The sequence below is a fragment of the Fistularia commersonii genome, chromosome 11 (genome assembly GCF_037954325.1).
Source record: "Fistularia commersonii isolate RoL2024-O1a breed Wild chromosome 11, RoL_Fcom_v1.0, whole genome shotgun sequence".
NCBI lineage: Eukaryota > Metazoa > Chordata > Actinopteri > Syngnathiformes > Fistulariidae > Fistularia > Fistularia commersonii.
In genome coordinates this window covers 10198557-10270645 of record NC_141294.1, presented here as the reverse complement: position 1 = coordinate 10270645, position 72089 = coordinate 10198557, and the positions used below count along the sequence as shown (strand labels likewise).

At 38.4% G+C, this 72089-nt stretch overlaps 1 protein-coding gene across 4 annotated transcripts; it reads left to right on the top strand.

Moving 5' to 3' along the window:
- The first annotated feature begins 51832 nt into the window (after window positions 1–51832).
- cep162 (centrosomal protein 162) lies at window positions 51833–71160 on the top strand. Of its 4 annotated transcripts, none has more exons than XM_086155876.1 (29): window positions 51833–51985; window positions 52528–52616; window positions 53729–53843; window positions 54319–54375; window positions 55126–55285; window positions 55816–55877; window positions 56284–56333; window positions 56959–56989; window positions 57092–57163; window positions 57826–58023; window positions 58593–58674; window positions 58972–59245; window positions 60453–60681; window positions 61124–61263; window positions 61809–61943; window positions 62763–62894; window positions 63225–63337; window positions 63504–63603; window positions 63691–63817; window positions 63908–64074; window positions 64591–64695; window positions 65716–65955; window positions 66307–66501; window positions 68110–68413; window positions 68737–68869; window positions 68938–69067; window positions 69492–69590; window positions 70121–70255; window positions 70330–71160. In XM_086155876.1, exons 2-29 carry the CDS (start codon window positions 52557–52559, stop codon window positions 70525–70527), a joined length of 3843 nt encoding a protein of 1280 aa, XP_086012002.1. In that variant the 5' UTR covers window positions 51833–51985; window positions 52528–52556; the 3' UTR covers window positions 70528–71160. The 4 variants fall into 4 exon arrangements, with proteins under 4 accessions (XP_086012002.1, XP_086012003.1, XP_086012000.1 ...); XM_086155877.1 differs by having other exon boundaries at window positions 54316–54375; window positions 63249–63337; XM_086155874.1 differs by having other exon boundaries at window positions 54316–54375; window positions 63694–63817.
- The last annotated feature ends 929 nt before the right edge of the window (window positions 71161–72089 follow it).

Sequence of the window (72089 nt, the reverse complement as noted above, 5' to 3'; positions counted from 1 at the left end):
TGGGGGTTATTTGCGCAGAGCATGTTCAGCATTACAGTTTGGCTTTTAAGGTGGTCCAACATTCACAACCTATTATCTCTATTTAACTTTGAAGACAGCAAGAGCAGCACCTACACTTTTACTCACTTGCCAGACAAAGATTTAATAACCCCAGACCTACAACAACAGAAAAACAATTTTCATTATTTCCCCTCAGTGTCAGGGAATCAACAGGAGGTGAAAACATTTACCGCAATGGCTTTTTAATCTTTTGGCAGGTAGCAAGGTGCTGTGGCTGTTTTGCGGCACTCTCAGCTTACACTGTAGCAGACAGTTAAGAGCAGCTGCTGAAACTAACTACCATGGTTGCCAGATGTACAGGTGGGAAAAGAGTCGAAAATTCACAGTGGCTATAAACTCTACGTATAGAACATCGGTTGCGTTTTTTTGCAAGGAAACTATATTAATCTGCATTATCCCTATCTAAATAATATTCTATTCCATTCCATGTACTTAGCAGTAAGAATATGTATCATTAAGTCCTCTCATTTTATCATTCTGTAGTGTTTTTTCTTGGATTTATTCCCATTTAATAACTTGTTTTGTCTTTTGCAGTGTTCCTGTTAAATCCATTTCCATGCATCAAATAACTATGTTATATACGTTTTTAAATGTTTCTTTTAATACATTTTCTTAATCGCAAATTTGTGATTTTTTTTTTCACTATTAAGTCATGCAAATTATTGATATAATGGTTTAAAACCTCAAGGGTGCTTCGTGTTTCTTCCTCACCACAAGAAGGTCCCTCTCTGTGCGAGGTTTGCATGTTCTCCCCATGTCTGCGTGGGTTCCATGGATTCTCCTGTTTCAACCCATGGTCCAAAATGCAGCAGCGTAAATTAAGACTCTAAATTGTCCCCATGTGGATGAGTGAGTGAATGGTTGTATGTCTCTTTATGAGGCCCTGAGAGCAGGATAAGCACAATGTATGGTGAATGATTAATAATAAAATTAACTGAAAACTCCAGCACTGCATGATGTGCAGTTTTCTAATCCTACATTATGTACGTATTCCTTTTTGCAAAACATTTGTGGAAAAGGTCTGGTAAGGGATGGCCTGAATATTATAGCCCCAAGACACCCAAAAGAAGCTAAACTGACACAATAGGAAAAATGAAATATATTCTGGGGAATATAATATCTGTTTCACAAACAGTAGGACTGTTCACAGTATACCTTCATTTTGTATGACACGATACACCTTTCTACCTTGAAGTACTTGTTTGTATCTTGTGTACAATCGAGCCATGCATGTGGCGTTCTAAAAGAATAATTGGAAAAATGACATTTGTTCTCGAGGGGCAATTGGGGGAGTAAGGTATTGTCTAAAAAGTTAGAGCGTCTTAAGGGGTTTATTGACAAGGAAGGTGACTGGGGAGCTGTGCTGGGGCAGGGTTGTCTCCTGGGGAATATCAGGAGCCTCAGGAACTAGGAGAGGTGACAGGAACCAGGGGCAGGCAAGGAGTGGCTTCAACCAACAGGAACCAGGGGCTGGCCTGATCAGCTGTAGGTATGCCAGCACCCCAAGGGGAATCATTCACCTGCTCAATCAGGCTCACTGGTGACAGGGGTGCAGCCCCCCAACAATCAACTATCCATTGGATGGGGTATGCGGGCTGCCCCCCCAACGTCCCGGGCAGACCGAGGTGGGGATGTATGTCTGGTGAGTGGACTAGTGCTGGGGTCTGGTTCTGTCTGGAGCACCTGGTTGACGGCATCTTCAATGGCCCAAGAGAAAGCCCAAACGGTGCAGTTGGGCAGCAGGATGGAAGCTGGTGAGCTTGTCGGTGTCATCCGAGGGGAACTGACAGGAAAGAGCCTCAGGCTTCATGTTTTGGACACCCGGACAATACAAGATGGAGAGGTTGAACCAGGAAAAGAAAAGAGACCAATGGAATTGACGAGAGTCAAGACACTTGGTTGACTGTAGGTATGCCAGGTTTTTGTGATTAAGTCCAGATTAGCACCAGATACTCAGCACCCTCCAACCAATGTCACCACTCCTTCAAAGCAAGCTTGATGGCAAAGAGTTCCTGATTCCCCACATCATAGTTGCTCTCGGCTGGGGAAAACCTGTGGGAGTAAAAGACCCTCCTGGGAAATATCACATTGTTTCCAGGAACTAGGTACTGGCTAGGGGTCACAGGAACCCGGCTGGCAAGGAGAGGCGTCAACCAACAGGAACCAGGAGTTGGCCTGATCAGCTGTAGGAGTGCTTGCACCCCCAGCTGGAATCTCTCACCTGACCAGGCTCACTGGTGACAGGGGCTGCACCCAGAGCCGTAGCCCCAGATCCCTACATACTGTCTGTGGTTGATATAAAGTACTTGATACTTCATCTCCCTCCATTTATATAGCTTATCCATAGATAGAATAAGGAAACCCAATAAACCCTTCCTCTCTTTGCCCCTTTTTTACAGAATCCCTTTAAAAGTACATGATTTAAGATTCTACATGCTCCACAATCTCTGATAAAGAGGTAATTTAACAATAATCTGGATATGCCACTTTTATTTATACACATAATAGACAAGATTCATTTGGAAAACAAACTATATTAAGTAGATCAAAAGTGATGTATATTGAATGGTATACAAAATGGTAAAATATATTACTGTTTTGGCTTAGTGTTACATCATGTTTTTTGGTAGACTGATACTTTTTGTGCCAGCACTGCTGAGTGCAGGACAAATTAAAAGAAAAGGGTGAAAAAAAGTTATTTAAAGCATCGCCCACCAAGACTTTCAACCTTCTAAGCTTGTTTTTGTTTGAAAATGGGATGATTTACATTTTGCAGAGTTCAGTTCAGTCTCATCTTCAGGGATGAATCTATCAGATTCAGCTAGACAACTGGCTGAGTGTCAGCAGCTTGCGTGCTGCTCACCGGGTGGATGGAGGAATGGCATATTCATTCATGTCGTCTGTCGGTGGGGATGCATGCCATTTTGCAGGCACGCCCCACAATAAACACTGCAGAACAATAAAAACATGGCAGGATGCATTCCCTCATGACCTATCTCAGAGGGTATGAGCCTAATAAAAGAGATATAAGTAGGCTGTCATCAAATCCATGTGGAGATGACTGCAGTGCTTGTTCTTTTTTTTTCATTATACCTTTTTTAATCTGCAGCAACAAATGAAAGCTACTGTTTGATTGCATTCACTGAAAATTAAAGTCCATGTCTGTTGGTTCTGCAGAGTACTGTAGACTGCATTTTCTGCTGGGTGTGCTTTTTCTTATTGCCTCTATTTTTTCATTATCTCAGCCAGTTACAGCTCTGTGTGTGTTGATTTTTTTTGGCAAGGGTTTCAAGAACAGTCATGGTTTTAATTTGAATGTCACCACAGAAATCATTTGAAATCACAAGAGCTGAGATGCGCTTCTTTCACAGGTACATTTTTTTCAAAAAAGGTTGTCTCCCGCAAGCAACAGCTTTTGCAATACTGACTGATGTTTAATATCCACAGGCTCAGGAACATAGATACACAAGATAAGCATGTTCATAAGCTGTGCTTACAATACAAGGAACTATGCATCATACCACAAATGAAAGTATATGAAATGTATGCAATGTGGACACTTACTTGATTCAAATTTGATGAAATTTTTTTGATTGGTATGTAGTTATATCCATGAGAGGATGTCATATAGTTACATATGCTGTGTGCATATTAACTGTGTTCTATTTTCTATTGGCACTTACATATTGACCACTTCTAAAACGATACAGATGCCATTACAATTTTACATATAATAACTTTCATTTCTTCCTTCACCATGCAATTCCTACTTAAAAAATACGGAGAGCAGGGGAACGCTGTGCCATGCCATTTGCCATGACTGACTTTTTTTTCTTCTTCTTTTTTTTTTCCAAAGCTGCTTACCTTTTTCCTGGTATGTCAGCAGTGTTATTGGAAATGCTGATTCCTGCTAAATTTGACAACTATTGTGCTGCTTTCCTGGAGCACAGTGGTGCACATTTCAGCAGATTCCCAGAAAAGTCTCTCCAGTCTGCTTCACTAGAAATATACACTCAGTCTATTTCTGATAGCAAACAAAGCAGCTTGTACAAAGGAGTACAAGCAGGACTTGACTTTTGCCACAAAATTACTATTGCTGACTCACAGTAATTATATTACAAGCAAACCTGCCAGGAATTATAGTTATATTCTTTTTGCTGCTCTGTTGTGTATTAGACATGGTTTGGGTCACAGAATAGCTGCCTGTTTATCAGAAAGTCCTTCATTGTCAATTTCTCCAGACATTATGCTATATTGGTCCTCATGTTTACGCAGGGCCTTGTCTTATACTGTTATAAGAAAAAATAATGATGATACTGAAGAGAAAAAAAACTGCAGTAACATGCATATTAGTAACTGCAGTAATCAGATTTCTCTGGGTCCAACAAAAATTATGAACTACTCTCAAGCTGACCCGGAATGGTAGCCTCCACCATGAGTGTTAGAATTTATGTAAAAAAAAGTAATTAGAATACTTTATTAAGTGTTTTAAGAGCCAATGATGTGGAAAATCCTAAAAAAAATAACATTTTACTTCCTTAAATGTTTTTGCAGTTTTTCTGTCTCACATTTCTCAAAATTGTACTGCAAGTAATATATAGTGGCAAGAAAAGATTGTTCGGAGAACTTACTCGCGTTTCATTATAAAAAAGAATTCCAGGGCAGTCACTTTGTACCTCTCAATAAAGGAGCATAATATTTTTCTTCAGCTAATTTTTCTCAGATCACTGTGTGTCCAAAAGATTTAGTTTCCATTGAAAACACAAGAACAAGCGTTCACCAAACTTGATCTATATAATTAAGAAATCACTGCCTCATGCCACCACTATATAGTTAGACCAGCCATTTTATAGCCTATAGTAAAGTCACACTTAAAGCAGCATGAAAATGGCATTGCAATTACTGAGCTCTCACTGCTACTGTCAAGCTGAAGTGCTGAAAAAGGCCAGCCCATTAATCAGTGAGAATTACAATGTTCTCTTAATCTGATGAGCCCCTTTGTAAAAAGGGACTGACAATTATTGAAAGGTAATGTGTGACGTCAGTTCTATTCCCAGCTCCTCCTGGTGTGTTGAAATGTTGTTCAGCAAGACACTGAACCCCTAACTGCTCCCCTGGCGCTGGCGGACGGCAGCCTGCTGCTCATGGTTCATCTATGATGGGCTCTGTTGCAGAGAACCAATTTCCCCATGGGGATTAAGAAAGGACTAATTATTATCATATGACCCTTAAATCAAGAATACCTCAATTTCAATGTGAAAAGAATGCACTTTGCAATGCAGAACATGACGATACAACAATATTATTAGATCCGGCAGTGACCTCACAGAATGACAGTGGCCCTTCGTGCTTGAAGCTTGAATATTATCCAAATTTGTAGAAGGTTTTGCCAAGTGCCCCTGCTTCTTCCAAAAGGCCCAAAACAAGCAGTAGGATGAGTCTAACCCATATCTATTTTTATCTGCACTCAATGAATTGACTCTAGTGGTAAAATAAAGTTCATTTGTTGAACAAATTTCCAAGAACGTCTTATTGTTCTCTTTAAGAGTATGTTTACGCCAAATTTGTATGTATTATGATGTAATGATAGACTGTAAAAAGAGACCTATGTCAGGGGTAGAGAAAAGACAGGCAGTAAACTCATAAATTACTCTTAAATTGTGATTTATTTCCCTACATAACTATCAGAGGCTGTAGAGCAACTGGCTGCTCTTAAAGTCACATTCTACCAAAACGATCAAAGTTCATTGATAATTTATCTGTTAAAACAGTGGAATACTCACTTCAATGCATCTCAGTATCTACTACCACCCATCCATTATCACAACTCAAAACCTTGAAGGGCACATTTGTGTCATATTCTATAGTTGTAGGCCCCTGACAACACCCTGAATCTTCCTAATTTACTTCTGTGACACCTCGCTTCGATGGCTTATACTGAGTAAGAAATGTTTGGTAATTGGACTATTTATCACTTGATGCTATAATTATGATTTTCCAATAACATTGATCACTGTGTGGCTCTATAGTGTTAACGTTGGTCATTAGGAACGACACCAGGCTGACGGTAGAACGTCTGTTTAATGACAATAGCTGTTGTCGGCCACAGCCACGCCACACGAACCTGCAACACAACACTTGTTCATGCTCAATTTCAGGTAAACCCTTAAAACTCCTTGTACCCCCAAACCACACCCACATTTTTCCCAGCAACACCAAAATCACACAGAAAATAGGCATTAACATAACAGTAACTTTCGTAACTCACTACAAAATATTGAAACCACGACCCCCCGTCTATGCCTTGTGACAAAGTAACTCCATATATTGTAAATAATTGCAAATATGTACTTCTAAGGATTTAGCCAGATCCATTTTATTGAACTTTTGTCCATGTCTGAAATGAGCTAATACAGTAAAGCATTTATTCTCAATATGGGTAAATGCTCTGCCAGCAACGCAGGATTTATGGGGGTTTTAATGTCAAATTCAGACAGTCACCTTTCCATTGATGTAACATGGATTGCAGTCATCAAATGCCATCTTGTGTTGTGCAATCTGAGTTTATTGGCACTATCTCTGCTCTATCCCTGATTTCAATATTGGTCAGTACCTTCTTAAATGTTGCAGATATTTGGTAGTATTGGAGATTGGATATTAAATCTACTGTGGTCAACAAGCCATTGTCCCCCTTTTTATGCTGAATATGTGTGCCCCTTCAGTGTTTAGAACATATGTATGCATTTAGTTATCTATTTCATTATGCCAGTATTCTATACCTTTGTGTATCCTCCTGGCCAGACAACAGAGCTGATTAGCTTGTTCTCTTAAAACATGTATAATGATATTTGTTAAGGCAAATAACAAATAGACCAGGGATGTTATTTTACTCATTTAAAAGACATTGCCATTTTCAGTGAACAGTGCTTGTGAGTCAGCAAGACCATTTAATTATCAGGCACGTTTGGGGTTTTAAGGCTGTATCAAACATTTGACATGGGATATGTAAAAGCAGCACACTCCGTGATAAAGTGCATCTCGCTGTATGTTTTGCCTTTTCTTTATATTATGAATCCACATTACACTGGAGTTTGGGAACATCTACCAGATCATTAATACAGCTCAGTCTCACCTTTACTCACCTTTACTTATTTTTTTGTATACAGCGACAGCTTCTTAAAATATTATAATATTCACTCATGACCCTAACCTAAACTTTACTTTACATACTTTACATAGTTATACTTTACAAGTATAACTATAACTACTATAACATACTTTACAAGTTATTCCTTAGTATTTTGTTTTCATTTTTTAAGTGAGACATGGCCTTTATTAAAACTTTTTTTTTCAATCTATTTATTTAGCAGTCAGCATACGAGACACTGTCTCTGAACTATATGAAGAGGAGTCCCATCTCACTCCTTTTTTAATTTTGTGAACTATTTTGGAATTTAGTCTTTTTGTGGGACATAAAGTTTGTCTGTGATTTTATTATTTTACAACTAATTTAAGCTCAACTACTGAGCACAATTAATCCCCTCCTTGAGGTTCCACCTTATAGTGTTGGAGGGGTTTGCGCGTCCCAGTGATCCTAGGACAGGGGTGGGCAAACTATGGCCCGAGGGTCACATCTGGCCTGTTGGTCTTTTTAATCTGGCCCACCAAAGATTGGTACAGAATTCATTCTCAATGAGAATGATTAAATGATTGCATTCATTTCTCTTTGTCATGTAATGATGGGAATTTCACCACCAGGTAGAGGATTAGATACACTGACTTGATCTGCAAAGCCCAAGCCACTTCCTGTTACCACTGTTCTACTGCTCAGAACCCATCTGCAGCAATGTTAAAGAAACGAAAAGTCAACAGTGAGTGCTGGGTGTTTAATACTTTTTTACTGAAGTTCAGTCCAATGTTGTATGTCTTATTTGCCAAGAAACCATTGTTTTAAAGAAATACAACATCAGCCATCACTTTTCCACCAAGCATGCTAATTACACCAACAACTTGTCAACGCGAGAACAGATGGCTACTGCTCATAGGTTGGTAGCCAGCTTGCGGACTCAGCATAACACCTTTATTCAAACAACTTCCATCCAAACATGAAGCCATTATTCACTGGCATTCAATTTACCAAAAGCCAGCAAGCATTTCACCGAAGGGGAGTTTCTCAGAGTGCATCGTAGAGACAGCAAGTATTTTGTGTCCTGAGAACAAGAACAAATTTGAAATAATTAGCTTATCACACGGGACAGTGACGCTATATGTTGAAATAATTGACAAACACTTAACTAGGAAGCTAAACAAAAAAAGTAAAAAAAAAACAAAAACAAAAGTAATTTACATTTTATTCTTTGGCACTGGACGCAAGCAATGACATAAAGGACGCTGCTCAGCTTTTAATTATAATCAGAGGGATTAATGAAATTTCGAGAGAACACCTGATTTTTGGCAATGGAATCCCTAAAAGGAAAGTACGGGAAGAGGATTTATATAACAGCATGTCAACGGTCATAAAGAGACACCAGCTACCTTTGACTACGCTCGTCAACATTACCACAGATGGATCACCAAATTTGATGGCAAAAAACGTCAGGCTGCTCAAAAGAATCCAGGACGGGGTGGAGGGCAAACCTTAATAGGAGGTAATTATCCTACACTGGATAATTCACCAGAAAGCACTATGTAAATTCATGTTTCAGCTTGATCATGTCGTGAGGCCAGCTGTGAAACTTGTTAACTGTATTCGAGCGAGGGGACTTAACCATCGTCAGTATGTTAATTTTCTTGAGGAAACTGACGCTGATCACAGGGACTTGCTTTGCCATTCTAATGCCTGCTGGTTAAGTTGAGGGAAAGTATGTCAACGAGTGTGGGAGCTCAAACAGGAGATTATTTCATTCTAGGAGCTACTTAAGAACACTGACAATTTTCCTGAGCTGAATGATACAGATTGGCTTTGTGATTTAGCCTTTACTGTGGACATACTGACACACATGAATGAGCTGAAACTACAAGGAAAAAAACAGTTTGTGCTTGAAAGGCAAGCAAACGCCAGAGCCTTCAAAACCAAGCTAGTTTTATTTTCAAAGCAAATGCAGACAGGTTGCTCTTTTGATAGTATGTTTGTAGTTTGATATGTACTGTATACAAATGTGTTTCTTTAAATGTATCATACTTTGTGCTGACACGGAACGTCTGTCAGATTTTAAAATTCAATGTGGCTCATGAGCCAACAAGATTGCCAACAGCTGTCCAAGGAGCTATGGTATCGGTGGCTCTAAAAGGGTCACCCAAGGCAAATAGATCCAAGGTGAGGGACCAGACAAAGCGTAGCACAAAAGACCCCCCCTATGATGAATCAAAAAATTGGACCCAGTTTCACCTTGCCTGGACGCGGGTCACTGGGGACCCCCTGGAGCCAGGACTGGGGGCAGGGCTTAATGGTGAGCACCTGGCGGGCATTGGCTCGGCCGGGCACAGCCCGAAGGGACGACATGGGTCCCTATTCCCCTGGGCTCACCATCCATAGGGAGGGCCAAGGGTGTCGGGTGCAGTGTGAGCGGGGCGGTGGCCAGTGGGGGACCTTGGAAGTCAGACCCTTGGCTGCAGACACTGGCTCTTGGACCATGGAACGTCACCTCTCTGTTGGGGAAGGAGCCCGAGCTGGTGCACAAGGTTGAGAGATTCAGACTATATATAGTCAACTCACCTCGAAGCACAGCGTGGGGTCTGGAACTAGGCATCTTGAGAGGTGCTGGACTATTTTTTTAATCTGGAGTTGCCCCCTGTGAGAGCCACCAGGTATGTGTGGGCATATTGATTGCGCCCCGACTCAACCCCTGTATGTTGGGGTACAACCCGGTGGACGAGAGGGTAGCCTCCCACCACCTTCAGGTGAGAGGATGGGTTCTGACTGTTGTTTGCAACTCAAACGCTTTCCAATGAGGAAACAGAGCCAGGGGACTCTGGGGTGAACCCATCTGTTTCCGGGGCAGAAGTTGCTGAAGCAGTCAAAAAGCTCTTCAGTAGCAGGGCCCCGAGGGTGGATAAGGTCTGCCCTGGGTTTCTTAAGTCTCTGGATGTTTTAGGGCTGTCCTGACTGACACGCCTCTGCACAGTGGTACAGTGTCACTGGACAGGCAGTCTGGGGTGGTGATCCCCATTTTTAAAATTTCTGAATGAATTAAAAACTTTTTTTAATTAATGCACCCACTCAAAAAGAAACACATGCAACTACACAATTTGAATTATAGAAAACATGATTTTTGTTTGTATACTATTGCGTTTTTTTGTTTGTGTGTTGGTGTGTTTGTTTGTTTTCTTTGAATTTGCACTGTGTCTCATTGTTTCTGCATGACAATAATGTAACCAAAACTGCAACTATTGTGTTTTCATTCTTTAAAAAACTGTGTAACAACTGCCCCCCAAGCTCAGACACATTTTTACATCAATTGCAGTTTAGCCATTTCAGGGGGTCTGTAACCATACAACCACATGGCCAGTGTTATTCACATCACCTGATCAGTGAATGACTGAGCATTGTTCAAAATAGCGACAAATGTATAAAATTTGAACACAAGTTCCAGCCAGACAGAACTTATAATCAATATTGAGTAAAATGCCCCTGGAAGTTCTGGAAAGTAACTTTGCTTCACCGTAGCAAGATGTTTTTATTTTAATTGCCTTTTTAGCTACTCAATTAAACTGAAGCGCCTCTGTTGCTCCATAGGTAATTGTGTCAGTGATACATTGATGTTGACACCAGTTCCTCATATTATTCTATGATATTCTTCCAAGACAAATATAGCCTCATTAAATGAGAAATCAGCTGCACGACAGATGGTTTCCAGTCGTTAGTTTTGGAAGTAAGCCCTGCTATCTCTTTATGAAGCACATTGACTCGGTTGACTTTCAATTTATTTATACATGCAAAAGGGTCACATGCAAGGTTTGTCTCATTGGGCATCGGACAAGAGACTGGATACAATCAGGACTATTTGCAATTTTACTTACTGTATGTACACCCAAACATTTGTTTTTGCATTCATACCAAAATTTAGAGATTAAAAAAAAAAATAGAAGGATCCTGAGAAGCTGAGGAGGAGGAGGAAAGGGAAGAACCATGTGGGATTTTGGCATCGCAACAGGGTATTCATCATGGGCCATGTACAATTGTTCAAATTTATGATATTTAGTTTGAAGCAGTGACCCAATACCAAAGGCAATACCACCAGTATTACATTCTAGTGTTTACAGAGACATGGTTGACACAGTTCAGACAGAGTTCAGACACAATTATGGCTCCATACTGACAGGACAGTAGGGTCCAGTATGAGAAAAGGACAAAGGCAGCTGTATTTGTTAATGGCAAATGGTGCAAGTTTGGGTACCTAACATTTAAGGAGCAAGTCTGTCAAATTAACTGATTGTCGGACTTCAGACAAGTTATTAAGGCATGCAATCTTCCCTCTCTGTTCTCAATTGTTTTTACATTAATTCTGTATGTGTCATGGAACACAACAGAGAGTAAAACACTAGACCTGTTTTATGTCAGCACTGTGAAGGATTGTAATTCATTACTTCTCCTTCCATGTGAGGATTGGACCACAACCGGGACCATCACCTACCCGTGTACATGATCCTTGTACACATGGAACCAGCTGTCGTGCATACATTGAGAATGTGATCTGAGAAGACTGAAAAGACAGTGAAAGACCGTTTTGTGAATACTGTGTGGCAGGTGAGGCAGTGTGTTTCTAATATGGGAGGTGGTATTGCCAGCTAAACATTCATTTTTGTGTGTGTACTGTCCAGTTAGGTTACCTGTTTCTCAAACAACAAAGCGTGGATCAAGGCGAATCTAATTGTTCTACTCGACGAGGAAAAGTAAGGCTCTAAGTCAGGAACTGGAGAATAGCTGAATAGGCTGAAAGTGAAGATCAAGGTAAGAAAAAGACTATCTACTGGTGAAAGCATGAGGGCAATAATCTTGTCAGCGGGTAGAGCTCTGTTTTCAAGAAACGAAGGGTCATTGTTAAACGTCCTAGAAGCCACTCTTCCCAAAAGCCTCTCTTTTATGTCTTATGACTCTGAGCAATCATATATCAATTTCTCTTTATTTCTCCTTTAATGGGTATAGCGAGTTCTATCAGCTTTTCGTCTCAATTATTCTATTGTTTTCATCAAAGAAGTGACAGGAATTCTGCCTGCAACTTCCCTGTAACTCACTCATATTGTGTTTTCACTCAAGTTGTTCAAATGGTAATGAATAAAACCTTGTTGTTTGCACCAAACCCATGTCTTTTTTAATAATGAACATTTCATTAGATGAGATAGTGTGTGTCTCAATAACACCTTAAAAAAAGCAAACCATTACTGAACAGCCTGACTTCAGTCTAACAGCTGAGTCATGCTGCAAGCAACCAACATGTGTTCTAGAGAGATAGTGTGGTTGTCTGAGTTGAAATGACTGAAATGCTTTAAATCATAATATTATGAGCAAGTGATCATATCAGACCAAGATTATGTTGACAATAGTTGAAGAGGCATTAGTGTTTACATCAAAAGATGTTGAAATTATCAATGATTGCTTGCTAAAGGTGCCATCAAGCAGCCCAGCAGCTAGTGGCATAATGCCAGCAATGTGCAGACTTTTTTTCTTTTTTAGTTTTAGCAGTCTGTAGCTTTATAACAATTATCACAGGGGCAGCAAAGAAAGCATATCAACATTTATTTTACCACAGAGGGAATAAAGGTATGCTGCCCATTTTGGTCCCTCTCCATCACAATACTGGAAAACAGACCGACTACTGTAGTCATTTCGTGTTTTTTCCTCTGCTATGGTCTAATGTGAAGCCAAAAAAGGTAGAGTAAAATTGTAAGGGGTAAAGATACACTATCTGTTTAGATATTTAAGCACACAATCAAGTGGTGGTGACATAAGAGAATCAGAAAGCTATCTTATGAAATACAGTTGCTGAATGCATTCATTTAAACACAAGGTAATGGAATTTAAGAAGGGTTGCAAGGAGGCATCAAAATGCTAGTTAAATCTAATTGGTGGCATTGACACAGTCGCCGACCATCCCGTAAGCAAACTGTCTGCATGCTGTCAATAATACTGCTATCAACTAATACCCTATCAATGCACCACAGTTCACAAGCTGATATCAACATATAGAAATGATACAGATGTCACCCTTGAGAAAATACAGCAAAATAAAAAAACTTGCAAAGAAGCTGTTCATTACAGCAGAACTGAAATGTATTCATAGTTCCCGTTTTGTTTTGTTTTGTTTTGTGCTCACATCATTTTCCCATATCATTACTGATAAGCTTAACCATAACCATGATACACAGTCATTTAGCTGAATTTCTTTGCTTCCATATCTTTGGCATGTTTAAAATGACAAGAATTTGCCACTTAATTTGTAGCTCTTAGCTTTCATAAGCAAATGTAAACAATGCCTTCATGTACTTCATGCACCACATAATACTGAAGTTGGATTTGTAGTCGAGAAACATGGAGTATCCCACTAAAGGGTACATGAAGAAATAGATGACCAAATATTCTGCATTTACCCAGTCCCTTTTTGGCCTGATACTTGCTAGAATGCTCAATCTCCAAAGGTATAAATTGTCAAAGCCCATTACTGTTAATCTGTGTTGTTCTCTCTCTTTGTGTCTCCCTAGTTGCCTTTGCATTTTGTCTGCCTGATTTGATATATATTTCTTCTGTGATCAAATGTGATGGGCCCTGTTATCAGCATTGTATAAAAAAAATGTTTGTTTGGTTGTTTTTTTTTTACCTAGACTGCCTTCCACTTCTTTTCTGCTTTTTATTTCAACATAAAACTATTAGACTGAGAGCAGAAGTCAGCATTTGTGAACAGCAGTATGGTTTCATGCCTAGAAAGAGTACTACAGATGCAGAATTTGCACTGATAATGCTGATAGAGAAGTACAGAGAAGGCCAGAGGGTGCTGCATTGTGTTTTTGTAGACCTAGAAAAAGCATATGACAGGGTGCCAAGAGAGGAGCTCTGGTATTGTATGAGGAAGTCTGGAGTGTCACAGAAGTATGATAAACTAGTGCAGGACATGTATGCTAGCTGTGAGACAGTGGTACAGTTTGCTGTAGGGGTAACAGAGAAGTTCAAGGTGGAGGTGGGACTCCATCAGAGATCAGCTCTGAGCCCCTTCTTGTTCGCAATGGTGATTCACAGGCTGACAGATGAGGTTAGACAGGAATCTCCATGGACCATGATGTTTGCAGATGACATTGTGATCTGTAGTGAGAGCAGAAAACAGGTAGAGGAAAATCTAGAGAGATGGTATGCTCTGGAAAGGAGAGGAATTGAAAGTTAGTCGCAGCAAGACAGAATATATGTGTGTGAATGAGAGGAACTCGGGTGGAACGGTGAGGCTACAGGGAGTGGAGATCAAGAAGCTGGAGGATTTCAGGTACTTGGGATCAACAGTCCAGAGCAACGGAGAATGTGGAAAAGAGTCGAAGAGACGGGTTCAAGCAGGTTGGAAAGGGTGGAGAAAAGCGTCAGGGGTACTAAGTGATAGAAGACTATCGGGCAGAATGAAAGGAAAGGTTTACAAGACAGCTGTTAGACCAGCGATGCTGTATGGACTAGAAACTATTACAATGACGAAAAGACAGAAGGCGGACTTGAGGTCGCAGACGTGAAGATGTTGAGGTTCTCTTTGGGAATGACCAGGATGGATAGGTCTATTAGAGGAACAGCACATGTTAGATGTTTTGGAGAGAAGGTCAGAGAAGCAAAACTGAGATGGTGCGGTCATGTACGAAGGAGGTATAGTGAATATATTGGTAGATGGATGCTGGGATTGGAGCTGCAAGCCAGGGGGTCTCAAAGAATACCAAAGAGAAGATTGACGGACGTAGTGAGAGTGGATATGAAGGTAGTTGGTGAGAGAGAGAAGGATACAGAGAATAGGGTTAGATAGAGAAAGTTGACTCGCTGTGGCGACCCCTGAAGGGAAAAGCCGAAAGAAGAAGAAGACTATTTCAACATAAAACCGTATCTGGCAATTACCAGCATCTTGTGCATGGTTCAAGCAAACACATTCAAAACTTTAATTTTCCATCTTTCAATGTAAAAAAACTGTTGAAAATTCATGTGGATTTATGTTTTAGACAGGGCGAAGTGTATGAATAAATTATGCACCGAGTCATTCCTCTGTAAACAGTCAAGCTGTGTAAGCAGGTTGTAAATCCCTTGAAGCTCAAGCAGACACAAGTGGCTTTCTTGCTACTGATATATTTAAAGTCTTCTCTCCAAATCCACTCTGATCCACTGTAAAATCTTTGTGGCTTCATGCTATGATGATGCAATAGTCCCCGGTGAGTTTGACCTTTTTTCTTCAAATGTGATTCTTGTTTAGTGCTCAATTAATCCCCGTACTTACCGACCAACATGAAAGCAATTGATAGGAATAAATATACAAGTGTAAACTGGTACAGACTACAAACCTGTGGATTACCTACCCATTGGTTCTTACTGCTGTGGATTTTGAGATAAATGCAAAGGAACTTGTTCTTTTGACATGGAATAATGGTTTAGTAAATTGAAGAGTCCACCACTGCATATACAAGAACCTCTTGTGATGGTTTAATCATGAACGAAAGTAAGACAGGATGTGCAGCAGTAAGTTGGAAGCAGTTTCTTTGTGATATGATGGCTGAAGTGTTTGTTCCTCTCCTGACTTGGACTTGTCATTTGGGGATGCTCAATTTGCTTTGTTACTGGTAGTTTTGTTCTCTGGGTTGCTGCTCAAGCAGTCACGAAGGATGATAATTGTTGCATGTTTTGCAATCAGAGCATAGCCTGTCACAGACATTAGACTCCATTCTAATGATTTTTCGGCATTTGTGCAAAGATGTCCTAATTTGTTCCACAAATTGTCCATATGTTTTTTTCACTGGAACTTGAAAGAGGTGCTTTTTATGCAATGCTTAAAAGCTTACAGCTTGAAGGATTTTTCTCTCTCGCCTTGTTTCATTGATTGCAATTTTGGGATTGGGTGGCGGGCAAATTTTTGAATGCTACAAAACTTTTCAAATTATCTGAAGGACAAGATTTTTCCATTTCATCATCGTTTCCAATTCCACCCTGAACTAGGCCCATTCTATAATGCTTGATGAATTTTCAGAATCTTAACACTTTGATTGGCATTATGGTAAACACATAACCACATAGAAAATCAAAACTCAATATTATTTTATAATTGTAAATGGATTTTTATATGTCAAAATATGTTTTGACATATTTCTCCCACTATCTCCAATGTAGACACGTAGACATTCGGTTCCAGTCAGTACAAAGACACTAGGTGCTGTCTTTGCTTCACTAGGATATCTACATATCTACAAAGATATATTATCGTCCCTCTATCTTGAATGTTATTTTGGTCATTTGGTGGTTTTAAGAAGAGTTTGCAATCACTATATTTCAAAAGGTTCCCATCTTTAAATTTCATGCAAAGCTGTTTGTATTGCAGTTGTATCATGGTCTGGTGTGATGTAACTCTGACCAACACAGAGTGGAGGACATTCAAAGGTCCCATTGGTGCTCAGATGTTCCCTGGTAGTGATGAAGGGGATGTTTTGATGCAATATCCTCATGATTGTACAGTATTTCACATAAAGGTAAAAGATGGTAAAAATAACAATAGTGCACAGAGGACTGCAATATTAAATACCTGCACAATATTAAATACTTGTACATGTCATTGCAATTGGACAAAGTCAGTTTTTTTGAGACAATTTTTTCTCTTCTGAGAAATTCTAGAACAAAATAACAGTCCAGTCGATACAATTTACAATGCGTACCATGACCTAGACGACTAAGAACCTTAACGGACACAATGTTAAATAAACATGCTCTTAATGACTACTACATATCCTGGATTAATAGATGTCCAAAAACAGATTTTTCAAAAAGTAAACTGATTTGTTTACATAAAACAGTTACATCACAAAACCAGCTCCACATGTTCATAATCATTATAATGGCCTGCTGGAACATTTTAGGGCATGAGATGAGAAACCAAAATGTATTTTAGTCTTTGATAGCTCAGCTAAATTCACCTTCATATCATCCTACAATGCACAACACCAGCAGTGTTAACCCCTGGTAACAAGTGACTTAACAGAACAATTGTGGGTCACATCTTCTCGGTGATGACTTAAGTCCAAAATAATAATGACATGTTTAACAGGGGCAGGGAAGCCAAATAAATATGATTTTTTTATACCAAGTTATTATTGTTGTCTAAGTGTAATACCTGGGTTATAATTGCATTCATAAAATAAATAGATTTAATTATAATAATATTGCTGCATTTGCATTTTCCTAGTATTGTAGGCCATGTGGAATAAATTATTGCTGGTAGTTAACTATAATTCTGAGGTAATGACTATTTAGAAAAAAAAGAAAAGAAAAGAAAGAAACTGTACTAATAACCACTAAGTTAATTACTTTTATTAATTTTTTTTTCACAGAAAAAAAGGCCTTTCGAAGGAAAACCCTTATCAGAAAGCTGTGGTGACAGTGCGTCATGAAAGGCCTGCAACACCCAGAACTTCTCATGTCTGAGGTGAGAAACGCAGATTTCTAGTCATCATTATGTTCAGCCACTCAGTGTCCGCAGGAACATGATGGTTCTCTGTTCCTACACCATTACATTTATTTTAGTGCATCTTGTAATTTTGCAAACCTGAGTAGAGAAAATAGTTACCTCGTAAAGATGCAGATTTGAAACGTAATTATCCAGGCATTCTTCCTGGGCCCAATTGTTTGCGGATGGTAAGGAAGTGGATTAATAATTTAAGCACTGTCCACTAAAGAAATGGGTTTTGCTTTCCAACTGTTTGACTTCAGTGCTGCAGATTGCGTACCACAAAAAATTTGACGACAGCAAATGATTTGATGGAGGTGAACCAGATCCAATCGAGACTCCATCAAAATGTCGCCTATTGAGAGCTGCTGACCTTTCAAACTCATGAATGAGGACTGTATCAAAAAGTTGGATTGCAATGTTTATTCATTTCTTTTTATTTGTGTTTTCACATTCCTTCCTGCCATAAAAAAAAGTTTGTTACTTGTCACAAACCTTCAATTACGAGTGGGTGCATTCTTATTTTTATGTCCCTCTGTAGTAACTCAAACTTATTGGCGTAAAACGCTTCCCCAACACAATGGTTTCACAACTATGACATAATTTGTCACGTCTGTCCCATCACATACACATGTACTTAGTGAGATAATTTTTACGTGAAATGAGAAATGGCTCTTATATTGAAATTGTATTTTTCATTATGCCTTCATAAACTCGACAAAGATAGAAAGGGGTTACAGGAGCAAAGGTCACTTATTGTTTCTCCTGCATTCCTCTTTCCCCCCCTAACACTCTTCATTATGGCTTTATTTGTTTGAGCGATGCAATCGTTTGTGTTGGTTTGAGTGGTGTTGTCTCGGCCGTGGAGTGGCTTCTCTGGGGCCATTCACAATAAATGAGATGTGGCATGGCAATCTGTGGAAAAAGGCTCAGGTCATAATAAATGCCCTCATACATAAATTACGTAGTTAATGCGCAGCTAATCATCTAGACAGACTGAGGGCAGCACCTGCTGGCAATGAATGCATGCAACTACATTGCATGGAATGAAATTGACATGAGCAATCAGATAGTATTGATGGAGGTGTCTGTGCTGGCGAGGTACTTTCAAATGTATTCGAAAAAGGGAAGCCATCAAGGCTAAGGCAACTTTTTCAACGTTTAGCTTGTTACATTCTTGAGAACATGTTAAGAAATAATCCAAGCCATTTACCTGTCAAGCAAATAGTATGCAACACGAGGATGTGCGTTGGGCAATTTAAATGGCTCAGTTACAATGGTTGTTAGATGTTGGGATCTGGGGCTTGGGCTCTGGGTGAATCCACGGTAACCGGCGAGCCCGATTGAGCAGGTGAATGGTTCTAGCTGGGGATGCCGGCACACCTGCGGCTGATCAGGCCTTGTCAAGCGCAGGATAATCGGAGCCTGGCACCAGCCCTTCAGTGCCAGATTGCTGGTTGTTCCTCGCTAGTGCGTTACCTTCTGCATTCTTTGTCTTGCGCTTCTTTACCGGCTCGTAGTTCCTATGACTCCTGACGCCTCACCTTGCCAGCCTGGCTTCCTGTCACCCCTGGCCAGTTCCTAGTTCCTGAGACCACCGTGACATTCCCCAGGAGGCAACCGTGCCCCGGCACAGCTCTCCATTCACCTTCCTTGTCAATAAACCCCTTAAGATGCCCTACATCCTGAGTGTCCTTGCGTTTGCATCAGGCACACTTTCCTTAAACGTGGAATTAGCAATTAACAATGTATCTGATAAAAGTTTCAAAGTTCTTGTGTAACTTGTGCCGGACCTATACTGTAGACATCATTGCTTCTTCTCATGCGGATGAATGTGGTAGTCATAATGACATTATTCCAACATCATTAATGATTCAATTTCTACATATGTAAATATGAATGTATTTACTTGATGCAATGCATAATGTTTAATTATGCTCATTGTTCCATAACTTTTATGTCAAACTGACATTTGGACTTCATGTTATTTGTCCATTAAAAATAAATGTTACTATAACTTTACTTTCTGTGAACTGTATATGGGACATTACTCTGAACACAACAATCAGCATCAGTATATTTGACTTCACAAAAAGATAATTTGCACTTTCATTTGAAACTCTGGTCATCTTGTACTCGTACAAGAGACTCTTAAATTCTTAGTTCTCCTCTGCAGGGATGGTGCAACCTTTCCTCTCACGGTTTTCCTACATTTATTTAGGTTTTAAAAATTTGATATCCACTCTTCTTCAGTAAAAGGCTCCTCAGGTTCTCCTCTGTCCGCATATATGGGGCAGTCCCCATATTTGTAACCTCTAAAGTGAAACAGTGGCACAGCCACTTTGCTAATGATGTTGCAAATCTCAGATAAAATCAGGTCAGAAACAAAAGAGGCAAGAACTATCAATTTCAACTGAAGACGCACAACGGGTCACAGATTATAGCAAGTTGACAAGATCTATGACAAAGTTTAAGTAGTAACCTCATTGGGGCAAAAAAAGACAGATATACGACTGAAATAGCATGTAGCAAATTGTCCAGTGTATAAAATGTTGTGTAGATGTAAAGAATCCTTTCAATGACAAAAAGGCATTCTCAAAACCTCCATGAATATGTGACTAAAAAAAAGTGGTGGCATTTTTTTACAAAGCAAAGGTTTGTCAGAAGAAATATGTCATTATTTTGCCCACTAAAACACATTTATTTCAATGATCAAAATCCAAATTTCCAATTGTGCCAGATGCAGAATTTTCCATGTAGAATATACAGTATGCAGAGGTATTCTAATCCACTCACAGTCCAGCACAGTCCAACAGACATACTAAAAGCAAGGATTATAATAAACCTCACACACTCCACTCAAGTCCACAAATGTAGTTGAAACAAATATCTACTCTCCAATGTGATTTAAATCATCTTCCAGAGTTTGCTCAAAGTTAAACTTGTTTTCTGTCCCCACTGCTCCCCCTTATTCTCAGTATTACACACTACGGCCACAGGCTTCATTGTTCATACACAATGAACTCACAGGAAGAAAATAACATATTGATTTTTTTTCCCTTTAAATGTGAAAACTTTGAAAATGCTTGAATGAAAAATTCAATTTTTATCCCAACATTGTATGGTTCCAAATGCTGTTTTTTACGACTTATATTTACAGCGACTAATAACAGTTCTTAAAAATCTACAAAACCTTGACAAGGATTTGTGAAAATATGGCCATAAAGACTAAAGAGGATTGAAATTTGGGCAGTGTCAGTAGTAAACATTCTGGTCTGAATGATACAGGAAGGCTTAAAAGAAGATATTTGTATGTTAGTCACACAATGAGGAAAGTACAATTAAAGAGAAGAGGAGGATAAATAAGTAATATCATGGTTCGGTGGTTTGGTGTTTCATTCATCGTCTATAGCCAAGATTTTGCACATACAATCGTGCTTGGGTTGGAGCAAATCCCACCTGACACTGGATGAGAGGGTCTAACTTGGATCAGTCAACTTTACAGACGTAATTAGTCACTCTCTCATTCACACTTACATACCATTTCGTATTCAACCAACATAGAGAATATATTACGTCAATAGAAGAACTCCAATGCATTGATTACTGAAGACCAACTGCGTCTGTTGGACACTCGAATGTTGAAATCTTTAAATATAAAGGTGTTAAATGAACTGACAATGGTGAAGTATACAAAAGAGAAAGTCAGTGAATAAATTAGAAAACACCCCAGTCTCTGGGAAATATCTTGGACCATATGTACACAATTACGGCAGGGATTTACAAATTCCATCTCTCTCCCAAACATGGAACAATCAGATCACTTCTCATTGTTTTTATGACAAAAGAATTTGGCACTTTTAAAATGTGAGAGGTCACCAGTAAAGCCTTAAAGTCTGGCCAACAAATGCAGATTCCATTTTGCATTAGAACTTTCAATTTACTTTTTGGAAGTCTTTTACTAAGCATGCTACCACAGAAAACCACATGAAAACTGAACAATACACAGCCTCTTTTGTAGGACATATTATCAGCTGCATTAAAAATGTCACCCCTAATAAAAAATAACTATATTTCCAAATTAAAATCTCCTGGATGAACAACAAGATTGCCTGGTTAGTGAAAGAAGAGGTGCTGCTTTCAGATCATGAGATGCTGATGATTATAAAAAAATCCAGGGTCAACCTCATAAGGGACATCAAAATAACTAAAGGTCAATATCATAGAAAAATTGAGGATCACCAACAAAATTCTGATATTGTGGCAGGGCATTGCCTCTCACCCAACAGGTCTAGGGGCTGTAGGGTGTTTAAGACGGGAACATATTTTGCCCCCAGAAGCTCATTGTGTTAGTTGTGGTTGGTGTTTGAGAAATAAAGTTAGAAATTGCGTTCTCTATAATCCTTTCTTCTCACACCACGAAATACAACACGTGTGGCAGGGCATTCCCCTCAGGTCTGCGTACACCCAACCCATGACAACAACATCTAACTCGGACCCCTCCGTCCACAATAGACTAAATAAATTCTACACTCATTTTGCCAAGGACAACACTGCTCTGTAAAAGCTCGCTCCTCCATTTGACAACCTGCCACATACTCTCACCAGCTGATGTGAAGCTGGACTGAGCAAAGTCAATCCCAGACAAGCAGACACCTGGCTGGCTGTTGGGTCAATCTCTGTGCATGGATTGAACATAATTGTGATGTTTGCCGACGACATCATTGTTGTGGGACTGGACGGTGGGAGCGGCTTGGAAACCTGCAGATAGGAGGTAGAACATCTGACAGTTTGATGAGAACAACGTGACCCTTAACACTAAGAAGACAAAAGAGTTCTATGCTGCAGCTGACAGGAAGGCTCTACAGTGTTGTAAATTATCCTAAACATCCTCAGTGTCCAGCTACCTCTACTGACAGCTTTGCCAGGAAAAGCATTTAAAAAAGTCTTACATTATTAGAAAAGGCTCCTCCCATCCAAACCACAAGTTATTCACTTTGCTCCCCCTCTTGAAGGCACAGGATCCCTAGTTCCTGAACCAGAATGCAAAAGAATAGCTTCTTTCACAGAGCTGTTGCGCCAACTGAATTTTGGTCAGCGACCCATCACACACACACACACACACACACACACACAAACACACACACAAACACACACACATTTCATTAGGGCTGCAAAGCTAGCAGAAGTCCACTAAGAGAGCATGAGGTGGCATCATTAATCTGTGCCAACAGAAGCATAAATTCAGAATGATAACCAAGGAGGCACTCTGGATTTGAAATTAATATTTTTAGGTAAAGTGGTTAATATGTAATATTTTGTTAAGAGATGTTGAGATCATACGTGCATGTGACGAGAATAAGCACATCTTATGGTAAAATTTCATCGGGAAGCGTTTTTTTTTCATTTTTTATTTTGATTGCTAATTCACAATTTATTAATGTTTGAACTGAAAATGGACAACTTCATCGTACGTTACGCTACTTTGAGTTTATTCACAGCTGGATTCAGTATTCAGCTTCTCATCTATTCAGTCCAGAAATAGTGGTGTCTATTAAATCAAGTACAGCAAAATGTCCTGGGTCCCTATTTGACTTAATCATGTGCAGTGATATAAAATGCTCTGACTTCATTATCAGGGCAGCTGCATGCTGCAAATTTAATAGGAGTTCATTTTGTGTGGAGAAAACATGGTGTAAATCGAGTGCTCAGGGTAATTTAAGAATTGGCATTGTCAGCAGGCTGACACTGCAGTAAATGGAGGAGGTATAGAGGGAGCCCTGGGGTGTCTAGCTGCCCCCCAATAAAAATGTCAAACTGTTTTAGAGTGAATTGTTTTACTGCCAATCTGACTCGGTCATTGTCGATGCCCCATCAGAAAGCACAAAACCTGTGCTTATTTGTGCCCACAGTGAAGATGTAATACTCTCTCTTTCACTTTGCCTGAAAGTGACTTTTAAGTTCTTTTTTGAGCAACACCCGCTTCATTTTAACAAATGATGTCATTGTGATTGTTTTTTTGGTTTGGTTTGGTTTAGTTTGGTTCGGTTTGGCTAAGTAATTCCAGTAGCCCCACTTTGCACCATTACATTAAGTTACATTACATTACATTTGGCAGACGCTTTTATCCAAAGCAACTTACAATTGAGGACATAGGGACTGCAAATACACTTGCAAATACACGAAGCACAGGAAATATACAGAACAGTAAGCTTGGTTAGTGAGTTTTTGTTTTTTTTTTGTTTTGTTTTTTGACAAAGACATACACAAACGTACACACACACACACACACACACACACACACACACACACACACACACACACACACACACACACTGCATAGACTAACTTGCTGCCTAACCTGATCTGAGGCATCAGCGCAGTACAAAGTCCTGAAAGAGAACAGGTTTTTACCTGTTTCTTGAAGATTGAGATAGATGATGCTAGTCTTGTTGCTTCTGGAAGTTTGTTCCACCACTGAGGTAGTAGAACTGAGAACAGTTTTGCCTGAGATCGCTTAGAGCGAGCAAAAGGTACTGCTCGTAGGCTAGTAGGCACCAAATTCCAATTATTGTTTTTCTGGATAGTGACCACGTCCCTTCATATAAAAGGACGCAAGAGAGACTTAGCTGAGAGGGTGTTGAAGGCAACTGACATGCCAAAGTTAATTCCAACCCTAACAAGACATTTTTGTCCAGTTTTGTCATGTCATCAGGGGTACACAGTATACATTAGTATCCTTGTGGTATTCTAGCCACTGAGTAATCATCATACAAATATAACAAGTCTAAAAGCTGTGAAAAGATTCAATAGATAACTTTTTTTGTTTCCTGTTGAACTGTATTGAGTTACTCTGGTAGGTGTTACTAATGTTCGATGTGGACAGAATGTTGGACTACCGATTGCAGGTCAGTGAAAGTAAAGGAAAGAATGTTGATTTATTCCTTGCTCATGCATGCCCAACTCCTATACTTCCTATAACAGGCTCGGATGCAATTGCTAGTGCCCCGAGGTATTATTTAAAGTGATTGTTTTAATACACAGTAATTGCAATCTCATAGCCTATTACACTCCTTACATGATAATGAGCAGTTGGTTATTTGTACATACAACACAGTACACATGGAATTATTGTATAGTTTTAAAGTGAAGCAAGAGAAATTATTGTTACTTTAAATCAAAGCCCATGCTGTTATACAGCCTTCTTCGAAATATTGTGCCCTTGGGGAAATTTGAACAGTTAAAATTCAGACAAACAATTGAAGCAGTTTAGGTCCAGGTGAAATCTTTCTCTCCTGTCACGGAATTCTCCTCACTGCCGCCAACTACATCTATATTCTATTTCTGTTCGAGTGTGATAACAGTATGAAAAAGCTGGAGATTTTTTTTCAATAAGTAAACAACATAAATACTAAAGACTGTAATGCCCAGCACAAAAAGTCACCTTGGGTGTGTTGTCGCCCACTATTATTAATACAATGGCTTATTCCAATGAGATCAGAGGCATAATATTGAGCAGGCATGAAAAAAAACTCTGCTAAGCTCATTTTTGTATGGTTAAACAAGGAACAATGAAAAATGAATAAATAAAACATTACAATTATTTATCCATGGTCATTCCACATATCCAGAGCTCAGTCATGGCACAGAAGTCTGATTAAATTCATACAGAAGCTTGGGCCTTTGGAGTATCCCACCCTGATGACTTTACTCTGGAACCAAGCTCATTGACAAGGATTGAACTCTCTTTTTTACAGGAAATTCCCAGTGTGGAGAAGATTCCAGTTTTATCCTACCGGCACTACTCTGCCCCTTCCATCCGCTCCAGTTTCTTCTGTATCAGAGTGGGGATCATACTAAAGTCCCAAAAGCTACATTGCACCACCAACCATACCATACATACCATAACATGGAACCCTTCCCACCACACACTGACAGGCAGACTTTTCTACCACAATCAGGTGACAAGTATTGAAGCAAATTTCACCATGTCGGTAGTCAAAAATTTAAAAACCCCCAAAAAAGAAAAGAAAGTTCTCTTGGGAAAATTTTCTTGTAGAATTATTCCAGGATATTAGTTTGGGAAGCCATTTGTCCAGTCACTATCAATCACTTTGACTCAGGTAATTGATCCAACATTGAGTGGTACTGCAATTACTCTTTGATAATTCAGGGGGCTAAAGGATAACTTCTATGTCCCAAATACATATTTAATAAATGTTCAGAAGTATGGGTTTTATATGGTGTTGGCAGATACCCAGTGTTAAATGACACAGATTGAGATTGGGGCCATAAAATCTTGAATGGGGCACCCATTGCCATAGCCCATTGCATACTTATGAGTCGCCTTTAGAACTAGTTAAAATTCCTACAGTGTACTCAGCATTTCAGAAAGCTGCTTGATCTAGACAGGTTCTGAGGCAACAGCAGGAGAGGAAAAAGTAAACGAGGTGAGCTACATTTGTACAGTAATGGCTGTGGGAAAAGAGGCCCCCTGAAGACCAATGTATCACTCCCTCTTGTATTTACAAATCCTTTGGTGTCATCAGTTTTTCTAAAAGTTATGATTTGGCACTTATATCGAACATCCTGCTGCAAGAGCAACCACTCTGATAAGATTCATCTGTATTCTAAAAATGTTCGATCAGAGGCTATCATTTTCCAGTACATGTTTTTTTTTTTTTTTTATATGGAGGACTCCGAAGGGGAGCTTTTTCACTCATTTCAGACATAATCATAATTTAAGACACTAAGGAAAATTTTAATTCAATGATGTAAACATGACAAACAGTGATTGTGGTTTGCTTTTTTTCCTTTTTTTTTGAATGGCATTTAATTGTATGAATTGATAAAAACATAGTCCAAAAAGATGCAGTAGGTTACTTGTGGAGCACAAATTGGCCAGACATGTGAATCAGAGAGTGAATGATTTAATGTCTCTGTATGTGGCCCTGTGATAAACTGGCATTGTTTGTGTACACACACACACACACACACACACACACACACACACAAATGTCCCCTATGGGGATAAATACAGTTTATCTTATCATATCTTAAACACACACACACACGCATGCATACATATACAAAATATCTACACTCTGTGAGGTACTTTTGAAAAGCAAGCACTTCAAACAGTGGAGGTCTTTTAGGTTTAATACACAACTCCTGGTCCAACCTAGACACATCATCAGTGATGTAATGGGTCATCGGCTGGTCAACATCAGACGCCCTCGCCCAAGCAAGCCAGGGGTGATCAGTCCCAAACTTGTCTCTAGGTAGCTTGTGCAGCCCATGGATCCCCCTTCTTGATCCACAGCCATCTTGACACCATCTCAGCAGTGTCCATGATGTTTTTGATGGCTTTCTTGTTGTGAACTCCCCTTATTCCAAACACCCTGAGAGCCCTGCAAAGTGACTGGCCTGAGAAACCTTGGCATTCAACCGTGATGGGGTTGCACCAAGTCTTCCACCTGATGCGCTGGTATTTGCCTGCCAGCACCTCATACTTGCTCCTCTTCCTCTAAAATACCTCCTCCATCCAGGCCAGAGTCAAATCCTGTAGCATCACCTGCCTTGGCAGTTCTGACATGAGAACCAATCCGGCCTGAGTGTGTCACTGTAATTATGTTTGGGAATTTAAAGTTGCCTGTTCCACCTCCAGCTGCCAGTCCCTAGCAGTGGTCAGGAGCCCCCCTGATTGGCTTGGGTAATCCTGTTGCCTCTCTTCGGCTTTCCTAAGCAATGCCTTTGGTAATGCCTGGTTGGCTGTTGCTTCTTGCTGAGTGAGATGCATGTGCTGATGGTATCGGCCATAAAATTCAGCACCTCGCCGTGGCACCACTGATAGCGCCCCTCGCCCAGGGCTTTTGGGCAACAGCTTAGCTCTGCCAGACCCAAACAGATGAGGTAGGATGGGCTGGGGAGGACATCACGGACTGACTGGATCAAGAACTTTATCTGGAGCAGTTCAGCCTTCCAAAGGTCGGACCAAGAGATCTTCCAGTCTAATGCCTGCTCGCATCTAGTCCACACCCAAGCAAGTCTCCTTCACTCCTGCCCAAACCTCTTCCTGAAAAAGCTGAAGCCTCTCCTTCCCCTGGGCCTTGCTGAACTGAGGTCTTGGGTTTCTCCCAAGAGCTGTCATGCCTGGTGCAACCGCTCTGAGAGCTCTTGAACCAGATGATAGTACTTGCCATATAGCATCATTAGTCTGCACACCATCAAACAGGTCCTCTTTTCTCTGTGTAATGCTTAGCCTTTATTTCATCCAGACCCAGGTTCACAGTATATGCATTAATACATAAATCTTAACAACCCTGGGTATCCCATATCAAAGCAATTCAAGCCTCTCATCTGAATAATATAAAGTACCTTAAAAAAACTATTCTGAAATTCATATAAGCTGAAACTATAGAAAGGACTTAAAGTCCAAAGAGTCATGATTATTGACAGAAATGGGGTACGAATGATGCACATAATGCTTTAAGGTAGATGCTGTAGGTGAGATGTGTATTGCCCTTTTTTAATGTCCAAATTCAAAGACATGCTTTGGAGGCAGGTAAAAAAAGCAATTTTGAAAATTTGAATAGACAAAGCTCACAATTAAAAGTCTGACAAAGACTGAATAAGTCCTTTAACCAATCCAAGCTAATTTCCCAACATGTGAAAGGTGCAGAGGCTGGAACCGGGTAACAGGTTGATTGAAGAATACACCAAGACAAGGTTGGGCAGATGAAGGCTGGTTAAGATTGAGACTGCCATACTTTAGTAGAATATTATTCAAAATATGTATATTCTTGTCCTTTTTCTGAGAAAAAGGTTTTTGCAACACAATGTGCTACAATTGAAACGATAATGCAGGTAATGCTCAAATTTTTACATACTGTACATTTCAGCCAATGGCCTTTAAGTTCTTACTGAGCTTCTGGAAAAAAAAAAAAAAACCTTGATGGCTAATTCTATCCTTCCATCCATTGTCTGCCTCTTATCCTGCATTCAGGGTCACAGGGGATGCTGGAGTCTATCCTGGCTGTCATCGGGAGAGAGACTGGGTACACCCTGGATTGGTCACCAATCAATTGCAGGGCCATATATAGTGACGGACAACAAGTCACTCACTCACTTTGGCAATTTTCCCCATTTTTTTCCAACTAACCTGCTTCATGTTTTTGTATTGTGGGAGGAAACTGGAGAACCTAGAGGAAAGTCAAGCAGACACGGGGAGAACATGGAAACTCCACACAAAATGGTCCCCTTGTCGGAATCGACCAGGGTCCTTCATGATGTGAGGCCAAAGCGCTAACCACTGCACCAATGATAGTTAGTTCTTTTGCATATTCAGGGTAAAACTGTTGCCCCACCATCTGCAATCACTCAAAGTATAATTTATTGTTGGTTATGACAACTATAAGTATTGAGTATATGTCTATTCTAAAATGTAATAATAATGATGTTTTTGATACAGTCAAGATGGACCATCAAACTCTTTGGTCATACACTCTGCAATTTTAATTCAAAGTGTTATTTATGAAGCAATCGTTTTTTTTTAAGTCATATTGCATTCTCAATTAACCTTAACATGTTTCGATTGGTGTGGAAGGGGATTTACAATCTGAAATGATTCCAGTTCTGTTATAAATACATAACCTCTTTGTCTCTTCTTTGGGATGTTCGCTTCAAGGGTCGCCACAGGGAATCAATCTCTGTCTCTCCTTTCCTTTTCTCTGTATCCTCTTCTCTCACATCGACTAATTTCATGTCCTTTTTCACTATATCCATAAACCTTCTTTTTGGTCTTCCTCAAGGCTCCCGCCTGGCAGCTCCAACCTCAGCATCCTTCTACCAATATATTCACTATCCCACTTCTGAAAATTTCCAAACCATCTCAGTCTGGCTTCTCTGACCAAAACACATAACATGTGCTGTGCCTCTAATATACTCTTTCCTGATCCTATCCATCCCATTCACTCCCAAATAGAACCTCAACATCTTCATCTCTGCTACCTCTAGCTCCGCTTTCTATCTGTCTCTAAATCTCTGTCTCACCACTGTCTTGTACATCTTTCCTTTCTTTCTGGCTGATTCTTTTATCAAACATTACCCCTGACACTTTTCTCCATCTGTTCCAACATGCTTAGAGTCGTCGCTTCACCTCTTTAAGTGCATAACAATTTGTAGGTAAGTGAGTCACAGAACAAGTTTGAATACAAGGATATATGGGTATAAGGATAAAATGGCCATTCAAGAAGAAACAGTGAAAGACAGAAATCGTGATGATGATAGAACAAGAATCTTTTAATCTTGAATCTGTGATTTTTATATTAATGAAATCTACACTCTAAGCAGGAATGTTACAGGATCTGATACAGTTGTATATCTTTGTAATATCCAGCAAAATTAAAGCTGCAGGCTATTGCATGTATCTATTTTAAACGCACACAAGTGATGTCTTCAATTAGTTTAATGTCAAACACTAATATCGCCGTTTGATTTTTTTGATTAAAAGTAATATTCATCGCAGATAATTCAAAATATATGTCTTGACATGGATTATGTCACCAGGAAACAGAATCTCAAGGTGTTTTTTGGGAGTTTTTTTGTGTCACTAAGACAAAGTTAGGCGGAATTACATAGTCAATACAAAAGCCCAAGTGTCAGTCATTCAATGCCCCCACCCTTTTCATCCCCGTATTTCATTATAATGTGGATTTAATGGATTTTATAATGTGGACTCTTATAACGTCACTAGCCAACTGTAGAATTCACTTGGTAATAGCTGTAGAACTCTGCAGTTCTAGCTGCACATTCATCAACTCCGACTGTGTTCACTAATCCTCTTTCCACACCTCATAATTCAACTCCTTATTTAACCTTCAGAATAAAATTGGAAGGCTTGAAGCTTAAAGGGCCCTTCTACAACATTCTTAAACACAGAACACAGCAGGTACAAACTTTATTTAATTATCTTCTGTGATGTATATGTTTTATCGGCTAAATGCATATTTTTACATGTCTATGTCAGATGAAGTGGGTGTAAAAGGATACTTTCATGACATATTTTTTGAAACAAGAGGACTGCACTGACAGTAGCAGTATATTCAAACTACATAAATAGACTCTGTGGTATATTACACATTCAGTTAGACAGTTGATGTTTAACTTACATCTTATATGATTCCCTCCCCCCAAAAAAACAAAATAGAGACAGTTGCAAGGAAGATCATTTGTCCACTCTTTCCTCACAGTTTGACCATGACTTTTTAAAAAGAAAAAGCTGCCTGCACCCATAGGCAGAAGTGATTGCAGGACCAACTAAAAGTGCTGCTACAAACCTGTTTCTGAAAACAAATTCTCAAAATTGCTATCCAATTTATTAAATGAATATACAATTATTCGATTATTGCAGTCTTAATCTATTTCAAAATACTTAGCTGCCGTCCTTTTTCAAAATTTTATATAATGTAATTATTTACATCCTGAAGCAGGGGTGAGCTATTACAAGGGGCCACATGAGAGAGCTGAAACCTGGAGGGCCGAACCAGGGATAACAGTAAATCAACACACTTGTATAACATGAACGGAATAAATGTTTTTTTCATTCATGTTCTGATTGACCTCACGTGAGCCTGACAGGGATGCTCAAAGGGCCACCGGGCCATAAATACCAAGATCTGCGTAGAGTGATGTGTTGTTTTTGATGTGTCGCTTTGGATTGGGGATTAAGATTTCCATTTAGATTTAGTAATTCACGATTGTGTTGCAAAACAGAAGGTCAAACACATTCAAAGTAATTGTTTGTAAGATTAAAGTCTTGATAAAATTGCATAAAACTGTGTTAAAAAAATGTAGCAATACAGAGTTCTTGCCATTGCCAAGTACTGTTACATATTTTTTTCAATGTAATATCCTGATCTTTTTCCTGATGTTATATCAGATCTGCTAATAATTTTCTATAGCTTTCAATTTTTTTTTTCAATTTATATGTTTTATTGTGGGCCATGCACATCAGTCACTTCTCATGGATTTGCAGGTAAATTTGTATAGAACAATAATTTGTAGAACAATAATGAGGGAGGGTATTCATTCAAAATAACATACTATAATATACAACATTTTCAATCTCGGCCAGTTTGCAAAAAAGGACTGACAGTAAAAAGAAATGCCTTGAAAGATAGTTGAGAAACTGGTTCAGCAGCAGCAATATCATGAACACAAGAAGAATATCTTTGAAATTAGTTATACATTTGTCTGTGCCATAGAATCCATTGTGTCAAAAATGATAACCAATTCTAATGTTGCAGTTTTTTTTGTTGTTGTTTTTAATTGCTATGTTTCATTCCAAATGGTATCTGTCCTTTTTTCATCTGATGATGGTCCCCTCAGTCATCCTGATCTGGGCCCTTACGACCCTTGACTCAATGGAAGACCGGCGGAAGAGCGGCTTTGGTCCACCACCATCTCGCCATTGCTTAAACTTTCTGTCCTGGTATGTCCAGAACTAGTCGAACAACAACATCTTTCTGCAATCAAACATGGGGAGCGCACAGATTGCACCCTTTTCAGAACAAAGGGTCCCCCCATCTGCTCCCAGTGATCAAACGTACAAGTCCTTACAAACACTTCACAGTTGGAAATGTTCACTCACTTCATGCAAAAGACCAGCCATATGACAGCAAGTACTATAACCACAGCAATCCAGAAAGCAACAAGGAAAGTTTTAGTGACATACAACAGCAACAACAGATGTATCATTCAGGTCTTATGAACTAAGGGAGACTTTCATTATTGGCCTGAATCTTCTTGCCATCCCTTCGATGCTCTGCATTTTTGTTTGCAGAGTTTCCCCACTTTTTCCATTTCCTCAGGATGATGGTTATTGAGTAGGCTTGATTAACAAATTTCAGCTGTTATTATTTCTATGTGTTTACATTTTTGTGAAAAATTGTTCTTCTTTTTGATATTATAAAAGCAATTCAATATTTTTTTATTAATATCTTAGTACTCCGCCTGTTGTCTGTTTTATGCATCTTTTGCCACTGCCAGTTTTTTGTAAATGAAATCTTATCGGCAATAAAGAGATTCTGACTCTGCCTCTGAAACAGATTGTCCACTACCGATACTTTGATCTAAATCCCCTGCTTGACCTTCCCACTTGGACAACAAATAAAACACTCCTAAGAATGCTGCAGTTTAGTCTCATCCAGCTCATAATTTTTGAAATCTAAATCATTTGAAAATGTTTCCCAGGTGTCATTCTATATGTAAGATGTTTTTGACAAAGGAGATCAATAGTTTTAATGAAATATGCCAGACACCTTGGCTAAGTGGCCCAGAAGTTGACCAATATGCACTGTTTCTTGATTCATGTCTTTAAAAGAATTTGTAGTCCAAATGAGTAAACAGCATCCACATATTTACACATGCTTTGAATTATCAAAGAAGGTTGTGAGGAACTTTAACTTTGGTATCAATTACTGGAAAAAACACAGTCGCAGGAAGAAATGAAAAAATTGAGTTAAACATTAACAAACATCTGTGTGTTCAAAATAAAAGCTCACAGCCTGCAATAATTTGGTCATGTCCTTCCATTCAGACTTAGTACAATGACAAAAAAAAGCATCCTGAGACCAGGATAAGGGTTATAGATGATGAATGGATAGACAATAACAATAACAATAATAATAATCCATCCATCTATCCATCTTATACAAAGTCGAGTTGCTGGGGCAGCAGCCGGAGCAGGCCCAGACCTCCCTATCCCCACCCACATGGTCCAACTCTTCTGGGGAGGATCCAAAGGTGTTTCCAGGCCAGCCTAGAGACATAGTCTCTCCAGCGTGTCCTGGGTTTTCCCTGTGACCTCTTTTGGTCTCTACCCACAGCTCGTGACCATAGGCAAGGGTAGGAACATGGATCAACCAGTAAATTGAGCACTTCACCTTCTGCCTCAGCTCCTTCTTCACCACGACAGACTGGTACAGAGTCCGCATCATTGCAAACGCTGCACCGATCCGCCTGTTGATAATAATTGTAAAAATCTAAAGAACTGTTTTCTGTTAACGCTAAAACAAAGTAACACCCAGCTACACTGCCAATTGGCAAAACTTATCTGAAGCCTCACTATAAATTCTACTAATAACATATGCTGTTGACACAAAGCCTGAGAAATAGCAACTTCATCTTTTGCTCCTCTCTGGTGCCAAAGAGAGGACAATGTTTGAGCCGCTGCACATTCACAGGCTAAATTCAGATTTGATTTGATATACTGTCTGAAAATATTACAGCGCTCTTCCAGAAGGTGAGACCAATAATGGCAGATAAGAGAGATTTATAGACTCATGCTTTGTACCGATGTATGTGAGACATTATTGTGCTGTTATAGGACCCAAGGGTCACAAAGAATATCCTCTCCACTCCTCACTCAAACATTTAGAGGGGTGGGATTTAGAAAAAAAATCTAGAAAAAAATATTTATGACAGACATGTTTCCATAACAATAAATTTGCACTTAATTGCCCAAATAAAAAAATAATAATAATGTAAGCAGGTGCAAGGACATAACCTGATAATGTATCAAAAGTTTGTGAGGTGAACTGTTACTGTGATGCTTATTTTTGAATGTAAACTATAAAGTGCTTACACATGCCTGCTTCAAGAGTGAAACTAATAAAAGTAAAAAAATGCATAGACCTGATGTATGAATTACTTGTAAGCACAGTTAAAGACATAATAAAGACACAAAGAAGAATGAATGACTTAATTTTTTGAGTTAGTATTTAGTCTGAAAATTAGTTAACTCAATCATTTATTAGTTTTCTCCTGAATTCAAGTTTTGGTATGATATATTGTTGTTATTTCCCTTTATTGTCTGTAAAAGTTTTTGTAAAAACAGGAATTCTAATACCCTCAGTTATTTATTGTATTTGGGATATGTTGGCTTACAGCAGGAAATGAGGAGATCGACCCTAATATAGGGCCAGTTGGATGGAAGAAGGAAACCTTTTGGACCAGTTTGTAGTTTCTCATAACTGCAGACCAATACGTTGAATGATAAACACCCCTGGTAGTTGTTGAAGGAGATATGATTGAATTTCGGAGGGCTTCGAAGTGGTTCTGGTTGTCAGGTCCCTTGAGAAAGAAAAGACTTTTTCCAATCTAAAGGTGGCTTTTTGACCTCAAACTGACCTTGGTGGCGGAGGAACTCCTTAACCCAAGAGGAATGTCATCTTTGGATGGAGCAAAGCTACAAATATAAACTGTGATGAGAACAGACATCAAGAGGAAGACCAGAAGAGCCACCGCTCCTTCACATAATGGGAGTCAGTTGAGGTGGTTTGGACATTTGCTTGGAATCCCTCCGTGATTCTCTGTGAGAAACATATTTCAGGCAAGTCAAAGAGCCAGGAAGACCAATGAACAACAAGAATATAAATATCCCAAGAAATGTATGGAATGAAAACTTGGGAAAAACTAATCAGCAAACTGACAAAGTGGGTGCCCTAAAAAAAAACACAACAAGCAAGAATAGATGGATACATAAAATTCTACCAATTGGTTTAATAACATTGTAATACATATTTATTGTAATTAGATGCAAAGTTAATTGAGGTCACATGTAAATTATCTGTTGGCTCAACACTGAGTTACCTGCTTCCTCCAGGACACTAGGTCAATGAGTGTCACCAGAGCAACATACAGTAAAGTTTTTTCATACTCTTGTGCACTCCTTATCTTTCACTTGGTACTTAAGACGTTAAGACACTTCATAGTCTTTAATTGTTACTTAGGACACTTTATAGTATGTTTGTATTTTTTATTCTCCCCTTATTTTTTTTTTTTATTGTTTATACAATTTTTTTCTATTATTTTTATTGTTATGTTCTTGTAAGTGGCACAATTTCCTTCGGGATAAATAATAAATAATACAGGTCACATATAATTATACTTATTCTTATTCTTATTCTTATTCTTATTCTTATTCTTATTCTTATTCTTATTCTTATTCTTATTCTTATTCTTATTCTTATTCTTATTCTTATTCTTATTCTTATTCTTATTCTTATTCTTATTCTTAGACCCTTAAAGCACTTAAATTTTGGTGCAGTTTTTTTATGTTTTTTTTTTTTTTTTTTTTTTTTTTTACAGTACAGTATGTTGTGTTCTGCATCCTAATTGGCTAAATGTTCTCCATGACAAAATCCACAATGTCAACAAAACATTCTGCACTGGCAAAGGCACCTGGCGACGTGCCCAAAAGGCAGAGGAAGATGTTAACTATTGCAGAAAAAGTTAAACCTCTAGACATGCTGAATGAAGGTAGAAGCTATGCGGGTGTAGGGCGCTGCTACGGAATACATTAATCTTCGGTTCGTTACATAAAGAAGGAGCAAAATAGCATAAGGACGACAACAGCAATAAGTTTTAACAAGGATGCAAAAAGGGTTGTAACTGTCCGCAACAAGACCATTGTAAGGATGGAGTCGCTTTAGCTTTGTGGATTAATGACTGCAGGAAAAAGAACATTATGCTGGATACCAACATTATCCACACAAATGCTAAAAAACTTTATGAAACCTTTGCTGACAGCTATGACATTCATTACAGCGAAGAGGAGGAGGATCTCGGGCCATCGACGAGTGCCATTCACGCAGTATCACACCCATTTACTGCCAGCAAGGGCTGACTAATAAAGCTGACTACTTCGCAGATTTCGCCAATTGCGGGTTATTTTTAGAACGTAATCCCCTCAATAAACAACGGTTTACTGTAACATGTCTACATGTTTTTTCTTGTTTTTTTTTGTGTCTATTTTTCTTTTTGTTTTTGCTTCTTTTTTATCCAGATTGAGCTCCTCAGTACTTTACATACTTGATATAGTTTTTGAAAGATCAATACATCTGAGAGGTCAGAGAACAGTGGACTTGCTTCCTCTAACTTATGCTTCCTCCTGGAAGATAGTCTTTGACCTGGAGAGATGTTTTACCAATCCTTATGTGTTTTGCTGGTGAAATGGTTTTGCTGGGCGAGCCAAAATCCGCAACCAGACCTCTGGGTTAAACAGAATGCACTGGAGGTGTTGTGGTCATGGGTAATTTGAATCACAGCTCTCATGTTAAATTATCATATGAGGACATTGCAAGTGGATCTTCAGATTTTTGGTGTGGGAAATCACTATAATCCCTTGTGCTGGTTCTCAGTGCTGAATTTAAGTTCTTAGCATTTATCCTTAAACACTTTACAATCCTGTTATACTTTCATGGTTGAAGATGAGCGTGACTCATTTGAGATGCATATAAAGTCAACAAACTTTTCAATTTCTATTCCACAAAGGTTTGCTGCTTTAATTGTACATCATGACCTGAATTGAGACCACTATGCTCAGGTCTTCCCAGTGATAGCATTTTTTTATCATATTGAGATTTAATTGATGTTTTTGTTCTGATTCCGCTTGACATATACAAACATGTGCTTTGCTGCTTACGCTATCAACACAAGTGTTTCACTCAGTGAAAACAGTCATGCTGATAATACCGCAGATTTAAACCCTCCACCTTTTTCCCTTTGTGTTTTGGTCGTATTAAATTGACTCAAATGGAAATCAAATTGAAGGCGACTCTCGGAAGCTGGCCCTGATGTTTCACTCTGGCTGTCCAAGCATAACGAAGGACAGGTTTTCTCTCAGTAGATAGTTTGAGTTGGTGGGGGTTGGGGGAGTCCGAGCCTCTTTGACAGAATTGTAAAGCAGCAGAATGAACAGATGTCTCCCAATGATTAATGTTCCTCCCTGCTTTGCCTCAGAGGAGCTACGTGCCCATGCATCTCTAACCCTATACCTCCTCCCAGCACTTTATAAAGCTAATTTCTTTAACTCCATCTTAGTCCAACTTCTTTTATTTGCCCTACCCTCTAGAGACGTCAATTTCAATTTATCGTGTTTTTGGCTGAAACAACAATGATGACATTTTACTGAATGAAATACGTGGTTCTCATTATGCGTTGGATATGAAGAACATTACCAAAATTATTTACTTGTTGCTGATGTGGTCGAAGGGTTTAAATGTAAATCCTATACACAATAACAAGTTAAAACTATAGATGGCAGCCTGTATTTTTCAGTCAATCGTCGTATGGTGAAACGCACAGAGCAGTTTATCATTCCCTCATGTAATACAAAAAGCGCCTCAAAGCAGCCGAAAGCAGTGTCACACTGGCCTCTGCTGGTCTACCTGCAAACACCTTATAGAATTTTCCATTGCAATATGAGGAAGGATTATCATGAAAGGGTGACTGGAGTTTTCCATGCTCAGCTGTTTTGGTCTTTCAGCCAGACTTTATCCCAGTATACACTGAGTGAAGGTTAAGAAAAGACATTGTAGTAACCTCTCATGTCACATGACTGATTCGATGCCCATTATGTAGTTTCCCCCATTTGTTATCTACCAGAGCATTAATCAACACAGTTATGTCAAAGCATGATATTTTGACTTATGTTTTGGAAATAAAAGAACACACTATAATTAATTTCTTTTCATTTCATTTTCTGGAAATGCTTTTCTTTGGTTCCCTTCTTTTCTTTAATGTCTGTCCTTTATTGGATAATAAAAGAACTGCAGAGCAACAACGACCCCTGCCGTCACTGTGGGGGGAAAACCACACAATATCCCTGGGGAAATTGCCCATTAAAATCTCGAAATGCATGGTAATGAATGCTAGGCTCACAGTAAAGGGCTCACATTAAATATTTACACTCTTGGTTAATATTTTATATGGTAATCTTCTATTTAAATTGGATTTCATATTTGATATCAATACAGAACTAAGTGGAGTATACTATTCTCAAACACCAATCCAGACATCTTCCACATGACTGGGGAAGTAAATATGAGCTGTCTGGTGGATGGCATACATATGTAGAACATCTAATACACATGCAGACACATGCATGTGCAGCCACACACACACACACACACACACACACACACACACACACACACACACAATCCAACAAGGAAACACATGGAAAATCCTCTCCGTTAGAGTTCATCAGTGTAGCTCAGTATTCATTACGCCCTCCTCAGGCATAAGCTTTCCTGTGGGCGAGAGCAGGGTCAGAGTCATGAATTGGTATTTCATAACTCACTGTTTCAGCCATCGTAAATGTGGTTACTCTTGAAGAAATGCTTCTCTCCAAAATTCAAAAGTCAGTATATATGTACCCATCTCCATCCTTATAGAGGGTTATGTGAAGTTCTATGGTACACAGAGCACTACTGAAATGTCCCCTTCCAAATAACTACAGTCTGAGAAAAAAGAAATGAGAAAAAAGTTGCTGTGTTGCTCTAAGCAATGTCACATTAAATCTTAAGCTTAGACTACAAATGCAATGTATTTTGAGGGGAGATAAGACAGGAAAATTAGAAATTAATAAATAAATACTAATTTTAAGGATGGAGAGGGTATGGTCATCAAACTGTAGCCACTCTGCTTTACCATTCATCTATATCACTGAATATTGGCAGGGGTTGTGTTCTTTCTGGTGACCTGTTTTACCTCCACATTGACCCTCTGCATGAAACCTACATCACTGGCAAGACACAGTCTCATGTTCGAGAATCTCATTACTGGTAGGAGCAAGAGTGCATGTTCCTTTAAAATCCTTCTTGACATTAATTTTCATACCTCTCATGTCAGTATTTAACTTTTTGTAATGTGTTCATTCTCTCTTGACCTTATTTTTCTGATTTCCTATTTTAGGTAAAGCTTTCATTTTCAGAGGATTTTCAGCAAATTTCGCAGAGATATTAAGCCTTTCACTTCCACCAGATTTTGCATGGTTTTAATCACATACATGGTTTGCATGATTCTAACTGAAAACACTCATACATCTCTGCTCAATAACTTGTATTAATACACCTTTTCCAAAATATATTCAAAACCCTGACCTGAAAATTAAATGGAAAAAACATCCTTTCTGGGTTATAAACACAACACATATTTTTTATGCCACAAGACAGCAACTTATGTGGATGTAGTTGATTATAATGCTCTGTCTAATGAAAAAAAGGGAAAGAAAAGTTATAAGCTAAACACTAAGAGCCACAACAGGAATATGATGAGGCTAACCTTTTTTGTTTTGTTTTGTTTTTCTTTCTTATTCCGCATTCTTTTCTTCTCCTTTCCATTGCTTTTACTTATCTCTGAGATATTCACATTTACATATCTGTAACTTTATAAACATTTAGTGATTTTGCTGGTCGCTTCATTTTTTAGCCTGGCCCAACTACTGAGATAGCAAGAATGTAACTGATGCTGACATAATGATCTCAAATTTGTCAGTATGCAGTTCTTTTGGTACATCCATAACCAGGTTTGATCTGCTACTGATTACTAACCTGTACAAAGCCAAAGTGACATGATGTATACATTTTTCATGTGTTTGGAGTTCCAGAAGATGACTGTCAGAGAATGGCAAATCTTCATAAATTTTGAAGTTAAAAGTGGGGTCAAACACAGACATCGCCCTCTTCCCTGGGACTAATCCTACTCCTGCTAAAAGTCAGTGTAGGCAGCTTTATAAATCACTCTAAAATCCCACTCTGAGCCAAGAGTGTTTTTAATCCCAGTTTTACTGTCAGCACACAATTCTCAGCAGTGATACTCAGACACTTGATAAATATGGGACTACATTTTCATTGCAACCAAAATGAGCAAAACCAAGTTAATAGTGACAGTCTTACACTAAAGTTGCTATTTAGTTATGCAAAAATTCAGAGTACACTGCACCAAATAAACATGTGAGACTGTTAAGTACCGTATACTGCAGCATTGTAAAGAGCTAACCTAGTTGGTCACTATAAAAAAGGGACTTAAAAACTTGGTGCAAAACTTAGAAAGGTGTGAGGTTTCTGATGAAAATCAAATTAGACTGTGAGCAGCGATGTAGTTGTCAGTACTCGTACCACACAGTTAGAGGGTCCTCGGTTTACAGACAATATCGATTGGCGCCATTCCTTATCGTATTTGCGATATTCTCAGTAGGTCACCTGATACAACCATCTATAGTATGTTCAACCATAATAGCATTAAATGATGTGAAATATTATAACACAGCCTGAAGGATTTAGAACTTGCGATTTGAGTGTAATATATAACTCTCAGCAAGCTCAAAGTCAATGTTACTTCCTCGTAATGTGCTGTTAAAAAAAAAAGGATGAAATAAAATGAATCCCTAAGCCAAGAGGGATGATGAAACAGTTCCTTTCTGTCTGCCTGTCAGAGAATTTTCTGAAATGGCATAGTGTGCCTCAATTTTCACTCAAAACACCTTCTGGCTACTGAGCCCAACCCATAGGTAAGCCCCATCCCTCACTCCCACTCCCATCATATGGTATTTACAGGAATTACATGCAAAATGACAAGAGAGGCAGGAAAACACTTTAGTAAAAAACTTTAATATAAAGCCTCATACAGCACAGAGTGGTTAGAAGGAAATTGAATAAACAAGTTTTCAAACAGTAGGTTTGCGCACAAACATGCATGTGCGAGTGTGTCTGTGCGCTTGTGCGTGTGTGTGTGTCTGAGTCTAAACCCTGACTGACAGCATCAGGAAGGTTTCTGAACACAACAACAAGAATGGGAGATAGCACAAGAATATATCTAACAGTATGTCATACTTGTCAGTGACCACTGGGTGAGCTGCCACGTAAAATTTTCAGGCACCATAGAGATCTGTCTCTTTACTTGTTTACAATGATCTTCTGTTTTGCTCCTGGCAGATGTCTTGCGGTTTGCCTAAGAAAAGCTTGATGGAGTAGATTCATATTTACCACAGCAGCCAATAGTCCAGACAGAACTAATCAATCAGTGGAATATGCTTCAATTTTAATAATGTTTGTGTGCTTTCTGCTTTGGCATAGTTTTTTCTCAGCTCACTCTCTGAACCATCAAGATAATTAAAAAAAAAAAAATCTGAGGCTTGTAACTGAAAAAAATGCAGGTCACATATAAGTATATTAGGAAATATACTGTGTATATGGTCTCCAGTCGTACAATCTTATTCTTTCACCCTTAATTTGGAGTGAATACTATTAAGAGATGCACCAATCTAGATGTGCCAGTCTTTCAGAGATGATGTAAGTTTAACAATTATTTAGAAAAAAAAACGAAGACACAAACATATTGCAATCATTCAGAATTGCATCAAAGCAAGGGGCTCCGAAGGGGGTCCAGTGAACCCTACTATATGCAGAAGTTTTAGCAGAAAACTAAACCATGAAAACAAAACATACATGTATAACATCCATTTGATTTAGCCACAGGTATTATTTTAACGTGTGGGATAAAATTATGGATGTAATTGTAAAGATTTAAATTACAACCTATGTACTTGATGAAAAGACTTTGAATGTGTCTTTGAAAGTTGATGTAGCTGGCTGATCATTTTTGAATTCTAAAATATTAATTTCAATCTTATTCTATTTAGGTGTATTAAAACATATTTGGTGTATCAAAGGATATTTGCTATCACTTAAACAATTATGACAAGATTAGCGCCAATAGCGACTTGGATGCTTTTCATCAGTACGTCTCCAAGGACGGTCAAATGCCGATGATGCAAAACTCAATCCATCCTCCATATTTGTCAGTCATTTGTGTATGGAAAGACAAAGCGGTCATTTCATGCTGCTGGATTTTCACCAACCTAAACACAATCACTTTGGGAAAGTGCATCTCACCCAATGAACTCAGCCAAATGAAGTAAAGTTTCTGATTTTAGATTTGTTTTCTACATTTTAAGCACATTACCGGTATGTCACCATGAAACCTTCAGATGAGGGAATGGAAGGCAGAATTGATACATTTTCTCCCTACATTACTGTACTGTCACACATTTTCTCCAGCTACACCCAGCCTCTGCAATTTGCATTTTTCTTGAACAGAAATAGGCAGCCAGAAAGTGAGGGTGTAAATGATTGGTCACAGGTGTAACTCAAAAACATGTACTGAGTCCTGCCTCAGGACTGCCTGTAAACCATACTTGTCCTTTCCATCTCACTTAGGATTCAGTGAGGGTAGCCTTGTATAAAATTGGATGACGTGACACTGCTTTGATCGGAGGTTCCTCCCTATTGGAGTTTTCTGAGTTCAATATATCGATAGTAGCTGTTTGGATTTTAAGTTCTTCACCAGCACTCTCTGATTAAAGATTTGTCTTGGCAAACAAATGGCAATTTAGCAATGAGCTGGTGGATTTAAATTAGTAACTGGACAGTTGTATTTTTGAAGTACCTGCAATTGAAGCTCAGCACAAGGAATCAAACTATCTTTTAAAAGTTAAATACTCACTGGAGATTGTGATGAATGTCTACATTTTTGTACTGAGTTGTTGTTGAGAGGTGTTTTCACATTAATTCATCAACAATTAAGTTTTTCTCAGACATAACTAATGAATTTTGCTATGTTTTTCTTTTTTTCTTCTTTTCTTTCTTTTTGAAGCATCACATGGGGCACCACAAAGATTTAAAGTGCGATATTTAACAGACACGTATGACAGGTATGATGTGGACACTTGGAGATTCTTGGTCACAAAAAATGAGAATGGACTTTATTGTAAACAACAATACGTCTAATCAAAGTTTAATAAGCTCATAGTAAAGCTCATGTACTAACTGTGGCAAGGCACTGATGATGACCATTAAACCAATTGCATTAAGTTACGAAGGTACAGTAAACTAGTTTACATGAGTACATTAAATGCTTATTACATATTCATGTCTATGTATTAACAGAACAGACATTAAAAAGTATCTTATTAGGGCCATAATAGCAGCCAATTACTAACACATAGAACAAAGGCCTTAATATAAAGCTTAACCGAGTTATTAAATGACTACAGAGTAGTAAGGTTGTCTGTGCTGCTGCAGGTAAAATATGATAAAACAGGAATACCTTATATCCAAACCTTTGAGTTAGAAGCTGTGGTTATCTTTCAACTGAAGGTCACTCTAATTATATAAAGTGGAAGCGCATCCTTGTAAGCCACTTTTCTATAAGTGTGTGTGTATGTGTGTGTGTGTGTGTGTGTGTGGGCGCGCACTCTTACATGTGTGAATATAAATGGAATGGGAGGATGAAGGTAGCTGTCCAGTTTCCACCATCCCAATGTCAGTGTGACAGGAGAGGACGGAGAGAATGGGTGCATTTACATCAGAGGTGCACATAAAAAAGGCAAGTGTTCACATTCTGGTCAACATGCTCATTAAAGGTCACAAAGCTTCTGTCAAACTAAAATACAGTGCATCTGCATTTAAAGTAGCGGCCTATATGTCTTTCATGGTTTTTATTTAATTCAAAATATGATTTGAAAGTCTGCCATCGTCTCATCATTTTAACTGATTCACTGTGGAACAAAACAATAGCAACTGCAGCAGGGGAAAACAGAGAAATGCATTTCAAATGCATGCATTTTAAAAAGTATTTTAAATTATGAATTAAAATACATCCATCATAATTTTGGAGTAGGCTCACTCTGCCCATAGGATCTGTCATTTCTAATGCCATGGTCAAATCACATGATATTGAGCAGGCAATATGACAACCCTACAGGCATGGTTGTGCTTGAAGCTAAAGAGTGCATTGTTGTGTTGTTTTGTAATATGTTTAAGGTTCCAACTTTTCCTGAAAAATCTTGAAAACAGAACAATGCAATGTCCATTAATAAAAAAAGTTTATTCATGAAATCATGGCTATCATAGCTTCATTTTGTTTTTATGATTCTCCTGTTTGTCTATTAGAAGTGCCCAAAGATAATGAGTTATGTAAGGGATCCTTTTTACTTATTCCAACATTTGGGATAGAAATCCATCCATCCATCCATAATCTACCGCTAGTTCTAGAGTCAGGGTTGCGGGGATGCAGGAGCGTGTCCCAGCTGTGATTGGGCGAAAGGGGGGGGGACACCCTGGACCGGTCCCAGGGCTACATATAGAGGCAAACAGCAATTCACTCACTCATTCATATAATTACTATAATTTACTCCAATTAACCTCTTGCATGTTTTGGTATAGTGGGAGGAAAAACAGAGAATCTGGAGAAAACCCACGCAGACACAGGGAGAACAAGCAAACTCCACAGGGAGAGCCCCCCCCCCCGTGAGAATCTAACCAGGGTCTTTCATGCTATAAGGCGGACTTGCTACCCACTGCACCACTGTGCCAGCCATTGGGATGGAAATATTTTGAATAATTTTATCATCCTACACTACATGTTTTTTTCTTTCCTCAAGTGATCGCTTTCGTTTTCTCTTTGGCACAATTAAGAAAACAAGACTATTTTTCATCCATTTCTTCATTTGATTTATGGAGCTATTTGCAGGATACTGAAGGGCAAATATAATAGGTTCATGTAGCCTTCATAAAGACTTCCCAAAAAGAGGAATGTGTCAGCGCTTCCATCACTGTCTGTCATAGTCCTTATACTGTCACCAAAAACCCGGTAAATTAAAGACAATTGCTCTTACAATCATCAGTCTCAGAGCAGCCATTGTCACAGCAGCCAATTGGACAGGTAGTTGCAGGATATGTATAGGTATAATTAATCAAATGAATTACACAGAGCAGAGCGCTGGTCCTTTGCAGGCTGGCTCACTGTAGAGCCATTAATAAAGGTAGAATGGATTTATAATAAGTTTGATTAGTAACACCCATGTCAACCCAGCTGGGAGATGTCACAGCTGCTTTTTCTTGAAGCCCTTGCAGAATAAATTGTTAACTTTTAGAAATTTTCAGTTTCAGCTCTCCTGCTATATTGACATCCAAGGAAAATATTGTGATGAGTGGTATTATTAAACCAGATCATCCAGCAAAAAAAATGGTTTGGACAGTAATACTTGGTTAAATTAAGGTTTTTATTTAATATGACACACCACAATGACACTGATATGTAAAAATGCCAACAGCTGATTTTGGTGTGTATGGACCAGAATCAAACACCGTGATGTGCCTGTGATAACATAATCATATTAGCCATTTGTGAAAGAGAAAACAGAGTTTATATAATTTGTTAGGAAGAGGTTCATAACGTTTAATATTTGTCACATTGAATAAATCATTGTGTGCCTTTTTAAATTGTTCATGTGCAAAGTGACTGGAGGCTTTTTTGGAGGATTGAACCTTAAAGGGCACCTACTTTTCTGAAACCTTGTTTTAGTTTTCATGGCTTGATTGACCAAATATTCTCATAAATTCAGATCAGGACATTTTCATTATACATTCAGATTACTGCTTTTTCACAGCAGACTGTTCCCATGTACTGAATTTTGCATGAAACCCAATTCTTTTTTTCTGTATCAAATATTGTGTTTTACCTCAATATGATGATCCTTTATATCAGCAAATGGTGTATTGTGGTTCAGAAAAATAAAGTATCTAACTAGTATAAGTCAAATCTTACATTACAGGTTGTAAAAAAAAACATTGTATTGTGTACAACGCCCTCAAAAAACCATTGTCAAGAATATAGTCTGTCAATCTTTTGTATAATTGCAATTACATTCATAAATGTGCATAATGGTTCATTTTTTAAAATTAAATAAACATGTAATTAATGTTGTTTTTATTTTCATTTTCTGATAATTTTCCACACTACTTCATTCACAGAGGTTCAGGTGGGTCAGGAGTCAATCCCAAAGGTCACTGAGCTAGAGGTATTGTTTTGTCATGGGCAGTTCAGCTGTCAATCACAGGGGAAAATTTAGAGACATCCAACCATCCACACTGACTTGCTCACACTGCAGAAAATAGCATGCTTTTGGACAGTGGGAGACTCAGTGTTGTAACCTTCACGCTGAGCTAACCACTGTGGCACATTTCTACTCTAATCCTCACTTTTCTTCCAAACTATTGAACATTTTTTCTATCCAGTTTTACAAATGCACATTTGGGAGAGACTGTAGGAATGTATTATCTCCCACATGAACAGCTGAACTGCAGCCAAAGATGTCTTACTTTCAAGGACAGTTAGAAAGCCTTTAACGATCATAAAATTGTGAATACGTGATTGACATTTTGGTGCGCAGGGCTGAGGTTTGAGTCACTCTAACTGGAGGGAGCAGCTCAGCTAAAGTAAAATATCCACCACCTTGCTGAATGATGTCTCACCCCTCCTGATATCCTTGATAAGGTATGAGTATAAGGGACATGCGTGTGGTAGTAGTGGGCTGTGTGTATGTGTGTATGTGTGTGTGTGTATGTGTGTGTGTGTGTGTATGTGTGTGTGTGTGAGAGAGAGAGAGAGAGAGAGAGACATTTTGAAGGGTTGAACTATACAGGGAGACAAGCTGAAATTGAATTTATATGGATCCACCCTAATCTCTGAAAGAGAGAAAAAGACGACTTTATTTGATTATTACTGATCTCTGGTGAAAGGTTGCCTTTAACCGCAGCTCAACACTGCCACAATGTGGTGTAAATATGACAGCCGGTGGTTTGTAGCCAAAGAACACGTTTGATGAGGAGTACGTTTGTCACTCAGTGGGATTTTACTAGACTGCGTTGAATATACAACAGAAGAAAAATAAATGCATTTGTACAATTACGTTTTACATTTTCATCATTAGTGAAGAAATATTGGATGAAGCTTCCTGACAGAACACCAACAAAGTTCTGTTTCTCTACGGATATGGAGATGTTCAACTGTCACTTCAGCCTATGTTTTTTTTCACTTAAAAGTAGATGTACTTATATATTTATGATGAGCTACTGAATATTATTAGGAGTAGCAAAAAGATTTCCGCATAGAAATATGTGTAAAATATTTTTAAGGTTAAACATAATTGTTTATAGTCCTGCCACAACTACCTGCAACTCATACATCCACAACTTTTGTTACTGGTCAAATAATTTTATTGCACAAGGTTCCTCTAAGATATTTTGTACAGCTCAGCATTTCCTCATATCCGGTTACATGGTTACTTGGAATATGTGCATCAAAATGTGTAATATACATCAGTAATTTAATGAAGGATACTGATTTAACCTTTAATTTTAATTATTTTAGATGCAGAGAGGTAAGATTCCACACCACTGGCTGGAAGTGTAAATATCAACATCTTCTGCCTCTTTTATCTCTTCTAAATTATGATTCTTCAGCACTTAAAATCATACCCGGAATTATCAAATAGAAAAGTCAAATGCATTAATGCCTAAGCACAGTATAGGTCCACAATTAATTCTTGTCCCTGACAATCTAGCAGTTTTAGAGACATGAACAAATGTTTGAAACGGCAATCCTACAAGAATTCCCTAAATTTCTGCATACAGGTGGAATAATAATAGAATACAATATAATATGATTTTAGAAATGATGATAAATGTGGCTGATATAAAAATGTGAGGGTTTTTTTTCTCTTCTCAATAGAACAGTCAGGTAAATAGCATGCACACTGAAGTGCAGTCTCATCCCAAACCGTTTGCACTGTTGATGGATGTAAAAATGTTTCACAAAATATTTGCAATCCGCTATGCCCTCGTACTGTTTTATAAACATGAAGTAAACACCCATGCGGGGGCAATATTGTATAGGAAAAACACTTATCACTATAAGGATGTTGGTTTGACTCATCTTATTCGGTTTTGTTTGATGATTTTGTATTAAAATTCCCCTACTGTCAGTTGTGTAAAGGAATATTAAATTCTATTGTATTGATTTTTAGTTTGTCGTACTCTGATAGAATGATGTCCAAAGATTGAGTTGAGTAATTAATGCTGCAAAATTGGCTCCATCAGCTTGAGTTGAAAGGTACATGCCTACAAGTCTACCTTGGTATTGTAAATCAGGGCTACAAATGTGGTTTCATCTAGGGTAAAAGCAACTGCTTCCACTAATGAACTGATTCCCAAAAGTAGCAGCAGAACTTGTAACAGTATTTGAGCCCATTAATACTCAGACCAAAACAGTCCCTGATTTTAGACTCTCCTTAAGCAGCTTGAGTAAATTACACTAGCCACTAGTGTTATAACACTAGCCACACTGGACACTAGCCAACACAATTCTATAATTGAATGTAACAGTATGCACTGTGTCTATTCTATCTGGAACATATCTGATAAATCAATTTGTTTTAAGAACACTTTGTACAGAGGATCAAGTAAAAAGGACCTCCAAAGATATGCGAGGGACCCAAATGTTCCCTGCGATTCTGAGAGCAGTGACAGGGGTTTGTATCTGTCATCCCTTCCTCCTCAGTCATCATCTCACCAGACACGAAAAAAAAAAATCAAAGATTTTAAAGCCTGCTTTATCATAAACTCTCACTTGTCCTTGGATTGGATTCAACTCAACAAGATTACAAGTCACAGATCGACATGCTTGAGATCCTGATACCTTCTTTTTTCTGTTGGAATGTGTAATGAGTTTTTTATATGCCCAGTTTTTTTACGCACTAATACAATATGACATATTTTTTAAAAAAGGAGAAGGCTTGCATTTATGTGCTGCAACCGTCTTGTTGATAAGTGGCTGTCTATTATTGCGACGTTTATCAACGGTGAATTACTCAATATTCGCAGCCCATATTCTTGAAGGAGGATATAATATGACCTACCTCTGCAACCTTGAACACTATTTGAAGATTTTTCAGATGTGTCTGCCTTTGGAGGGCTCCTCTTGAACTGTGGAGACAAAATCATTTCATAGGGCATATTCTAAGCATACATGTCAATTGCTGTTATATACTGGAGATGGAGCAAGTCAAATTTGGCAAATATTGAGGTTCACTTTCTTGTATTCTCTCTTTTTCTGTGTAAGGGGACAAATAACCTGGTTGCAGTGCATATGAATATGGAAATCAACTTCTATTCAGAATTTACTTTTTATTTACATTCTGCAATGCCTGATGTTTTGAATAATCTGTTCTACTGATGCCTTTTGTCTGGAAAGGGGAACAAGAACCACAGCCCTGGCAACACTGTGGGAAATTAGGGACTATATCCTCAGAAAATATTTTATGTCCCAAGCAATCATGAATCAATTCATCACAAAAATATGCACATGTCCAAATTATATAAGAATAAGAATAAGAACAACTTTATTTATCCCGAAGAAAAATGTTGTGCCAGAGTTTCAAGTAAAACATAACAATAATAAATAATAGAAGGAGATTGTATAAACAGTTAAAAAAAAGGGGAGGAGAATAAGAAAAGCAAATAAAACTATAAAGTGTCAAAGTCAAGGCTATAAAGTGTTTTAAGGTCTTAAGTACAAAGATTTAGAGATTCTTTGCTGCTGAAGGGAGAAAAATTTAAAAGTCTGACAGCCTCAGGTAGGAAAGACATCTGTTACTGTTACGTGTTATTGTTATGTATGTCTTTTATTGCAGTGGTCCCCAACCCCCAGGCTGCGGACCGGTACCAGTCCATGGATCAATTGATGCCAGGCCGCACAAGAAATAATTATTTCCGCTTTATGTATTATCTGAATCTGGACGATCTTTTATTTTTAAAACTTTTTATTTTGAAAAATGATTCCCCCGGTGACGTCTGGGTCACTTGTGCACCAAAATTGAACCCACAAGCTCGCAAAATAAGTAAGAAACAGATGTCTTTGGAGAGTTTCTTTGCGAAGGGGAAAATACCCAGTGAAGAGACAGGAGAAGGGACTTCTTCCAAGAAAAAGATAGCTTTTAACAGACAATACCAGGAATCCTACTTGAAAGATGGTTTTATCCCGGTAGGTGATCCCCACATACCAAGCCTACTCTGCATAATATGTGGCAACCGGTTCTCTAACAAAGCAATGAAGCCGTCAAAACAGCTTCGCTACTTAGAGACCAAGCCCCTGGAGTATTTTAAAAGGAAAAAAAAAAGAACACGAAGGACAGAAGACGTTACTGAGGGCCACCACATCAGTAAATGCAAATGCACTGAGAGCATCATACAACTGTCTTCAAGTTGGCAGATAAAGTAGCTGCATTTAAAGCCAATTTGGATTTGTGCATGTTGGGCATATTGGACACGTTTCCAACATTGGCAGGGATTTTGGGTGAGACTGAGCCGGAGCTTTCATACACCCAGCTGGTGCACAATCACCTGTCTTTGCGAGCGCTACTTCCCAGTTACAAATGACCCACGAACTGGCAAGGAATGAATCTGCAATCAATTTGTCAACAAACCTGGTGAATCCATCCAGCATTTCTGTGCAAGAAGAAGATCAAATGCTGGAAATCACAAATGACGGCGGTCTTAAAAGTATGTTTGAGACAGAAACTCTGGCCGGTGTTCTGGATTATAGATATGGCAGAATACACTGAGATTGTCACCACAGAAGTGAAAACCCTGTTGTCATGTCCAATATCCCATTTGTGTGAAGCAGGGTTTTCTGCAGTGACAGCAACAAAAACAAAACAAATAAGTAGACAAGGCATAAGCAACACACTTTGGGTGTCATTGTCTTCCATCATTTCCAGATGGGACCGTCTCGTTGCAGAGAAACAAGGTCAGGGCTCCAATTGATTTGTTGTAATGGTGACTTGTAATGTTCATGAAAATGAAATTTTCTCTATAAATGTATTTGTGGCCTATCTTATTTTGAAGATATGTTTAAACGTCACCAAAGTAACCAGTCAGAGTCCGCTGGGGCAGTGATCGAGAAGAGAGGAGAGGAGAGGAGGAGAGCTTGTGAGTCTTAGCTCTATGTCAAATGTGAAATATTAAGGTTTCTTGACATTTGCTCCATATTCTGAAATGTTCATGACAATAAAATGTTCTTTATAAATGTATTTGTGGCATATCTGAATCTTATTTTGAAGGGATATTTAAACGTTACGATGGCAACATGTCAAGGGGCAGAGCGCTCGGAGGCCAACACCCCCTCCCCCGGGCCGCAGTGACAGGTTGGGGACCACTGTTTTATTGTATATTGATTACCTGAGACATCTAGTTGTTTCTGTAAAAGTGAGTGAATGAGTGGGATTTATATCTATATCTATATCTATATCTATATCTATATCTATATCTATATATAATGATTATTTAAAGTGTAAATAAGGAAAAGTAAATCCTCTTGTCCTATTGGCTCACCTTTCCTCTGACGTAATCATTTCGCGGCAATGGGATTCCGCTCGCCGGCCACCAGTGACGCGGGAAGCGTCTGGAACTCAAAACAAGATGAACACGTCGAAGTTTTCCGCTTACACAGGCTGAAATCTGGTGTTTATGTAGTTTCAGCCGACACACCATCAGTTTGACAATCGCCGATGTCATAATCGGGTATTTATACTTGTTTTGTGGAAAGAGGGACCAGGCTAATGTTAGTACGAGCCAACGGGATAAACTGCTTTCTCGGTTCGTCGGTTTAAGCTACACCGGAAACAAATAGTCTTATTCTTCAAAATAAGACAGGATTGCTAAAGTGAACTTTTAAAATAAAGGCGTCTGCGTAATGCAAGTAGCGTTTGTGACTGTAACTTGAGTGCTAAGTTACGTAGCATTACCTTTTAATGATACTTTAATGATACTCAAGTGCAGCGTTCTTGTGGTTTAGCTAATGCGATGCATGTTCATATTGAATGAAATTCATGTTTGTGAACACAACACGTCAGGATATATACCAAAGATGACATGTCAAAACACCCTTGTTGGGTCGGTATTATTAGTAAAATCAACTGGGTTTGACGATGTTAAAAACGCTTTGGACAATCTCTGTTCATTATACTTTCTATTTCTACTTCTCTTCTTTTGCCATGTTTTTTTTTAATTTTTTTGTATCTCATGGTAACTTCCATTCTCATATTGTTTCATATTTGTTGCAGTCCCGAGCGTTTTTTCTGAAACTTTGACGATGTCTCACAGACTGAGCAAGGAAGAGCTGGACAGACAGTTTGAGTTGTTCCTGAAGGAGGTAATGTACTTTATTATGAAACTATGGGTGCTTTGAGGTGTGCTCCTTTTTGAATCAACGTTTGCAAAAACATTTGTAATTTATTATATATTTGATCTGGCAAAAATCCTCCATATGATGACATGAGTGTGTTCAAATGCTTGATAAACTGTTTTTGTTGCAAAAGACAAAATAACAATCACCCTATTTTGTCAAGCTAGATCTGTGGCTCAATGTGTCTGTGCCTCAGGGCCCAATTGTTTTGGGGGAGAAATCCTAAGCTATTTAATAACATTTCACATCTGTCCTGAAATTCCCATTTGAAAAAGTGACATTTAATTGTTTTCCATCCGATTGTATTATTTATTTCTTTGACCCTGTTGTCGATCACAGTATTACTTGGTGGTGGAGGTGGGTTTCCCTTGCTCAGAGTGAATTACTGGTAGTACCTTGCCTATCATCTCTATCAAAATAGAGCAAGGGCCTTGTCTATACAATTAAATCAAATACTGCAAGAACTATATTTCCACAGTTAATTGATGAATACATTTGCTGGTCCATAGACATCTACGATGTCCTGCACAATTGTATTATCCAAATAAAGATGTGAAATGGGAATATGTCCTCAATCATGTACTGCAAATTATATTCTTTATAACTGCAATTTTGAAAGGGGGCTAAGAGGTTAAGCCGGAAGATTTGTCACTTTTGTAATGGGTAATGGACACAACACTGTAGTGATATTATCCATCCCCATCTACTGCTTATCCTGCATTCAGAGTCGCAGAGAAAGCTGGTGCCTTTTCCAGCTAATTTGAAGTAATTTGTTACCCTTTTTCTGTAATCTTTTGCTTCTGATCTTTAGAAATATTCATTAGATGTTTAACTTTGTGTCCATTCACTTACTTGATCCTGTCATAATTTTTAAAGTTTGTTAATATGCAGGGTAATAAAAAAAAAAAATCAGAATTTTTTAACAATAATTGTTTGATTATATATTTCCAATTATTCTAAAATACAATTTGTTTAATGGGTATCGCTGTCTCTCCTTCCTACACTGACTGCATGTGATCACCTCTAAGCAGAGTCCTGTCCTGGAGGTATTACTTCAACCAAACCCTTTTGTTTTTCAGTCCGTTTCCGATGACTCTGTGGATTTGGGCGGATCTGAAAATCAACAATTGGCTCACACGAAAAATACACCATGGTGGCAAGATGATGACAACAGCCTGGAAGGGACGGAGTCAGGTAAATCTCACTTATCTTTAAATGTCTTTGTACGATAATAAAAGTGTTATGTCATTTGCTACGAATGTGTCTCCTCCTAAGGAACTAGGTATTTTCACCGGTATTTCTAGGATTTAATAGCAGACAAGTTGAGCAAATTCTTATCAGAATGTGTCTTTTGTGGGAAAACAATGGAATGGAGGATATTTCTGAATCAAGGTATTCAAAGAAATTTGTAAAGCCTGTCTTTAATTTAATCCAAAATGCAGTGTACATTAATTACATAAGGCATTGTAATGTCTTAAGCACTGTAGCAGGATCGGAATGGACAGCAAGGGATCCTAGTGAAATAGAAAATACAGTTTATGGTCTCACAAGGCTTAAACATTGGGGCTTAGAAGCTCTAAGTCTGTGATTTTTGGAGAGACTAAATGAAATGAAATGTCTGAGATTAACTGTCTTGATGTCTTTTGTTGTTATATTCTTTTCTCAGCAGTCATTGGCAAAACCAGATTCATCAAAGCAAAAAAGTCGCAGGCTGAAAACAGGGATGGTGAGCGAAGCAATATTTATTTGGTTATAGTGACGTAGCATGTCCGTCCTTCTGTCAAAATGACTTAAGGTGGTTTAACTCAAAATAAGCACAAAAAAAAGCATGCATTTAGCTTGTATTTGTCACAAGAATCTAAATCAACAAATCAATGGGGAGATTACCTTTTTTGCTGTTAGATTAATCTGTTTCTAATCAGTAAGTAAAGCTTGATAGTAATAAATCTTTTTTTCTAAAATACAAACATGTTGTATTTTAGTAATTCTTTCTGCTAATTTGCTTTTTGTTTTTCAAAAAAATAACCGGAAAAAATTTTTTTCAGGTATAAAATATAACATAGAAATCCATATGAAATTTCCTCAAAGAACCAAAAATATATGAAAATAAAAAACCTGTCAGAAATCACTTAAAAGTTTGATGCCCAAGACCTTTTCTGAATCAGCTTCAAAACAAAGCTTAAAGACAAAGTGTCTGATTGCCTCCTCAAATATATATATATATATATATATATATATATATATATATATATATATATATATATATATATTTTATTATATTTCATTGTATTTCTTATTCTTCCTCCTTTCTACTGTTATCTATTATTGTTTTGTTTTTACTTGAAACTCTGGCACAACAATTTCCTTTGGGATAAATAAAGTTGTTCTCATCGCTCTCTCTCTCATCTCAAATAGTCTTGCCTCTTTAGAATCTCATGGTGATACCCTATGTGTTTTCCCCGTTTGTTTGAAACAGCTGTACCGACAAACAGCGCGGGGTTGGATACTCTTGAGGAGGAGGAAGAGAAAGCTCGGTTCTTTGGACAACTAGAGGCAGGTGCTTCGTCTACTATTGATTACTCCAAGCTGAACAGAGACCTGGATTCGACCAATTCAACACTTGGCCCTGACATCAGGTGTGTAAACTGATCTTACTGAAAGTCTTCAAAACAATTTTCAACCTGATTCTCTCCCCTTGATGCATGAATTGGGCTATATGGTGGAATAGTGGTAAATTGATGTGAATGGAATGTGAATGCTTGTTTGTTATGTTTCTTTGCGTAGCCCTTTGATCTACAGTGAATTGATCTAGATTTTACCTCACCTCTCAAGCTGAGCTAAGATTAGTTTGAGTATCCCTGTTTACAGGACAAACTGTAGAATGAAGTGATGAATGTAATGAGCTGTGAGATACTCTCAGTTCCCCAATCGCTGTCTAAGCTGAAGTTGACAGTTTCTTCTTGTGAGTGATTCAGTCCCAACAACTATAGACGTGTGAACCATGTCCTGTTTAACAAAACTCTTCAAATGCAACAGTAAATTCAGTTTTTGCAAAGAAAACTTTAATCTTGTGGGGGACTAAGGTTCTGCATTTTCTCAGATTTAATTTGCATGTATTTCACTCAGTTTTGCTATAGTATTGATAAGGATTAACATCCCTCACCAGGAGAGCTGAGGAGGCTGTCAGGCAGAAGGAACATGATCCAAGAACAGCTACAGACTCTCCAAGTAAGATGTGCATCTTGTAGGTCTTCTGTCTGTGTTCCCTTTTCTGCAGAGAGATTCAACAGTAATAGCGTTTCATACTCATGCTGTGCTTCTTCTAATGACAGCAAGTGAATATCAGCATTTATAATTTTGTTATTCAGCTGTGGGATGAGCTACAAAAATGTATTTTAACATACATGTTGGAATAGTTAACAGTGGTCTGCATTCATTTGTAGTAACCATTAAGTTGTGAAACAATATGATTTCTGGTTGTGCCCATTCAGTATGTTTAATTCAGATATGGACAGGGTACTGTAACACCCTGGCTCAAAGAGGGAATGTTATATTCTTTGAGTTTCTTCACAGGTTTTGTAATCCTGGCTTGAAATGATGTAGTTTAAATCATCTCATTTCTCTGTCCACAAAGGCTCTCCCAACTACAGTGAGGATTTTGAAGCTGAAGAGATTGGAAATGAGGTTTGTAGCCAGGACAGGAGGGAATCAGACCTCTATGAAATTTTGTATTATCATGACGGTTAAACGGTTTGAAGAGACCATTTCAGATGTTTTATAGCCTAAAAGGCTTAGGTCAGAGTAAAGTCACTAATAATTGGTGTTAGATTGAAGTAATCTATGATTTCATCAAATCCTAAGGTGTTAAAAGCCACGTATAGTTATGTGACTTCCACACCCCTTAGAATCATTGGTATCGTAGAAGTTAATAGTTAATCAAGATGTTACATAATCACGGACACATACTTATGTACCTATAATATACCAAAAACCTCAATAATCAAATCAAGTGTTTGTTTCAGTGTGTGATCAGAGTACATAATTTCACTCAAATCCACCATGTTGAACACTACCTCCAGTACCACTAGCTCCATAGCGGTTCATTAATTTTGGTTGGAATGCCAATAACATATTTTTCTTTTTAAAATATTATTTGACCAATTACTGTACTGCAAACATGTTCTCCCTTTCAAAGAGAAAAGATCAATTTCATGTTGTTCGAGAGTAAATGTCCTGTTAGAAAAAGACTAATGCCATATTTTTCTGGAGGTATGGAAAAAAATTGCTTGTATTTTCTTTTTTTTTCCAGAAGTCTACTTTGTCTCCAGTACTTGCTAAAGGTACTTATAATGCTGTTCAATCTTTCATGTGGCTAGAGGTTGAAATCAAATCGATATCAACATACTTGTTGAATTAAAGCTGTCAGTCTATGTTTCCTCTAGATTCAGTTTCTCTGAATGATTCCTTGGAGGAAAAAGATACAAAGAAGGACACAGCAGGATCACCAGACAGAGGTAACGAACACACATGAATAAATAACAGAATTTTGAATATCAATTTGTCAAAATTTTGAGCAATGCTTGCTATTTAAGAGAGAAGCAAACATCCATTCAGTAGGAAAATGCCTCCAGTGCTGCTTCAACACTATAACTGTTACGCTGCTGTGATATGACACTTCAACTGTTATGCTGCTATGACAAAAGAATTTTCCCTATGGGGATCAATAAAGTTTATCTTATTTTAGTTTTGAAATGTTTTCAGTACCTCAATTTCATGAACTTACGCAATAAATGTTCGGTTTGTTTGTCATCCTTGATTTTCTTTTTCCTTCGCGTTTGTCTTTAGCATTAAAGGACATGTTTCAGCTACCCATCTGTCACAATCCTCGCCATTAGTCACAAGGTTTTATTGGCTTCAGTGTTCAGCTGTGTTGGAAACTGTGATGGACATCTTTACTTTCTTCTGTGGAATTTGGAACTACTTATTATCTCCTTTGTGAACGTCATAACTTTCACCAACCTGAGCTTTACACAGCTTGATTGTAGTTTGATGCTGCTGCTGTTGTTGTTGCTGTGTCTTGTTTAAATCCTGCAAAGAAACTGAGCAAAACTAAGCTCTTTGGGATGTAAAGCAATATAAAAGGTTCATGTTCATGTATTTATTTATTCATGTAAAGGCCAGTCTTATGGACAGAGTGGTGGTTCAGATATGGAAGCCCTTCATGATGCCTACAGACTGTTACATGTGGTGGAGGATCCACATGATCAGAATCAGCACTCACCTGCAAAATCGGAGGGGGAGCTGGAGAGACCTGTGTCCCCAACTTCCCAACCTCAGCATGCCACTCAAACACTTTTTTCAACAAGTGAATCAGGTCAGACTTCATTCAAGTCATTCTGTTTTGTTATAACTGACACAATGAAGTTGGGGACTGATTTTTTCACAAAAGTCTTTTCCCGGTCTAGAGCTTGACCTCTTTTGAAGTAATTCTTTAATATCCTCACCGTTATTTTTCTCAAGAGTCTTGAGGAATCTTTTGTTTCCACTCCATTTATCTGGAAAACCCAACTCTACAGTCTGAGCATTACCTGACTTTGACCGGTGGTTATCATATCCCTTATTGGGATTGTTAAAATATTTGGGATCTAAGTCTCTGAGTTGGCTGCAGCAAAGAAGACAAAGAAACAGTTGTGCTGATAATTCACAACTTCTACGCTATCATCAAACGGGGCACCAAAATAGGAAATATCTGTAATATATATCAGATTAGTCTGACAACTACTACGCTTTACAACCATGTTCAACCTGCTTAGCTGTCCTATTTTAAATTGCTGGATTGCAATTGATATCCAAGTTTTAATATGACATAAATTGACCATTAAACTATATAACCTCAATCATCAATTATTAATTAAGCCAACTTTTTTGAATGTTTGTTTTTAGAACTACCCACAGCAGAAGAGCTGATGAGGCGTATTCAACCAGATACAGACGGGATTAGTGCTTTGACCTTGCAGCCAGTCAGGTAAGGATGGCAAAGATTGAATGTTCATTCTGTAAATATGCAGAAGGATTCTCAAAATCTGTCTATAAAATGTTTAATTCAACAAAGTAGTAACAGATACTGATATGTAAACAATCTCAGCTAAAGTTTAAGTGATTGTGCCTGCAAGTGTCATTGTTGAAAAGCCCACAGGAGATATGACAGATTTCCTATCAGTTGTTATTGTCATAACTCTGTTTATAATATTCCTTTGTTTATAAAAAAAATCAAAATCTTTTTGAAGAGTTTGTGGGTTTTTGTCATATTTTGCTGTTATAGTGCTGTTGAATTTGACAAAGATAAGACATCCCACCTCCTGGAGGGAACGTCTGCGATAAAAACTTCTCCAGAAGCAAATCAGAAGCACCCAGGGACTAGTGACATTGAAGTGTTGAAAGGAGCCAGCACCTCGGAAAGCCCCCCACCCAGCAATCCAGATCAATCCATCCAGGACCTAACATGGAACATCAAGGAGGAAGTTGAACGACTCATGCAAGATCACAAGTCTTCTTCTCAGACATCATCTAAAGGTGGAGAAGCTAAAAAACAGAAGGTGAGACCAACTCATAGTTGCAAATTGGTGAATTTTCACAATTTTTAAAATGTTTGAGAAATATCTCCAAACAATATTTGCATTTATACATATTCTATGATGTATAGATATAATTGGAGATGTAATTTTAAGCTACATTTTAGTAATAAAGCATACAATCAGTAATGCGTTTTATATGGAGCACTGAAGTGATGCAAATACACAACAGTCATGCAAAGTAAATGAATTCACTGAATGTCTATATGTTCTATTTCTTGAAGTACTGACTTTCTTACCGTCCTGACTTTTTTAATAAAAGCCCATCTTATTTCATGACATCCGAAGTTCTATTAACAGCTTTAATAGAGAAGTAGAATTTTCTTTTGTTAATTTAAGAACATAGTCATACTGATAGCGGGTATAAGAGAGTCATTATAATTATACTGTGTGTGTGCGTGCGTGTGTGTGTGTATACACACACACACACACATATATATGCATACACGTACATATACACATATGTGTGGGTGGCACAGTAGTTAGCACTTCGGCTTGACAGCACAAAGGACCCTGGTTCAATTCAGACAGGGGACCTAGTCCAAAAATATGCAGCAGGTTAATTGGAAACATTTCAAAAACAAGAAAAGATAAAATAAGTGGTAGACAATGGATGAATGAATGTGTGAGTGCATGTGCATGTGTGCGTATATTTTATACATATGTGTACATTATATGTATTACTTAATTGGAAACAAAAATATTTTTCAAAGCGAAAATGATGGCTATTTTTGGACTCAGCCTTGGTCAATATTAGATGAGATGGCTGTGTAACACGGTTAGATTACTCAGATACTTAAATATGAAAAGTTAAATAGAAACACAATAGAATAACAAACCCAATATGCAGTGACTTAAGGAGATTGTTAATATACACTGGGGCGGTGTGGCGCAGGGTGTTAGAACCGAACCATTCCTGGTTCAATTCCCAGTTCCTCCTAGCCTGTCGAAGTGTTGTTGAGACACTGTATCCCCAACTGCTCCCCTGGCACTGTTCCTTAGCTGCCTTCTGCTCATGGTTCATCCATAATGGGTTAAATGCAGTGGTCAAATTTTGCTGATGTTGTGCTCAATGTATAACTGAAGGCATTTCTTTATTCTGTATGTTGCTTCAGTTCAGTGTCGTACGTCCGTTGTGTTACCAGAATGAGTTGTGGACATTTCCTCCTAGTGCCACCGTGGTTCTGCCATGAGTCTGCCAACTACATCATCAGTCAAGAAATCCACAATGGCAACAGGCAGAGGCAGTAGAGTTGGGGACAGAACAGTGGGGCCCGCCAAGCTGACAGGACACAGTAGAACTGTTACCTCAGCCAAATCTCAGGCCTCTGTGCTCCGTAACCCAAAGCCCAGCCTTAAACCCATAAAAGATCGAGATGATGATAACTCCAGCTGCACAGGTAAGTAGTAACATGCAAATTATGATGTCAAAGATAATAAGATCATTTGAGATAATGTTTCTTGACGCTAAAGTGTACTTTGCTAACAGACAATGTGTATTTGTTTGTTTTACTGACACTGCAATCAACAGTAGCAGATTAGATTTCTTCTTTATGTATTTGGCCATTAGTCTCTACGATTGCTCCAATACTCTGAAATAGACTTTCTCATTTACAAAGGAAAACATCTCCCATTCTGCTGTAACACAAACACCAATTCCAAATTAATAAACCTCAAGCTAAGGCTCTTCTTATTCTGCATCTAACTCAGAACATAACAGTTTTGTCATATCTGTATATTATTCCTATACTGCCCATGAATGTTGAATATTTATGTAGCAGGAGCATGATTCAGAGATTTGTATTTGACGTAAATGGGTTGTGTCATTGTCGTTTGAAACAGAGCTTCCAGTAAGTAGTGAACTGGTAGCCTCTGTCCAGTCCTTAGTTACAGTCCTTCAGGAGAAAATGGAAATCGCCGATGGGAAAGATTCACTGAATATCCATGGTTCTCAAAAAAACAAAGTGACCCAATGCATTGAAGTAAGGATATGATTCTGGATTGTTTTTGATTTATTTGTTTTTGTGTGTATGTGTATATGTATGTGTATGTGTTATAACTGACATTTATTAAGATGAGATTCTGTTATGTCAAATTCAACATACCTGGTAAAATACGGATAATTCATTTCAATAGTGACAATGATATATTAAAAAACACAAGAAATAGTAGCCAGTATCCAGATAATTGAGATTGTCACTGTAGTTTTTTCATTATCATTCTCGTGACGGACCAGTAATCTGATTTAATAGACAGTATTTTAGGCATGTAAAGCGACTGCTATTGCAAAATTACACCTTTGATAGTTGGAGTAGGAGGGTTGGCTTCAAGTTTCCCAAAGTTAAAAATGTTCTGTAATTTGATTGGATTGTCTTTGGTGTTGAACTGTTGAATCTTAGTGAATAAGGAGAATCAGATGTGGTAAGAATCAGACAGCTGGTGCCACTTCAGTCACTAAGATGCCTACACCTCAACAAATGTTGGGTTCTTGTCACGATCATTTTAAATGTTCATGTTTATCCAACAGAATGATGATTCAGCCTCTTTGGTGGAGGAGCTAAAGGTCCAGCTAGCTCAGAAGGATCTGGAACTTCAGATTTTGAAGCAGGAGACAATAGAGCTCAGCTCAGTCAAACAGCAGAACTTCCTACTACAAAGCAAGGTGCCCAAATGCAGTTGCATGATACCAACTCACATCCTTTTCTTTCACATCATCCACTGTATTGAGGATTTTGTCCAACGGGTTATTTAAGTAATTCCACTTGAGCTTTATTTTCACAATCACACAAAGAACCATAGAATCAACAAGCGTTTTATCCTTGCTTAAAATTAGATTGTAGGCATGCATGTGTTCATAATCAGTCAAGGTATATGAAACATTGAATTTGCAACTGAATGCCCTTGAATTCATGTCTTGTCCTGCACCAAAATCCTCTTCATCAGCAGACATTTGAACTTGTGTTTGGGCACAAGATTAACAACATTAATCATATTTCAGTCATGAAAATATTAGGTCACCAGTGGAAGCTGAGAATTTCTGAGGAAATTTAGGAATTAAGTATTTAGGGGAGAGCACAGAGGACCATGTCTAACCACTATTCAGCAAAGGTTTCCTGCCAAATTCTTTTACATATCCAGTGATTACAAAAATCAACAAGACTATAGTAGCCCATGTCACTGTCTTCTGTGAGCTAAAACATTCAGTTCACTGGTGGGTCAGACGAACTAGCTATTGTGAGGATGGTCTCTTGAGTGATGTAAAGCACTATTTTAACCAATATTTGTTTATTTGATAATTTCATACTGTAAGGATGATATCCAGTAAGAATGAAATCATGTTTTAGGCAAATTAAGGTCTATATATCAGCTAGCATGAGGTGAACTGAATAATTTGATAATAGAAATGGATCCGAACTGAAGTACCAATGGGAACAAATAATTGTAAATATAAATGTACTCTTTTTGTATTATTTCTTGTTAGCTGCGCTGTGCAGAAGAAGCCGGTCAGAAGAGGACACTTGCTGAGACCACAGACCTTGCTACAGAAGAAAGGCTTCAACAGTGTGGGAAGGAAATAAAAGAGCAAGAGCGGCTCATTAAAGGATACCAACAGGTTTGTATTATTATGTCATCATCTTCTGTTTAACTTTATTATTTTGATCATATCTACTTTAACCTACCAAAAATTAGAGACATTTCAAGGCATTCCAATTGCTCACCGCTGCACAGAAATGCAAAGTTGTTTGTGGAAAATGATATACTTAGAAAAGCTTTTATTAATATAACAGTAGGACACTTATTTGGTAATTATTTCAGACTGTGTGGATCACTCTTAATTTGTTCAAACCATCAGAATTTGAAAATTATGGATAGTGAAGCCATTTTAAAACCAGTTATTTCAAATAAAAGGAGTGGAAAAATCATCACTTGTGGTGTTTTACAGGAGAATGAAAAACTGTACCTGCAGATGAAGGCTCAGCAGGCCAGGATTAAAGTCAATGAGCAGGCCATGTTTCATGAAAACCAGAGGCTGCTGAATGAGCTGGTTTCTACAAGGTATATTGAGTAAAATTAGTCATAGATGATCACATATCAAATTATGCATGAATTTGCTGGATGTTGTTTCATAGCAGTCCTGTTAAATGCATATTCTGTAGTAAATTACTTGACTTAACAAAATTATAGTTCTGTTGCTCAGCTTGCCATTTCTCATCTCCTTCAGGGAACAGCTCAGTGACTTTTCTAAGCCTATTGGAAATGTCTGCTACCTGGGTCACAGTCAACGCATTGCTGAGTTACTAGGTCAAATAGACACATTTCAGGCAAGCACCTTGATATTCAATATACTTTTAGACTGGTTGTAATGCTCCAGCCGCCTAACATGTTATTGGTGTATTTGTTGTGAGCAGCAGAATGAAGACAGACTGTCACAGCGCATGAGCAAACTGAAGCATGAAAACCAGGCCCTGAAGGTGGACTTGGAGCTCATGATGAAAGAGAAAGAATTGGCAAAAGTTCAGACCATCACCACCTCTGGTCAGAGAAAGCTGCAAGTCTGAATATGCAAGATTTTTAAATACAAACGTTTCACGCATTGACGTCCTGAATATATCTATGCTTTAAAAGTCTCAGGGGATACAAGGCTCAAGACATATGATGCAAGTGAGCAAAGACAGGAACAGGCAGCTCTGAGGAAGACCTTCCAGTGTTTTGATGAGAATCAGGTGCTGCTGGCCAGAGATGCTGAGAGATTGGAGGCTGCTACGGCTGAAATACAACGACTCAAACAGCAGGTCAGGTGCTGCATCAGATCTGCAGAATTTTGTCTTGCCTTCACTGTCATCTCCAGTTACATCAGCTTTAAATTTTCCTTTGCCTCGTCCTATTTTGAAAACAACTTTTTTTGCATTTCAGTGTCAGTCAAGTATATACGTAAGGGTCTTTTGGACACAACACAACAAGTCGCATTATCTGACACCGTATAAATACACATCTCATACGGACATTGCACTCTACAAAGATGAAAACATAAACATGCTTATTATTGTCAATACAAACACACATACATACACACATACCTAGGCAAATAATAATCCAGCAAGTATGACATATGTACTTCTAGTCCTAGCTGGATGTAATTATCCCCACTCAAGGATTTTTTGTCCCGTGCAATTAGCAAATCTCTGCAGGACATTCAGCGGTGAGGCCACAGCCGTAAATAAACAATTTTAGCTAAACAGTCGGTCAGTGAGTCTTCAAACGTTAATGTTGTTTTCTAGGTTGTGACTATCTGTATATCTCATTTTTAGGTGGAGAAGCTGAAAACAGAAGTTGGTAAAAGAACACGCGGACAACAAACAGCAGCCAAAAATAAATTTTTGGAAACTAAAAAGATGCAGCACCTGGAGAGACAGGTTGGACTTGTAGATAAGAAATAAGTTAATGTTTTATATGTCCTACAGTGGGGAAAATTCTCAAAATCCATTTATTGCAATAGTATATTTGTATTTTCCATGCTTAAACGAGTTTGCTTTTCTCTGTTCAATTAAGTGGGTTTCATCATAGCTGCCTTAATCATTCCAAAAAAGTGCCCAATAGAGAAAAGAAAGAAAATGAAAAACGATATAAAAAATAATACAAATATTCAGGGTGCACAGTGCTATTTATTGTTTGAGAATTTGGGAAGAAATTGCTTCATAATAGTTTATATCTTGTTGTGTTTGATCAAGTATTTTAGCCATATCCAGTGTCCCTCTCAGAAATCTTAGCAATGTTTTGTAGTTCCTTCGAAACTGTCCAAAAAATCATTTGCCCTGTGATGAGGACAAAGAAAAGGGATTCTAACCCTTTTTCATCTTCAAAGAAGTTCTTTTGAGGTGTTTGGGTCAATGATATGGACTGCAAGTTCTTTTTTTTTTATCACTGACTATGAGTTGATGGAAGGGATTGTACTGAAAGGAAAGCAGTGTTTTTCTTTTTCTTTTCGTATAAAAAGTTTTGTATAATGGTTTATAGTCGGGTTCTAATTTGCCTGTCTAAGACCCCAAAAAAGTTGTTCCAATATTGTTGTCATATTATTTTCAGAAATCATTTAGGATAATACTGAATTTTCAAATATTTCCAGGTAGTTTTGTTCCTTTGTTGCCTCAGACATGTTAATGTGCGGTAATCATCCTTCTTTCTCTTCTCATTTCCTTGTTATCATTATTACCACGGTTGGTGTTGATCCCATTTGCAGCTTTTTGCAAATGCCCTACAAAAATATTTGGATGACATCCAAACAATATTACTTAGTCTTTTTTCAATGCTATTATCAGCAGTAGTAGCAATACAGTTGTAATATTTTTATCTTTATTATTTTATTTTGCCATTGTATCCCAAATTATCTCTCAACAATTTCAGTGTTGGTCAAAGATTTTTCTTGCTTTTTGCAGGTGAAGGAACTGGAGCAGATACTAAGGAGCAGAAATCCAAACTCGATACCGGCTATTATTTATGCTGCAGCCAAAGCTGATACACAAGATGGTTCGGACTCGGAGAGGATATCCGTGCCTGGTGGCATCAACGCCTTACTGGAGTGCAGGATTCAGCGTCTGGAGGCAGAGCTTGAGAGCCGAGATGAGCAGGCCAAGCACTCCCTTCAGTCCATGGAGCAACATTTTCATGGGGTCAAGGTATCTCATTTATGAATGCATGTCTCAGCTACCACTAATGTCAATAGAAGATCACCAGATAGTTACTGAAAGCAATGCAACAATTCCTGGTTACAAATTACTCTTCAAATGAGGACAGCAAGTAAAAATATGGCTTTGGCACATTTTTCAATATTGCATGTCATTTTTTGTCTTTTATTCTCATCTTAACGATTTATATTGTCACTTTGTTTTTTACTTGATATGTTTCTGATTGTGTTTTGCTTTTGCTAATGCTTATTTGTGAGGCCCTTTGCCATGTTTTAAATTTCCATAAGAAATATAAAAAATAGCCATCATCACAAAGTGACCATTTGTGTATCTCCACTCCAGCTTCGGTATGAACGCCGGATCTCAGACCTGGAACAGCAACTGGAACAAAGAGTGCAAGCAGCAGCAAGTGAGCAGGGGTTTATAGAGTCAGGAAAACTGCAGGAAGAGCTAGCGCATGAGAAGGAGGTCCATCAACAAAGAGAACAATCCCTCAGGAACCAGATTGAGACTCTCCAACAGCAGCTAAAACAAAAGGTAGTTATTCAGACCATTCACAATGAGTTATTTTCTGTCTATTCACTCATCCTGCACTCAGGGTCGTGGGGGATGCTGGAGTCTATACCAGTTGTCATGGGGTGGGAGGCAGGGTACACCCTGGACTGGTCAACAATCTATCGCAGAGCCACATATACAGACAAACGACCATTCACTCACTCATTCATTCGGGGCAATTTTCCGAATTTTTTCCAATTAACCTGCATGTGGGAGGAAACCGGAGAACCCGGAGGAAACCCAGGCAGACACGGGGGAGAACATGCAAACTCCACACAGATAGGTCCCCCTGGTCAGAAACGAACCAGTGCTGTGAGGTTGAAGCACTAATCACTGCCCCAATGGGCCACCCTTTCTGATAGCTGCATTCAAAAATGCATGATTTGATGGTTCCTTCACTGAAAAAGTAGTTACATTTATAAGATTTTTCTTTCGTGCGGTAAAATTGTGTCACCCAGCAAAAATGGCAATTTCAGGGAAAATTTTGTGAATAGCCAATGTTCAAATTGAGAAAGAAAAATCACTAAAAATCATAATTAGCAAATTACTATCCCACAGCCTGTCCTCAGTAATCTGGTTTGTTAAACTGTCAACTCTTATTTTCCAGCTTTAGTCTTTTAACTTCTTTTGCTTAACATTGTCCATGATGATGTTTCATCCATAATGGCAAAATGCCAATTTTTTTGTTGAAGAAAAGAGTCTGTACAGCAACGTTATAGGAAAATGTTGGACAGGCTACCAAATAAAGTTTGCTCCTGCTTTTATCTAAAGTATTGGTAAATTATTTTGCTCTGTTTTTTGGGAAATTACATATTTTCTTTTTTTATATTGATCTGAAAGTTCAGACCCCCAAGTCACACCCTATAATTCCTGTCACTTTTTAATTTTCACAAAGACGAAAAGGTCCTCTCCTATGTATCTGACACTGGATGAATTTGCATTGATTACTGTGATCTCAAAATTTATATTGCTGAGAGGATCATCTTTATTGAAGCATATGATTGGATTTTTGAGCTGATAGGTTTAGTGTTAGCCATAACCTAATCAAGACAGGATAAAACCACAACTTAATTAAGGGTGACACTTACCCTAAACCCATCAAGCAAGCTTGTTACTACATACTTAATTATCTAATTTGTGAAATTCTTAAATTTGATCTCTTCCACTGCTGCATCGTGGATGGAATTCCTCATACTTTGTAACCGCAAAGTTGGTTTGGATTCTATTTTTTCTACTCCAGGTGTGTGTTAACTCCTACAGCTTAAACTGGTTAGATTTAATGAAAGCCAAAAAAATCTAAATTTGTCTCTGCAAAGGTTTTAGCTATTAAAAAAGGAGCCCACATCTGCAGACTGAGTCGCTGGCATCCCCTTCTCAATATGTATGCATTAGAAACTGTGCATAGTCGGGTGATGCTTAAGTCACAGCTGTCCATCAAATGACAGAGTTAACGCATACACCAACCCAGATCCATCAGGTGTTTGAGATTTTTAATCGGTTTTCATGCTGATACAAAATGTCAAGATGATATGTAATTGCAAAAAGTATGGCGAGCAGACAGTGAGATATAATTTGTTCCTTCCCCTACAGGCACAGCCCAGCCCAGGTCGACACCAACAGCAAGCTGAGGAAGCATTTGGCGTGAGGATCAACCGGCTAAACCAAGAGCTTGCGACCAAAACGCGTACTATTCAGATGCTGAACCGTACAGTGGAAAACTTGCAGAAAGAGAGGAAGAGCATGCTGGCAAATCCTCACCTACGTAACAGAGCCTGCTCTTCAGAGACCAAACAGCAGGCAATCCAGACTAGGATATTCAGCAGCACTACTGCTGGGGAAGATACATTTCCAGACACTTATTGTGAGAAGACCTATGAGCCTACTGTCTTCACTGGTAAGCATGTGAATTTTCACTACTTTTCTAGTCCAGGGTGACGGGTTACATCTTTTTTCGTTCTTGGTCCCCACCAGAGGCATACAATGTGTGTCCGTGCCAGATGCTTTAACAACCTCAAATTCACCTGTGATGCCACAACAAATTCGACACTTTGTCCAATCCCCCCTGACCTCTTGCATCAACACGCAATTTTCTGCCCTTTTTTGCATTGGCGAATGATGTTCTTTTCCACACTGTTATTATCACTGATTGTTGCATTTCATATTTCATATGCGGCATACTTAAAAACAAACATGCTTGGTTGATTCCTGTCTTTACAGGGAGACACATCTCAGAAGTGCTGGAGGAGAACCAGGCTCTCAAGGAGCAAACCCAATTGCTGAAGCTTCAGAGTGAGCAGGAGAAGGAAGCCCAGAGATCGAGTGCGGTACAATTGGAGGAGGAGCTATGCAGGTGTGTGCGTAAGACAGTGATCCTGCTGGTTCACAGAACAAATATGAACAATTTTGGTGTCTCGCTAGGCTACAGGAGCAATTGTCCAATGTTAAGTCACAACACCTCCAAGAGTTGGACCGTCTACATGCCAAATATGCCCTGGAGCACTCATCCTCAAAAGTTGCTCAACTCTCCAGTGAGCTTAACAAGCAGGAGGTAACAAGTTCAACTCAAGTCCTATTTTTTTTTTCTCATGTGCAGCATGGATCTGCTCAATATATGATTTCCTTTAGTAATCAAATTAGTTCAAGTATTCTGTTTCATAATGGTGTCACAAAGCTTAGTTTTAATTAATTCTCCTTCTATGTAAAGAGCAACTTGTTCCTAGGAAGCCAATCATACATTTTGATTTTCTGTTCCGCTACTGTTCCAGTGTGTTTATTTATTGAGAGGTTTTTGCTAAGGTTTTCATATGGATGATGAGGAGGAGGTTTGTTATGGTTGGGTTCACACCTGAAATTAAATAGCTGTTCATATGAACTCACCCAAAAGGCATGTTAAAACCAGCAATTAATTGTGATGTGACAAAAAAATAAAACAGGTCACCTTCACTCCTTGAAGCATTCTCATCCGTTTGCAGATGATGGTGAGCCACTTGAAGGAGCAGTTGAAAGAGATGCAGGGGACCAGAGAAGCTCTGGTACTATCCAAGAAACGCGAGGATGCTCTCCAGGCGCAGGTTTTACTCTATTACTTTGTGTTTGCCTTTTTAGGACAGCTCTAATGTTCGTATCCACAGAGAGGAAACTTTTTCTTGGTAGTCTATGAGCATGTTCCAGGTTCAAACAGACAGGTTTTTACCGGTAGTTTTGAACTTACATTAGAGCTTTGCCGCATTTGAACTATCCAATACACAGTCAATATATGAGTATACAGGTTTGTGAAATAAACAGGAAAATCTTTTTGAAACACTGCTCAGTATGAAGTCATGGCTCATGACAAGTTTGAGATCATTTTTCAATTATACACAAAGATGTGGCAAAATAAAATTAAGAACCAAACAAGGCAAACTCCAGTGATGCACAAGCCTAACAAGTGATTCCCCCTACTGTTCTTGAATCAAATATTTTATGAATAGAATAGTATATTTATTTGCACAGTAGTTTTGTTTTTTTAGATAGAATAAACAATATGCATATAAGTAATTAATTATGTACTCTTGGAGTATTTTTGCTGGCCGTTCAACTCATGTCAATAACGGTACTTCAGCTCAGCCGACTCTTAAAGGACATAAAGGAAGCAAAAGAAGCCCAGAAACCCGAGGTGAAATTGATCTGCAACCTAGAAAAGAAGATCCTCAACATGGAGCTCCGACACCAGCACAGAGAGAAGGAGCTGCAGCAGGTAGAAAAATGGAAGGACTATCAGGAAAGAAGTCATTCTGTCTTGCCAATAATATCTAATAATTGTGCTTGTAGATGATTAGAGGTGCATGGGAGGATCCTGAGCAACAGTCGGAGGTCGATCACTGGAAGCGTCTGGCCCAGGACAAAAGCAGAGACCTGGATGCCTTCCGCCTCGAACTGGATTCCATTCTGGAAGTCTTGAAACATCTCCAAAGCCAGGGCATTGTCCTCACCCCTAGAACAGGCACCCTTGCCCAGAAGACTTCTTAGGGAAATTACAGTATTATTGAGTAAGTCTCTGTGAAGTTAGCCCCTGTATCAAGCTGTCCGAATATTTAACGTTACACATATGTATCATGTGCTGGGAATTAATAGAAATAATTTTGATCCCCTTTCTGTGACTGTAATTTATAGTAAAGACATATTAAATTATTTTGGAATAAATGAGTTCATTTCTGACTCAACCCATTTCTGATGTATGTAGCATCTTGAAGATACAGTATGTCAGTTAGTAGTTGCATTTATTTCAGGGGAAATTAAGTTTGTTTAGAGTCTAATTGCCAAATCCAATTAGACCCACTGAATACCTTTTTGAATGAGCCTATATCAAACACGCAAATAATCAGCAGCTATCAGCCAAAACCAGCAGCCATTTGATATATCTTGTACTTGTTATTAAAATGCTTTAACTTTATTTTCTAAATTAATTTTGTGAATCTATTGTGAAGATGACTGGCTGTGCTGTGCTGTGCACAGGAGGCTGTGCTCAGTGAATCTAATGTCACAAACGCCGTAGCGCATTGTCATGTTTTATCGCATTCTTTCTCACATCTCCCAATTTTAAGTCACTTTTAACAGAAAAATAGCCAGATAACATTTTTCGGGTCAACTTAATGAACTTTTACTGCTACTTATTCAAAGCATATGACTATCAGTACAACAATTTGCAAATGATTAATACAAGTGAAAATCAGGCATTAAAAACCCTGCTTATGTTAGCATGTGAGTACTGAATTGTGATGTTAATCTTTTAGACTTCATAATCTAAAGTCAGAGGTCAGACAGAAATAGCATGGTCATCTTCAGAGGAAGGATAGTGAATATTTTGGAACTGTCAGTAAGGAGGCCTAGGGGAAGACCAAAGGGAAGATTTATGGATATAGTGAAAGAGGACATGAAGTTAGTTTGTGTGAGAGAAGAGGATACAGAGAATAGGATTAGATGGAGGACGTTGATGTTCTGTAGGGACCCTTGAATGAAGCAGCCAAATAAAAAGAATCTGAATTGTGAAATCATCGTAGCACAATTAATAAGAAGGTTAAATAGTAACATAGGTATTTTTAAGCTTTTGTATTATTCAAATTTAAACATCAATCCATCTATCCATCGTCTGCTGCTTATCCTGCATTCAGGGTCGCAGGAGCCTATCCCAGTTGCCAGCCACATATACTAACAGACAACCATTCACTCAGTTGTTCAGGGCAAATTTCTCAATTTTTTCCACTTAACCTGCTGCATGTTTTTGGAATCTGGGAGGAAACCAGAGAACCCGGTGGAAATCGACATAGAGAGCATGCAAACTCCACACAGAAAGGTCCCCTTGTCAGAATCAAACAGGGGTCCTTCATGCCGTGAGGCTGAAGCACTATAACTCAGTTATAAAAACAGGTTAGAACACTTGCTGGTACACTTTAAACAGTATTCTTGCTTTAGCAGAGTAGTTCCATGTTTGTAGTATGACATATATATATATATGTGTGTGTCTGTATGTGTGTGTGTGTGTGTGTGTGTGTGAAGAAAATGTTAACAAATTATGCAAACAACTTTCAGCC

What these genes read in the sequence shown, in the direction of transcription:
- cep162 (XM_086155873.1), top strand. Translation starts at nt 52,557, where the DNA reads ATGTCTCACAGACTGAGCAAGGAAGAGCTGGACAGACAGTTTGAGTTG. An exon ending in GTCAAATAGACACATTTCAG is followed by an intron (nt 63,604 to 63,690) that starts GCAAGCACCTTG and finishes TGTTGTGAGCAG; the next exon opens with CAGAATGAAGACAGACTGTC. An exon ending in TACAACGACTCAAACAGCAG is followed by an intron (nt 64,075 to 64,590) that starts GTCAGGTGCTGC and finishes TCTCATTTTTAG; the next exon opens with GTGGAGAAGCTGAAAACAGA.